This window comes from Cucurbita pepo, chromosome LG07, assembly GCF_002806865.2.
Source record: "Cucurbita pepo subsp. pepo cultivar mu-cu-16 chromosome LG07, ASM280686v2, whole genome shotgun sequence".
In the NCBI taxonomy this organism is placed as follows: Eukaryota; Viridiplantae; Streptophyta; class Magnoliopsida; order Cucurbitales; family Cucurbitaceae; genus Cucurbita; species Cucurbita pepo.
In genome coordinates this window covers 6413373-6476222 of record NC_036644.1, presented here as the reverse complement: position 1 = coordinate 6476222, position 62850 = coordinate 6413373, and the positions used below count along the sequence as shown (strand labels likewise).

Here is a 62850-nt window from a genome sequence, read left to right as displayed (position 1 = left end):
TTTTTTTTTTCTTTTTCTTTTTCTTTTTTTTTTCTTTTCTTTTGATTTTGTTAACAGTACATTGGCCTCCCTACCGTCATCTCATTGTTTTTTTATTCTAATTAATTCTTTTCTCCAAATCTTTCCTTATCTTATATGTATTTTATTCTTTTTTTTCTTCCTTTAATTTTGTTAAAATATAAAATTCATAGATAAATTTTCATTTCAAATCTTTCATTTCTTCTTTCCTCTTTCCTTTCTTATTTACCTGTTAATTTTTTTTGTTCCCATTCTTCTCTTTTACTCTCTATTTTGTATTTATTATTCTATCTGTTCTGTTACAAATATTTGCCTCATCTGTTCTAGTTCTTTTCTTTGACTTAAAATCATAATAGAGAACCGGATCTAATTCTGAATAATTAGACACAAGGAAAAGAAAATATGTTCAGAATTATTTTTCTATGACCTAACATCATAACTAAAAATTTAAATAACTCGGCAAGAGAACCACTGATCTTGAATAATTAGACAAACAAAAAGGAAATCTGATCTGGGTAAATGAAAAAGAGATCAGAGATATGAAACATGACTTATGGTAATAACAACAAGATCTATCTCCAAATTAAATCTCCAGCTCTCCTGGTAAATCTGGTTGTTTGTATTTTTTTCTTTTTTTAATTGTAGGAACCACTGATGATGATCGGTTGTTTGTATTTTTTCTTTTTTTTAATTGTAGGAACCACGGATGATCTAGTATTCTGATTTGGGATATTGACTGATGAGTTGGTTGAGGAGAGATAGTTGAGAAAGGAAGGAGGGGTTAGTGGGGAGTAGTTTAGGGAAAATTATTATTTTAATTATTTTAATTATTTAATTTATTTTTTTTGGTCGTTACATTATTGATCAAATTTAAAATTAAAGAGTGTGATCTTAACAAACCTCATAGTTCATACGTAGTTTATACAAATTCCTCATATTTCAAGGTATTAGTATAGGTAGTGTTAAATTTATTTGTTAAACGGAGGAGTTTATCTTTTTAATACTATAAAGATAGCGTATGAGAATTTAAACCTCTGAATTCAATAAAAGTATTTGTTAATAAACGTGGGTATCAAGTTTTCTGGATTTTGTGATCGAAACATTTAAAGTCTATAAATTTGAATAAAGTTTATTTTAATAGTGATCGATGGTGTGACATGACGCTTCCATAAATGATATCCTAAGAATAAAAAATGTTCATATTATCATACATTAGTGTCCATTTACTTTATTATAATTTTATATGCATCTTATCATGCAATCTCTTATCCTTTCTTTTTCTTTAGTGGCATGGATTTTAGGTCTTTTCTTAACATTGTCAACTTCAATATTGTTAGTTTTTTTTAATACATATATATATATTTTACTACAATTATTAAAGACTAAAGAAAAAGACACGTTCAACGGGCAAAATGAAGGCATCTTGTGTAAACGTGCATGGAAACATACATAACATGTTAGGAGGTAAATATCACAAACAATCTCGTAAACATGCTAGAAATCGTATCATTTGATCATCCGTTCGTTCTATTATCAGGTCCCTCTAAACATCATGTTATGTAACATATTTAATATTTAAGAGAACTATAAATCATACAAGCAAATATGCATTCTAAATCCGGTGTTTGAAGCAAAATAGTTTTTCCTATAAACCAACATTTGTCTGGATGGTCGTCATTGTGTGAAAGAGAAACTCAAATGCAAACGGGAACATTTTATTAGACTGATTGCACGAAGGAAAGATCGAACATAGTATGATCACCCAAAAACCTAGGTAAGAGTTATACAAATTCGATGCGACTTGTTAATCATGGAGACCCAATGTTGTTGTATGTGAACCAAAGGTCGATTTGTGAGTCAAAGGAGAGATGGGGAACAAACGACACATGTTTTACTATTGCACCCTCCACAAATATCATATGAAGAAACAACACACGTCATTTAAAACTTAATCATGTGTTTTCCATTCATACAACAATTTAGAAAAATAAAAACGTTTATAAATATTGTTATTTTCGTTACGTGGACAAAGTTCATCTCCTCGGGAGAAACTATATCAACTCAACTACTTGTCCTATGTTGGAGACAACATGCAACCAAATGGTGCGCGTCAAACGAATGGAATGTCGCGTAGGTTGGTCATTTCTTGTCGTGTGTGACAACCTATACTCGTTTTAAAAATACACATTAATATACTTATTTCAAAACTTGTCTTATAGGGCATAAAAGTTCAACTTTTCTAAATTATAATAAGTAGGTTTATAAAATCTTAGAGTAACCTTAAATTGATTTTATTAAGATTTTTTTAAATTTAAATAATAATTAAAAACGATGATCGACAATATTGTCAATTATATTTATGCTATAATCTCAAAATTTTAGCTGTTTCATGGTTTTTATCGTTGATCTTGTGATTTTTTTGGAGTTGCTGAAGCTTTCTCGTTTAATTCACCCTATTCGACATAATCTTACTTAGGGAGGATGGAGTTCCTTGAAAACCATTTGTTCCCGTTGATCGTCGGTATCGTGGTATTAGTTTGGAGGCAATATCGCTAAACACTCTTTTATTGCTTGATTGGCAATTCGAGATAGAATATACGCATGTGATCAGCTACATAGATAGAATTCTTTGAATTTCCTGATCATCTATATTTATAGAGTTTTTTTAGCCGGGTTTATATGTCATTCATCTCTATTGACTAAATTTTTCATGTCAACAATGACGTGTGTCACAACCTAACAATGGTTGTGCCCCAAAGTAAGTTATTAAGAACGATGACTAGTTTAAGTGGGAGAGAACGTCACAACCTAACTATGAAGATAGCAGGTTTTGACCCTCATGTGATTCCCCTTAAGGCTGGTCATGAGCATATCAAGATCACGACTCTGCACTGTTGAAAAAGTAGGATCGTGACAACGTAACGAGTTTCCGTTCATATAAATAAAACTATTTTTTATTAAAATAAAATACATTAGTAGTGGCATATTCGTAATTTAGAAATGAAACTAGGGGCATTTTCGTACTATACCCAAATCGAGGAATCCACGAGGCTAGAGCTGAGGCTCCTCTTTTAAGTGGGACCAGGTTCCCCATCTTTTACTTTTCACTTTATTTTGCTTTTTTCTAATTCTTAATAATAATAGTAATAATAATTATTCCTTTTCCCTTTTTCTCCACCCCTTTTCCACTTAATTACCAATAAACCAAGCTCCTGGAACCTCTGGCCGTACACGTGTCCTCATATGAATCGGACGGTCGGATGATAATTTGACCTTGATAACACTGTGGCCGTTGGAGTTTGAGCTGATCCAACGGCTGGGAATCGATTTCCGGATATAACTGGCGCCTCTACCAGTCTTCAGACATCGTACAGAATCTAGAGCTCTGATTGGTTGTCTTTCAGGACAAAATTTATTTAGTTTCAATTATTATTTTGTTGTTATTTTTTGAGAAAAAAAAAAACATATCAATTATTTTTAAATTAATTATATGGACTAAAATTTGAAATTTGAAATGATGTAAACTAAAATAAAATAAATACAAAATTCATGACTAAAATAATTTTTTCCATAAAATTTTAATTTAGCTCTTAAACTTTTCGGGCCACCATCCATCAAATCCACCCCTGTTGGGGCCAACGTTCTTACTGGCGCACCGCCTCGTGTCTACCCCCTTTGGGAGAGAGCGAGCAAGCTGGAACATCGTTGTCATTGTTCGGTGTCTGGCTTTGATACCATTTGTAACAGCCCAGATCCAACGCTAGCAGATATTGTCCTTTTTGTGTCTTTCCATTTCGAGCTTCCTCTCAAGGCTTTAAAACACGTCTGCTAGGGGAAGGTTTCCAGACCCTATGAACGGTGTTTTAACCTAAAAAAAAATTATATAAGAAAAGATTTTAAAATATTATTTCTACTTTCCTTAATATATAAAAAAAAAATGAATAAAATTGAGTTTTTGAGTTTTCTCACATAAAATTTATGTCTCCCCTTTCTATCCGTGTTGGATGAAAGTCCCACGTCGGCTAATTTAGAGAATGATCATGAGTTTATAATCAAGGAATATAATCTTCATTGATATGAGACCGTTTGAGGAAGTCCAAAGCAAAGCCATGAGAGCTTATACTCAAAGTGGACAATCCTGAACCTAATTTCACGATGAATGAGAGTTCACTCAATCTCACTCGTTATTCTTGAACTATCAGCCTCGTTGCTTCACTCCTCTCTGTCTTAGCCAAGCTAGGCAAATAGGCAAGATCATTTGTGTCTTCTTTTCCTTTAGGATTTGCTGGAAGCGGAGGGACAATAAGTCTCCATACGAACGTCTCTATCGAAGACTGGTGGTGCACCGCCTCCAAATAAGTCTCCATACGAACTACCCACATTTGATAATTGTCTCCATCGAAGACTGGTGGTGCACCGCCTCCAAATAAGTCTCCATACGAAATGCCCACGTTTGATAATTGTCTCTTGGTGGTGCACCATCGTAGAAAGTCGTATTCATTTAACATATTTAAGTAATTTAAATGTATGAATATTTTAGTTTTAGTGTGAAAAGAAAGAGAAAAAGAATCTTTTTCAAAAAGGAAATAATTTCAATAAATAGTTTTTATTTCTTTTTTGAAATTTGCATTGGGATCATAAAAAGGTTTCTCCATTAGAGGAGTTGAAATTTTCAATGATTGTGTTGGAAAATTTTAAAGTATATGCTTTTTGGGATTAACCTAATCATATCAATTATTGTTTTTTTAGAAACAATTTTAAGATAGTTTTTTAATTAATTACTCGTTCATTGATTATAATACATTAATCGAGTCATGAAGAAAGCCGAGCTTAATCAATTTCATGGTATTAAAAAGTTACTTTAAGGTTAATAGTCGATGTGAGATCCCACATTGGTTAAAGAGGGAAACAAACAATTTCTTATAGCAGTGTGGAAATCTCTTCGTAATAGATGCATTCTAAACCGTGAGGGTGACGACAGTACGTAACGGCCCAAAGTGGACAATATTTATTAAGGATGGGCTTGAGCTATTATAAATGGTATCAGAATCAAACCCATCAACTTTCCCCTACCAATAGTTATATACTGTGAGTCGTTGTTGTTACTCTCTTGCTTGCATATATAACGTCTTTTTCAAAAATCTCTCTGCCCTCGTTTTCTAAAACCTTCTTCTTAAACTGAGGCCAGAGTCTCGAGCATACGTCGCTTGGCCATAGGTGACGTAAGAACGAATTGACTTAACTCACTTGTCTTTAGAAAGTGAGTGCCACACAATCGCAAGTTTGCTGCCATCAAGAGTGCAATTGTGACAAGTGGCAGGTGCCAACAAGGACACTGAGCTCCAAAGGCTCGAGCATACGTCGCTTGGCCGTATTGACTTAGCTCACTTGTCTTTAGAAAGTGATTTTCTAAAACCTTCTTCTTAAACTGAGGCCAGAGTCTCGAGCATACGTCGCTTGGCCATACGTGACGTAAGAACGAATTGACTTAACTCACTTGTCTTTAGAAAGTGAGTGCCACACAATCGCAAGTCTGCTGCCATCAAGAGTGCAATTGTGACAAGTGGCAGGTGCCAACAAGGACACTGAGCTCCAAAGGCTTGAGCATACGTCGCTTGGCCGTAAGCGACGTAAGAACGAATTGACTTAACTCACTTGTCGTTGGAAAGTGAGTGTCACACAATCGCAAGTACGCTGCCATCAAAAGTGCAATTGTGACAAGTGGCAGGTGCCAACAAGGACACTAAGCTCCAAAGTAGGTGGAGATTGTGGATCCAGTATCGATGGAAGAGGGAAACAAAATATTCCTTATAAGGGTGTGAAAACAGTGAGGTTGATAGTTGTGTTGCGTAATAGGCTAAAACGGACAATATCGGCTCATCATGAGCTTCAATTGTTACTGATTTTAAGTTTTTCTAATAAAATATAAATATAATATATAAATATAAAAAATAGGGAATGGCATTATTGAAATATAAGGGAAAAGAAAGGGCAATGTATTGGAAAGGTCGTATGAGCTTTCTTTAATGAGCTACCCGACGAGAATGGATCTTTAGTTTTTTATTTTTCTTTCATGATTTTCCTCTTCCTCCATTCTGGGTTTTTTTGACCGTTTCTTTTCTTTCTTCTAAACCCTCTTCTCTCTCCTCTTTCTCTCTCTAACCTTCATCGTCGTCTCTTTCACTGTCTGTAATCAATCAATCTTTCACTCTTCTCTGTTCCTTTCCGCCGGCCTAGATTCATCCCGTCAGGTACTTTTCCCCTAATTTTTCAGTGTTTTTGTGATTTTCTCTGCTTTTGTTCTTCTGGGTTCTTGTGATTTTCTGTAGAAATCGCAACATTGTTAATAAAATTTCTTGATGGACTGTAGTTTTTCGGAGATCGTGTGTTTTTTTATCCACATTTCCACTTCTGGGTTGCGATTGTTTTCTGCTGAAATCGCCACATTGTTGAGTTATTTCTTGATGGATTATGTGTTTTTTCTTCTGGGTTGCCATTGTTTTCTGTAGGAATCACATGATTGCGTCATTGTTTCTTGTTGAGCTGCGAATTTCTACTGATTATGTGCTTTTTCTCCACATTTCCACTTCTGGGTTGCTATTGTTTTCTGTTGAAATCGCTACATTGTTGAGTTATTTCTTGATGGATTATGTGTTCTTTCTTCTGGGTTGCCATTGTTTTCTGTGGGAATCACATGATTGCTTCATTGTTTCTTGTTGAGCTGCGATTTTCCAGTGATTATGTGCTTTTTCTCAATGTTTCCTCTTCTGGGTTGCCATTGTTTTCTGTTGAAATCGCCACATTGTTGAGTTATTTCTTGATGGATTGTGATTTTTCAGGGGATCATGTGTTTTTTCTTCTGGGTTTCCATTGTTTTCTCTAGGAATCACAAGATTTCTTCACTGTTTCTTGTTGAGCTGCAAATTTTCAGGGGATTATGTGCTTTTTCTCAATGTTTGTTCTTCTGGGTTGCCATTGTTTTATGAGGGAAATGAGAATATTGGTTCTATATGTCTTGTTGAACTGTAAATTTCTGATATCTCTGTTCATCTCAATGAATTTCTCTCACCCATTTGATGTTTGATCAGGTTTTTCCATGTGAATTCTGCTAATGGGTCCTCCTTTCTTTTTACTTTGAGCCCTTTATCTTCTTTTCTTGTGTTTTGCTAAGCTCGATATATTGCAGTCATCATTTACAATCTGCCTGTTCTTTACTTTCTGTTCTTTATTTTGTAGTTTTATATACCTATCCTTTTGTTTTGTGTCTCTTTATTGTTCTTTTGGATCTGAATCCAAAATTTGTTCGGTTTCTGTTAAATCTGACATTAGTTGGAGAGGGGAACGAAACATTTCAAAGGATGTGGAAATCTCTACCGTTTTAAAACTGAGTGTAATGGCCCAAGCCCACCGCTAGCACATATTGTCCTCTTTGGGCTTTCCCTTTCGGGCTTACCCTCAAGGTTTTTAATACGCGTTTGCTAGAGAGAGGTTTCCACACCCTTATAAAGGGTGTTTTGTTCTCCTCTCCAACCGATGTGGGATCTCACAATCCCACCCCCATTCGAGGCCAGCGTCCTTGCTGGCACACCGCCTTGTGTCTACTCTCTTTCGGGGAACAGCCTAGCCTCCTTGCTGGCACATCACCCGGTGTCTGGCTCTGATACCATTTGTAACGGTCCAAGCCCACTACTAGCAGATATTATCCTTTTTTGGACTTTCCCTTTCGGACTTCCCCTCAAGGCTTTAAAACGCGTCTTGTAGGGAGAGGTTTCCACACCCTCTTATAGAGGGTGTTTCGTTTTCCTCTCCAACTGATATGGGATCTCACAATCCACCCCCCTTCAGGGCCCAGCGTCCTCGCTTGCACTCATTCCTTTCTCCCATCGATGTGGGACCCCCACCAAATCCACCCCCTTCGAGACCAGCACACCGTCTCGTGTCTACCCCCTTTCGGGAACAGTCTCCTTGCTGGCACATCGCCTGGTGTCTAGCTTTGATACAATTTGTAATGGGCCAAGCCCACTGCTAACAGATATTGTCCTCTTTGGGTTTTCCCTTTCGGGCTTCCCCTCAAGACTTTAAAACGCGTCTTGTAGGGAGAGGTTTCCACACCCTTATAAAGGGTGTTTCGTTCTCCTCCCCCACCGATGTGAGATCAATATATGCTAGTGGTGGGCTTGGTTGTTACCGTTTCCTTTCGAGATTCTAACTAGCAAGTTAAGGATGAGAAGTTCTTGTTGTTTCAGAAGAAATCTTTGGCATCTCCTTCATAGATTTCTTTTTTTGTAACTTCAAAATTAAGAAAAGCATTAATATTCAAAACCCTCTCTCTGATATTAGGATCTTGCTTCCTTGTTTTGTGTGTGCATTTAGGATACTTTTTTGAAATACTCAAGTAATTCAAGCCTTGAAGTTGCTTCTTTTGCTTGAACAGCCCAGAGAAACCTTATGAATCTGGCAAGAAACACACAGCAATATCCTCGTGATTTCGGTTTCGATTCGAGCCTAACGAATTCGTAGTGTCACAAACTTGTTTCATACAAAGGGGACAAATCAAGATATGGGATGTTCCATGTCAAAGCTGGAAGATGAAGAGGCTGTTAAACTTTGTAAAGATAGGAAGAACTTTATCAAACAAGCTGTTGAGCAGCGGAGACGATTAGCTTGTGGACATCTAGCCTACATCCAGTCGTTAAAACGAGTATCTACCGCTCTTCGTGAGTATGTCGATGGATATGAACCTCGTGAGTTGTTGTTAGATTCATTCATTACACCACCTTTCACACCTGTGAAGAAAACAAGTCCTGGTCTGATATCAATAACGCCGAGGTCGTTTCCACAACTTCCGATCGAGTCAAAACCGAATCGAGTGGTGAAAGTAAACTACCTAAGATCGGGAGGAAATGGGGCAGTTTCTGTAGAAGAGAGACCTCAATCACCAGAAATAGTGAGAGTTCAATCTTATTCACCTATGCATCAATATGGATTTGATGGTTTCTTTCCAATGCAATCCCCACCAATGAATTCCTCATTCTTCTCTTATTCTCCTAACAACAGACCAAATATCCCTCCCCCGTCACCGACACCCGAAAGTTCGCAATGGGACTTCTTCTGGAATCCGTTTTCGTCGTTGGATAACTACGGCTACCCTTCGAACAATGGTCTCGATCATATGGCAATGGATGATGAGATCAGAGGGCTAAGACAAGTTAGAGAAGAAGAAGGGATTCCTGAACTGGAAGAAGACGAAACCGAGCAGGAAGACGATGGCAATAGCTATAGGTGGGAAGACAACAGCAATAGAGTAAATACCATGGACGACAGAACACGAACTGGCCAAAGTTGTTGTAGAGAGGAAGTTCTTGTCGAAGATGTGGACGAGGATGAAGAAGATGAGGATGAAGATGAGGACGAGGATGAAAACGAGGACGAAATGAACCATGAAAGCGAGATGGGCCATGAACTACAAGGCATACGATCTCGTGGTAATGGGAAGATCGACGTTTCAAGAGTCCAAAATGCTGGACCTGTTGCAAGTACAAGCCAAGAATCAGCAGTGGTCGATCTCGAATCAAAGGACGAAACACCGGGTTTTACTGTTTATGTAAACCGAAAGCCAACGAACATGGCAGAGGTTATCAAAGAGATAGAAGCTCAGTTTATGACAGTTTGTAATTCAGCTAATGAGGTCTCAGCACTGTTAGAGGCTAGAAAAGCTCCCTACATGACTACCTCAAATGAACTTACAGGTTAGTTCCACAAATACTTCTTCTTTTTCCTTCTCGTAGTGAGATCCCACGTCGGTTGGGGAGGAGAACGAATCACCCTTTATAAGGGTGTGAAAACCTCTCTCTAGCAAATGCGTTTTAAAAACTTTGAAGAGAAACCCGAAAGGGAAAGCCCAAAGAGGACAATATCTACTAGTGGTGGGCTTGGACTGTTACGAATGATATTAGAGCCAGACACCGGACGGTGAGCCTCGAAGGGAGGCGGACACTGAGAGGTGTGCTAGCGAGGACGCTGGGCCCTGAGGGGGGTGGATTGTGAGATCCCACATCAGTTGGGGAGGAGAACGGAACACCCCTTTATAAGAGTGTGCAAACCTCTCCCTAGCTGACACGTTTTAAAAACTTTGAGGGGAAACCCGACATGGAAAAGCCCAAAGAGGACAATATCTGCTAGCGGTGGGTTTGGGCTGTTACATATGTGATTTGTGTTCAAATCATTTGTTCATGAAGTCTAATTCTTCCTTGCAGCCATGAAAATGTTGAATCCAGTAGCATTGTTCCGCTCAGCTTCTTCTCGCTCTTCCTCATCGAGATTTCTAATCAGCTCTTCTGCAACTAAGGACGAAAGTGGTTACGAGAGCACCGACGACATATCGGAAGAATCCAGTTCGTTTTCACCCGGTCATCAATCAACATTAGATAGATTATATGCTTGGGAGAAGAAGCTCTACCAGGAAGTGAGGGTATGTAGCTCAAATCTTCTCTTGACTTCTAATGTTTCCTGCATTAAAACTAACAACACTATCAGTTAGGCTACTCGGATCTTACGAGCCGATTCTTCGATCGTGATAAAGATGATTATTTGGCCTCAAACCATGTTCTAGATGTCTTATAGAACTTTCTTTAAGGTATAGCAGCGGAGACGACTGATCTTTATAATTTCCGTCTTATGAAACAGTCTGGAGAAAAGATTCGAATCGCGTACGAGAAAAAATGTAATCAACTGAGGAACCAAGACGTTAAAGGTGAAGATCCATCTTCAGTAGAAAAAACAAGATCTACCATGAGAGATCTGCATACTCAGATAAAGGTTTCGATCCACTCGGTTGAAGCTGTGGCGAAACGAATCGAAACGTTAAGAGATGAAGAACTGCAACCTCAACTTCAAGAGTTGGTTCAAGGGTAAGTATCCATTGTTGAACATGGTTGATTAAACTTGAACCTAGCCATCATAGTTCTTGTGATGAACAGGTTAGCTAGAATGTGGAAGGTAATGGCAGAATGTCACCAACTACAGAAGCTGGCGTTAGACGAAGCGAAGCTTCTACTTGCCGGTATACCGTCGAAGTTGGATGCTAGAAAGCTCTCTTCATCTCGTGTCATTGAGCCAAATTGGCTAGCGCGTGCATCAGCCAATCTCGAGACAGAGCTCAGGAATTGGCGTAGCTGTTTTGAGTCATGGATTGGTTCTCAACGATCTTATATGCACGCAATAACCGGATGGCTTCTCCGCTGCGTAAACTCGGATTCCTCCGACGTTACAAAGCCTCCATTTTCTCCTCGTCGGTCAAATGCATCAGCACTTCCAATCTTTGGAGTTTGCATCCAATGGAAGAGGGTCTTGGATGAAATCCAAGAGAAGCCAGTGCTAGATGGACTTGACTTCTTTGCTGCTGGAATGGGGTCGCTCCACGCACAACAACAGCAACGAGACGACGCTCACCGGATACAAGTCGGGTCACAGAGTTCTGGGGGAGCGGAGGGATCGAGCGGGAACATGGAAATGGTGGAGTTTGGGAAAGTTGAAGATGAAATGAGTGCTGAAAAAATGGCTGAAGTAGCTATAAGAGTGCTGTGTGCTGGATTGTCATTTGCTGTGAGCTCATTGACTGAGTTTGCTATCAGTTCTGCTGATGGATATAGTGATCTTCTTAAGCAAAGGACAAAAGGAGATGATAGCCACAATAGGGTTTAAGTGGGATTTGGAACATAATTTTACAAATGCTTTATTTGTAGCTTAGAATTTATTTGTTCTTTTTTGGTTGGGTTAGAAAGGTTAGAAATTGGCTTCAGAAGATGTATTTAGTTGAAATCTAACTTAGATTGATATGAAGTAACTTGAATGTATTTTTCTAACCCTTTTCAGGAGCGAGTTAGATAGTTCTTCGATCAAAGGCATAGCTGAAGCTGATATTAATGAAAATCGAGCGACTTGACTGAATGCAATAGTGTAGAGAGGGGATTCAAAAATTGACTCATTTTAGTCCAAAGAGCGAAATCGAAAATTTTGAGTTTTCAGGAAGATTACAGTCTAAACCATGCTCAAATTGGCTCATATTGCTACATTTATACTATTCCTTTTGTTCTTATTTATGTGCATCTAGAATAAGCCGACGCAAAGCTTCAAACCAAGAAACCGGGTAGGATGGTTATAAGGCCAAGAAACCAGGTAGGAAGAAACCGGGTAGGATGGTTATAAGGCCAAGAAACCAGGTAGGAAGAAACCGGGTAGGATGGTTATAAGGCGGGTTAGCCCACAATCTTGGTTAAGTGAAATATGATAATAGGTACTCACAAAATCCAGACTCCACGGGCTATATAGACATCTCTACGTACCGAAAAATAAATCAGTGGAAGGTAATCAGAAAGAACACATCTAATTCTCAACCATTTAACAAAGATCAGTAGCAAAATTTCATGTCCTTAACAAGAACAGCTAATGAACTGGCAAATTCAAGTAAGTGCATAGACATAATATCCTGAAGAGAAGATTTTAGTGCTAAAAATTGTGAGATTGATAAACAATAACAAGTAATTATACCAATTAATCAAAAAGTGAAAAGCCAAGGTCATCATCATCACTCTCTTCCTTCACCTCCTCCTTCGCTGGAGCTGGGGCTTCTGCAGCTGGTGCAGCTCCTCCAGCAGGGGCGGCTGCCGCTGCTCCGCCACTAATGATACCACCGCCACTAGCACCACCAATGATCACCTGAAATAATAAGGTTTAGGGTAGACGTACATGGTAGGCAATAACAGGCAGGAATACAGTCAGATACTATCTAACTTTGCTAGAAAGCTTACCAACAAGGAATCACACAATATCAGAATTTCTTATTCAAAGAAGTTTAATTGCAATGTAAAAGTTAGGGTGAATGCAGATAACTTGTAACCAAATCAAGAAACACGGCAATGAACATACTAGATATATGATTGCCAGCAATGAAATGATTCAAAATGCAAAATGTGTTCATATATTGAGAAAAATTTTGGAGGTCTGCTGATTGAACAAATTCATAATCAAAATCCATATTCGCAAATGAACAACATTACCCTACAGATCGAACTTAAAGTAACACTCACACATCAAAAAGGAAAAAACTAGGTAAAGATAATCCCGTCATTGCAAATCGACGGAAAAAAAAAAACACAATCAGTTAAATACTGAGAATAACCAAATCAAACATAAAAGAGTAAATGCGTGAGATCGAGAACAATCAAGCAATAAAATCAAATATATTCGAAGAATCCACTAGAGAAACGGGTAAAACAGAACATGTGTTGATAATCTCGACAACTTTTTGCCTATTTCAGCGAATATCCAGCAGAGAAAACGAAGAATACCTGAAAAACGGCGGAGCTGGGAGAAACGTAAGAGAATGAGGACTGAACGCCACCGGAGGAATCGACAGAGAGAGCAGACGCAACGAGCTTCCTCTGGAGATCATAGGTTGAAGCGGCGGAACCTTCAAGGTCGCCTGAGTACTGATTGGCGGTCCACTCGCCACCGGATTTCCGACAAACGAAGGTGAAAACTCCCATTGTTTGATCTTCGAACGTGAATTTTGATCGAAGCAAATTGCGAAGAAGAAATGTAGAGCGTAGGACTACCCGCCGTTCTCCGGATTGGTGTTTGGTTTTTATGTTGAGGAGAGGAAGCCCTAGCGAGCCAACAAATTAGGGTTTTTGTTTGAAATGACTGTTTTACCCTCCTGAGGTTTCGTTACTTTCGATTGAGTCATTGCCCTTTTGGGAAAGAAAAATTGTTTTATTTTATACTTAATAGGCTCCAAAAAAAAACTTTTAAAATACTAAATTATAGAAAATATTAATCTCCCCAGGGTGGATACGAATGTGGGACATCACAATTCACCCTCCTTCGTGGTCTAGCGTCTTCATTGGCACTTCTCGTTGGCACTCTTTCCTCCCTCAATCGATGTGGGACCGCCCCCAAATCCACCCTCTTTGGGGCACAGCGTCCTTACTGGCACACCGCCTCGTGTCTACCCCCTTCGGGGAACAGCGAGAAAGCTGGCACATCGTCCGGTGTCTCCAGCGTCTTCATTGGCACTTCTCGTTGGCACTCTTTCCTCCCTCAATCGATGTGGGACCGCCCCCAAATCCACCCTCTTTGGGGCACAGCGTCCTTACTGGCACACCGCCTCGTGTCTACCCCCTTCGGGGAACAGCGAGAAAGCTGGCACATCGTCCGGTGTCTCCAGCGTCTTCATTGGCACTTCTCGTTGGCACTCTTTCCTCCCTCAATCGATGTGGGACCGCCCCCAAATCCACCCTCTTTGGGGCACAGCGTCCTTACTGGCACACCGCCTCGTGTCTACCCCCTTCGGGGAACAGCGAGAAAGCTGGCACATCGTCCGGTGTTTGGCTCTAATACCATTTGTAACACCCCAGATCTACCGCTAGCAGATATTGTCCTTTTGGGCTTTCCCTTTCGGGCTTCCCCTCAAGGCTTTAAAATGCGTCTACTAGGGGAAGGTTTCCACACTATAAATGGTGGTTTGTTCTCCTCCCCAACCAATGTGGACATCACATGATATGACTCGAACCTTGGACCCAAGGTTGTGGAAACCTCTTCAAAGGAACTCGTATAGGATTTTATGTACAGAGTTTGTACTTTGGCTTAACTCGATCATTCTATATAATAGGATTGGAACAAGAATTTAGATTCGAATTTGCCTCTAACCAGAGCATGCTTAAAGGACATGTGTTGGTTCGTGGGATAGTATTCACTCTTAAAAGCGAGAAATAAGTAACGTGACTATGTCATAAAGGATGCAAGGCAATGTTGGAGCCATCAAGTGTCGAACCCGAATTTTGAATCATAATCAGTATCATGAACATGGGGTGCTACAAATAGTACTAGAGAGATGTCTCTCCCAATAGTATGTGGTTTGGTGTGATGTCCCACATTGGTTGGGAGGAGAATAAAACACCCTTTATAAGGGTGTGAAAACCTTCCACTAGCAGACACGTTTTAAAGCCTTGAGGGAAAGCCTGAAAAGGAAAGCTCGAAGAGGACAATATCTGCTAGCCGTGGATCTGGACCGTTACATTTGGAGATAAATGCTAGCCGTGGATCTGGGCCGTTACCTTTGGAGACAAACTGAAGAAGTTGGTAGGAATATGATGCCCGAGTAAAAGATGGGTGCATGAATGAGAATAATGCACTATAGTGTGACAAAAGAAAGAATTGGAGAGATCGAGAAAGATCGAATTCATTCCCACAAGGTGTCCTTCTAGTTGACGATAGGTGAAGGAAGAGGCTTTGCACGACTGAAAAACGCTAACGAAAATAGCCATCAAATGAAAATCGTAGGGATGTAACAATGACCCTAAACAGAGGTCTTAGAAAATCGAGTTGTTACATTGTAGCTTGTTCTTGAGATTGAATCTTCAGACCGAAAAATTTATGACGTTTGAAGAATTTCGATGTTCAAAAAGTGTTCGATGTTCGAGAGCTTAGGAAATTTTGTTATAGATACTAAGCTCACATATAAACCTTTCAAAGGAAGAACTTGTAATAATGTTTGGGCCCAATGGAATTCAATCTTTTTGACTTCCTCCATCCAATTTGACTTTAACCGACACAAAATTAAAAATTTTAAAATTGTCGAAAGAAAAATATAGGAAAAGAAATGACAAAGTCATGTTAGATGAACACAACTCTCTACAATGGTACGATATTGTCCACTTTGAGCATAAGTTCTCATGGCTTTGCTTTCGGCTTCCCCAAAACGCCTCATACGAATGAAGATAGTATTCTTTGATTATAAACTCATGATCATTCTCTAAATTAGCCGTGGGACTTTCATCCAACACCTCTCCTCGAATAAAGTACGTCTCCCCTTAATCGAGGCTCAACTCCTTTTTTTTTGGAGTCTTAGTCGTTTTTTGCCTCGTCTTCTTTTTCTTTTAAAGTCCTTTATTTCACATTATTGGTTGAAAAATGAAATTGATTAATCTACCGTTTTTAGAAATTAGATAAATTTAAATTTAATTTATAAATTTTCAATTTAACGAGTCTAAATACTTTAATAAATAATAATATATATATATATATATATATATATAAAGAGCGTACATATTTTTTAAATATAGTATTAATGGTAAAAAAAATTTTAAAAATGTTTAAAGATATTAATAAAAATATTTAAATAATATTTTTCAAAAAGATGCACATTATTTTAAATATATATATATATAAATAAAGCATTATTTTATTTGGGGATGAAAAAACAAATTGAGCTGTATGACCATATGCATTATTGAGGTTGATTATTGCTTTTCAAAAATCAATTTGGTCCATTTTCCTTAATTGCCCTCCATCCTTTTCAAATTAAATAAATCACCCACTAAATAATTCATTTCTCATTATAGAGCTTTATGGAATCTTTTTTTTTTTTTTTTTTTTTTTTAATAATTTAAATGATCACATTTCATATGCATAATTTGAATTATTCAATCAATGTCACCATATAATTAATTGTCTTAAAATATAAGCTTCTCTAAAATAATTACGTGCTTTTCATGCATGCTTTGACTTTTTTTTTTCTTAGCCTATATATTTATGGTGATTTTGATATTAAAAGCTACAATTTTCTTAATATTAAAAAAAAAAAACCCGACAAATATATTTTTAATTCTTGAGTACAATATCGTTTACCTATGGAAGTAATTTCAGTGTTAAAAATTAAGATAGGACTGTTAAATTAAAATTTTAGACTTTTTAATGATTTAAAGATCAAATAATCGACTTCAACGTCTCCAAGTCAACTCAATTTAAAAAAAGAATCATATAAGTTCCATAATTATAGGAATTTGTTCTATAAGCTGGACACAATAGAACTATTCTACAAATAATCTTTCATGGATTTATTGCCGTTGTGCTTTTTTAGTTATGATAGAATACATCTTATCTTGGAATGGCTATTCCAATTCCAAAAATATTCACGACTTTTAGGATCTTATCGATGACTTCCCTTGCATTGCTGGGTATGAACAGTTTTATCGTAGAATTAATAGTCTTTTTTGGAACTTTCAATTTTATGCTAGGTAGTTTTTTTTTAGTATTTTGTTTAAATATAAAATGAAAAGTTCCTAAACTTTTTGTCATTTTTCAAAATTCAATCCCATATCAAACCAAAAAAATTACAAAAAAAAAAAAAAAGAAAAAAGAAGAAAAGAAAGTTTATATAGTTATCTCATATTTGTTTAAATATCAAATAAATCGAACCTGAGATTAAGCGTGTAATCAAACAAAACGGGACAATTATGTTCCTCCTTTCGTGCTTTCCGTGCCCTTTTACCTATAAAAACCAAACCAAGTCATTAATTTTGGAGAGAAAAAAAAAACCTGGACTATGATTCTATGAAGTTGAATTAAATTGAATTACACAAACAGGGTTGTCCGAAAATGATGGATAAATAATGGAAACAAGTTCTTCTGGGCTGAAAGTTGGTGAATGATTAATATAAAGAATGCTTGAGAATTAAATTTGTTTATAGAATAAATCTATCTGTCACATAAGAAAATCCCCATAAAAGAAAAGGAAGTAATTTTAATTAATTGATTATTAAGATTCCAGTTCATTTCTGCTTGTTTGGGCTCCTCCTTCTGTTGCAGTTAGTGATCAGCACGCCTTGCCTTGCCTCGCCTTGCCTCTCATTTTCAATACAACTACTTTTGTGGGTCTCTTTCTCTTTCTCTCTCTACATTTCTATACTTGTTTTTTTCTCTCTTCTTCACCTCAACACTTTACTTTCTCTCTCCCCCAAAGTCTTTTTTTTTCTCTCTCTCTCTTGTGCGCTGTGAAAAGTGGGAAACAGTGTTGTTTGTATCATTCTGACCCTGGGACTGGATCTGGGTGCGCTTCTCTGCTTGGATTTTCCATTTCCGATTAGCTTAATCGGCCTCGGGTACTCGGAATCAATCTTTGATTCTCTTGATTTCTGTTCCTTCTTTTGGTTTCAGTGTTGGGGTTTGAATTCTGGAACATGGGTCGTTTTCTTTAAGGGTTTTTGTTCATGGGAATTGGGGAAAACTGTAGATTTCTGTGGTCGAATCGTTTTTTGTTGGGTGTTGAGTGTTTGATCTGATCGAGTAATGGGTCTTTGGGATTGAGTTTTATGGATTGATTCTGTTGAACTTGTTCTCTGGCTTAGTTGAGCTGAATTGTGTTGAAACTAGACTTGATTTGATTCGTTTTGAACAGTATGTATTGTTCTAGGGAGTTAGAGAGTTGGCTAATTAGTTTATGTATTGTTCTAGGCCTAAAGCTATTGTTTTGAATAAAGATTGTCATGGAAATTCAAGAACAGTGCTAGGCCGTAACATATATATATATCTATGTGTATGTCTATATTTATGTTTGGATATTGATGGGTGAATCCATTTGGATTTCCTTGATCTCTCCAGCCTTTCTTTTGCTATTGTTCTTCTGTTTGTTTGATGTTCTAACTCACTAAGTTGTTTCTGAACTTTGCTACAAGACTATTCTAACTTCTGAGGTTCTTTAGTTTGTAAATGTTGAAGTTTTTATGCAACCTTTCAATTCTAAGAATTGGGTCGGGAAGGAAGTGTCGAGTTTCTCATCGACATTATCGGTTGATTTGTTTACTTTGTACTGTCCTAGAATCTTGCTCATTTCATAATTCTTTGTTTTGTTATGCAGGGTGGAATAGCTGTGTTTCTGTGGTGGGAAATACTATAGAACTATGGCTGTCTCCATGAGAGATTTGGACCCAGCTTTCCAGGGGGCAGGACAAAAGGCGTATCCTTAATGATTAAGATTTTGAATTTTTCTGTGTTCGATATCGACACTGCATCAAAAAAGATCCAATCAAACTATATTTCAACGCTTAGGATAGTAATTGGTATCTAATCTACCGAGCTATGATCAGATTAGCAAATTTCCAAGAAACTAAAGATTTTATTCATTCCTGTATGACTTCCACATTTTGTTCCTTGACACTTTAAAGTGGGCTAGAAATATGGCGCATAGAGAATTTTAATCCTGTTCCTGTTCCAAAGTCTTCTTATGGGAAGTTCTTCACTGGTGACTCTTATATTGTTCTTAAGGTAACAACAAATGGATATTAATTCCTAAAGAGCAATGCATACATAGATATCCAAGATATGTGAAGGATTAGTTCTATATGCATACTTATCTGCCTAAAAAAGCATTATATAGTCTACTGTTTATGTCTTGGAATTATTGGGACACAGACAAAGGTTATATACTCAACTTGTTGAGTGTCTTTTGAGCTTGTCTTATTGGTTTATAAATCTCAAATGAATGTTTTTATGTGTTTAACTTTTTTGTGCAGACAACCTCCTTAAAAAGTGGTGCCTTGCGGCATGATATTCATTATTGGCTTGGTAGGGATACTACTCAGGTACAGTATTTATACCATGGAAGTACTTTTCAACAGCCATTTTTTGTATGAAGTTTTGACTAAGTGACTTATTAATACACAGGATGAATCAGGTACTGCTGCCATCAAGACAATTGAACTCGATGCAGCTCTAGGTGGACGTGCTGTACAATATCGTGAGGTTCAAGGTCAAGAGACTGAGAAATTCTTGTCCTGTTTTAAGCCATGTATTATACCTCAAGAAGGTGGATTTTCATCTGGGTTCAAACATGCTGAGGCTGAGGAACATAAGACTCGGTTGTTCGTGTGTAAAGGAAAACGTGTTGTCCATGTGAAAGAGGTAAGTTCTTTTTCTGGGTAGGGTGTTTCTGGGATTTTTTGCTTCGTTATGAATGTGGAATTGTGGTGACAGGTTCCTTTCAGTCGATCTTCGCTCAATCATGACGACATTTTTGTTCTAGATACCAAGTCTAAGATTTTCCAATTTAACGGTTCGAACTCGTCCATTCAAGAGAGAGCAAAAGCATTGGAAGTTGTTCAATATGTTAAAGATACATATCACAATGGAAAATGTGAGATAGCTGCCATTGGTAAGTAAACGATGGATCTGTTAGTTGGATGTGAAAGGTGATCATTGAGGAATATCAGTTTGTGAATTAACTTTTTGTAGAGGATGGAAAGTTGATGGCTGATTCTGAAACTGGAGAATTTTGGGGCTTTTTTGGTGGCTTTGCTCCACTTCCAAGGAAAACATCTAGTGATGAGGATAAGCCTCTTGATTCTCATTCAACAAAGCTATTTGGGTAATATATTTTCTCCTTTTTAGAAAATCCTACCAATGTTATTATGTAATTGAATATCAATGCGCACACACATCTCTTCAGCAAGTTACAATAGTTTTGAACAGAATTGTCAGCCATGCTAGAGTCATAACCAATGACCATCAATAAATCCTAAAACTAAATACATTCTACTTTCCTGTGAGATTGAAAGTTGGTAACCATTTATTATGTACCTCTAAACTCAGTACTGTAGTTCTGAAAGCTATATGTTTGCTTTTAAAGAATTGAGAAGGGGCAACTGGAACCTGTTGATGCTGGATCTTTGACAAGAGACCTGCTAGAAACACACAAATGCTATATTCTAGATGGTGGATATGAAGTATTTGTATGGATGGGAAGAAATACCTCTCTTGACGACCGGAAAAAAGCAACTGCAGCTGCCGAGGTCAGCTCACCCTGTACTTTTGAATCCATTTTACCTGTGTAACATGGCATTATAGAATTTGTTATTAACTTGTGTTGTTAAGTAAACAGAAACTGGTGCATGGGCCTGATAGACCAAGATCACAAATCACTTGCGTGATTGAAGGTTTTGAGACAGCGACATTCCGATCTAAATTTGACTCGTGGCCTCAAGTTACTAATGTAGTGGTGTCAGAGGACGGTCGAGGAAAGGTTGCAGGTTAGGAAGTATCGGTGTTGTCGATGTATCAGTTTAATCTATATTGCCACCAGAAATTCATTTCTTGTGTTTTGGTTCTTGGTGTCTAATTTAGCTCTTCTGAAGCGCCAAGGAGTTAATGTCAAGGGTCTTCTAAAAGCTGATCCCGTAAAAGAAGAACCCCAGCCATACATTGATTGCACTGGGAACTTGCAGGTGTGGCTTCTGAAGCTCTCACAATTGATTGTAGGAACAGAAGTAGAAAGTTTCAAGTATATCTGAACAAAAAAAGGACCTGATGTGAATCTATCTTGATAATTTATTTACTTCCTGTTGAAGAATAAGTGACACAAATATCATTGAAGGGCGTTTACGCATAGAGGATGACTAAGAGTTCATCCAGGCATCTATTTAGCTATGAGAAGTATAATGGAATCTCTGATATCTGTCAAGTATATGAATTAGCAGTGGCTAATCAATCCAAGATCATAATCTACTTTTTACGCGTTCTGGAACTTCTTTTTTATGAGTTAATTTGTAAATATAGCTAACTGTTTTTCTTCTATGGTCAACAATTCCTGTTCCTCCATGACACAGGTTTGGCGAGTTAGTGGCAATGAAAAGATTCTCATTCCTGCCTCCGACCAGTCCAAATTTTACAGTGGAGATTGCTATATCTTTCAATACTCGTACCCTGGAGACGATAGAGACGAATATCTTATAGGAACATGGTTTGGGAAGCAAAGCGTTGAGGTAATAATGATCCCAAGGCTTCTAATGAAGAAATCACAAGCTTATCACAGCAAAATTTAACTAGCTTACTGTCCAGTTAAGCATTCAATTCCTACACTAACATGATGGCTATGGGAGAAGTTAACGTCATAAATTAGTCGTATGTTAAGATATTTTTCGGTAACTATGAACTGGGAAGACTGTAATTTGTTATGTTGGGATAAATCCATGCTATCAGTTGTATTATTTCATTATACAGCATCTTAGATTTCAATTATCCAATGTATGTTCTCTCCCTTATTGTCTGATTTCTTTTTTGTGCATCTCCCTCAGGAAGAAAGAGCTTCAGCATTATCACTGGTAAACAAGATGGTTGAGTCATTAAAGTTTCTTCCAGTCCAGGTAGATTCATCACTTGGATTGTTACTTGATGTACATTTATGTCTTTAATATCTTCTTGTTTCTGATTCATTACATTGTATCCTAGGCACGCATTTACGAAGGGAGTGAACCGATACAATTTCATTCAATTTTCCAAGGCTTTGTTGTCTTCAAGGTCTGTTAGATTCAAGTTGCATTTAAAGAAAGTTGCAGGAGAAATCTTATTTTCCTTGTCTGAAAGATAATATGATGAATTACACTTCAGGGAGGCCTAAGTAAGGGATACAAGAATTATGTTGCGGAGAAGGAAATTCAAGATGAAACTTACCAAGAGGATGGGATTGCATTATTTAGAGTTCAGGGCTCTGGACCTGAAAATATGCAAGCAATACAAGTAGACCCGGTCAGTACTTTTCCTAAAGTGGTTTAACCTTTTTGTACCATGACGTTCCGCTAGTTCTTTAGTCATGCACGCTTATGATAAGGATGTCTTTAGTTAAATGATATTGAGACAGTAAGTTTACTCACAAAGTAGATGCTAATTTGATTTGAGACACTAAGTGTCTGATCTATTAGCATCACTTAGAGAGGAAATGACATTGAAAGGATTCAAATATTAGACCTTTTGTTTCAATTTCATGTTAAATCAGTACTACACGTAACCCGAAAGCTATTCTTTTTACCTCAAAGCTTATATATTCTCCTTTGTCAGGTTGCATCGTCTTTGAATTCCTCCTACTGCTACATATTGAATAGCAGCTCCACTGTCTTTACATGGACTGGAAGCCTTACAAGCTCAGATAATCAAGAACTTGTTGAGCGGTTGCTGGATTTGATAAAGGTTGTGTACTTTCTGTCCTTGGAAACCGAGTTTGTTGTAGAAGCTTCTTGATAATGTGTTCTGTAGGAAATAAACCTGATTACATAAATTTATTGCATCTCATTTCACATCCACAAGCAATTCTTTGGTGAGCTATACCAAATCTTATTTTGGCAAAGAAGTCGAGCGAGTTCAAGTTTTGTTTAACAAAGACCGGCTAGAATTCTCTTTTACTGCATCTTTAACCAAATGGTTAGCATCTTGCATACTGTTTTATAACATTTTCTTGTTGATTTCTTACATGTTTTCCTATCGTCAGCAGCCCAATGTACAGTCTAGACCTCAAAAAGAAGGCACAGAATCTGAACAATTTTGGAATTTGCTGGGAGGCAAATCTGAATATCCTAGCCAAAAAATTGCACGAGACGCTGAGAGCGACCCTCACCTATTTTCTTGTACCTTCTCTAGAGGTCTGTATTATTCTTCCTGCTGGTGAAAGCTGTAAGCTTTATCTTGTGCCTTTCAATTCTGCTAAACTTTTAAATTTGACCCCTTTTCCTTTGATCTTGTGATGATTATGCCGACGTGCAGGGAATTTGAAGGTACATCCTTTTCTCGTTCCAGTCCATAGATATATGTGTTTTTCATTTCGTATTTACTGAGTTTTATTGGGAAATAGATGTATTCCTATGATGTCCTATTTTCACTTTAGTTTGATTCTTTGTTTTAATAGCTGGGGTAAGTAGTGGGAGCCTAAGCCCTTATGCCCCTAGTCCCTATCTAACCCAAGTCAGTTCCTCAAGACAAGAAGAGTTTAAAGCTATTAAAGTTGTTAAATTTTCAACTTAGAGCTTGAACCCAAACCTTGGCGTATCTCCAAATATCCCAAGCAAGGATGAGGAGATACTCAAACCCTTATCACTAGAACAATCATTTCTCCTTGGTATCTATAAATACTCAACATTGACAAGCTAGTGACAGTAAATAACCTTATGTCTTTCCCAAGAAGGTTGGTTAATGTGAAGTTTTGCAGGTGGTGGAGGTACATAACTTTGATCAAGATGATCTGATGACTGAAGACATGTACATTCTGGATAATCACTCAGAGATATTTGTATGGGTTGGCCAACAAGTCGACTCTAGGAGTAGACTACAAGCTTTAACTATTGGTGAGGTACGAATAATGTATTCCCTCCATAGTTATGTTAATCTTGTAAGCTCAGGGCAGCCAACATCACATGTTACTTTTCATTGATCTCTCCTCATCGTGTCGGTCTCTTTCTTTTCTAATATCATGTCCTTTCTTATCTTGGGGGATTAATATCATCAATATCATGTCCTTTCCATATCTTGGGAGTCTGATACTAAAAGTTCACAGTTTGTTCATTGATAATTTTGTCTTTGAAAGTTTTTGGTCAACTTTTCAAGCAAACGTGGTATTTTCACTATTGATTAACTTTCTTTGTATCGCAACAGAAATTTCTTGAACATGATTTTCTGTTGGAAAATCTATCTTCTAAAGCTCCGGTGTATATTATCACGGAAGGAAGTGAACCTCCATTCTTCACACGCTTCTTCACATGGGACTCTGCAAAATCTTCAGTAAGAATTCAACAATTATTCTAGTAGTATCTAAAAATGTTAGCAAGATATTGACATTTTCAATCATGAACAGATGCATGGAAACTCGTTTCAAAGGAAACTTACGATAGTCAAAAGTGGGGGCACTCCTACTGTAGATGTAAGGTTTTTTCTATCAATCTGCAGTTCGTTCCTTTCGATTATCGTATCACTTCTTTTAAAAGACTCATAATCCAATACCATATACGCTTCATGTCTTCCCTTGATTATCGACTGTCCTGCTCCACATTCTTTTCCTAGTTTCCTGGTCTTTATTGCATCCATTAAGAAGTGACTCCTCTATTACTCAGAAACCAAAGAGAAGACCAGTAGCATACGGTGGGAGGTCTGCAGTGCCAGACAAATCACAGCGATCTAGGAGCATGTCTTTTAGTCCTGAAAGGGTCCGTGTAAGGGGGAGGTCTCCTGCTTTCAATGCATTGGCTGCTAATTTTGAGAACCCTAATGCAAGGAACCTTTCTACGCCACCCCCAATGAATCGAAAGATCTTCCCGAAGTTAATAAGCTCGGATTCAGCAAAATTGTCTGTTGCGAAATCTTCAACATTGGCAGCCCTTAGTGCTAGTTTTGAAAGACCACCACCTGCTCGAGAAGCTATCATACCGCGTTCTATAAAAGGTAGGCTTCAACTTATAACTGTGTGGAGATTATTTTCATGCCATTTGTAACTGACAAATAACCTTGTATTGTGGTGAAGTGACTCCAGAGCCTACCAAGCCTAAACCAGAGACTAGTAATAATGATAAGGAGAAGGATAAGGAGAAGGAGAACAACTCAGTCCCAGTCAGAATCGAAACTCTCACCATACAAGAAGATGTGAAAGAAGGCGAGGCCGAAGATGAGGAAGGCCTCACAATATATCCATACGAGCGTCTAAAAACTACGTCAGCCGACCCTATTTCAGACATTGATGTGACAAAACGAGAGGTAACACTAAAACAGTCATGTTTCAAGTTGAATCTATAGATTCTTGACATGATTTTTTCTGAGATGTTTAATTTTGAAACTCTGCAGACATACCTTTCATCAGAAGAATTCAGGGAGAAGTTTGGAATGACTAAAGACGCCTTTTATAAGTTGCCAAAATGGAAACAGAATAAGCATAAAATGGCCCTTCAACTATTCTAACTGTTCTTATATGGTTTCCTTTGATCATTTCACTCAGTTTCCTGCAGTTATATATTACCAGTGGAAGAAGCTTGGCTTTCAAATCCATATGTTGTTAGATTAGATCTAAGGAGCCTCCTGAACTGATTGAACTCAACTGGTAAGGAGTGGAAGGGACAGCTTCAGTGCATTTTTAGCTGCTTCTGTTGCCCAGAGACTTGTGTTCATGATTGATGGACGAAACTCGAGTTTTGTTTTTTTCGCCTGCAGTCGATTGCAAACATCTTTAATTTTTTTTTTCTGCTCTTTATTAAGCATTTGGTGTTCATTTTTATGTTAAAAGCTATGTTGTGAGCTTGCATTTTTTTTCTATTTTTGAACATATGTTTAGTTTTCAGTTTTATTTTTTCATTCAATTTTTTTCAGGAGAGCAATTAGGTGGTCTGCAATTTATTTTTCTTTCATTTGCATTTCTCGAGGAAGAACAACTGTGTGTACAGCAGAGTGTAATATTCTAGATGACAATAAACTTATAAAAGTGTGATTTTTCTTATATCTTCCCCTCTTAGTTATCTTGCACTCCCTCTTCCATTTCAAAGAAAAATATCATCCGTCTACCGTTTGTAGTCGATGTTTGATATTTCAGGGTTATCGACCAACGACCAATTACAAGGAGGAGAGTCAAGAAGTTACAACAAGTTTTAGTCACATATAATCAAGCTACGGTGAGCTCGTCAAAAGAAATTCTAAAAAAGGTTGGAGACCTTCCTTACATGTTGTGCAAAGTGTTAAAGTTCAAGATAGAGATACATTAAATGCAATTTAATTGACACTTAATGAACTCAGAGTTAAATTTATGGAACTAGTCCAAGGAAGGTTAATAAGCATATTCCATTTATTGCATCATTTAATTAAAATTTAAATGTTTGTTTGTCATTTAAGCTAATTTCTAGTTTTTAATATAGGAGTTAAGATTATATTGTAATTCACATAGGTTACCATATTCCTCGTTAACTAGCCATTTTAGTACGGAGGTTATGGATATTTCTCATCAACTAGCCATTTTAACAGGGAGGTTATGTGTCACTAGGTTAAGTTGTCAAAGGCTATAAAACCTTCTTTTCTTCTTTTCTTTTAGGGTAGACATCACATTTTTGGAATTGAAAAGAATAGAGTTTCTATTTTAGATTTGTTGAGACCTTAAGGCAAATTCTTGTGTTTAGAACTTGCATGCTAGAGTCATTCAAATACTATTGATCAAACCTCAGTTTTCTTTACTCTAGATCTTGATCATCAAGTTAATCCATTCAGTTTTCTTTACTCTTGATCTTGATCATCAAGTTAATCCATTCAGTTTTCTTTACTCTTGATCTTGATCATCAAGTTAATCCATTCTAAAACTTTTCCTTAGGTTGATTCCGCAAGAAGCGTCCAATTGGTAAGGTGGCTTGAGTTTTACCAATTTGATAAGAGTTATAGTCGAGGCCTAGGGCACATAAACAGAGTGATCACATGCTTATAGACACTATAACTTGTAGATACCATTTTGAGCCAGGATTGAATCTAAAACAAAAGTTCCCAAACTTTCTAAAATTTTATCGACAAAAACTACATCATAACCTAATTTCACAACAGCTAAGCGTACGTAACTTTCCCTTTAACAAAAAATTCCGATTCGTTCCTATCAAGAACTCACAAACTCAACTCAAAAGAAGATTCAAATTGATAACTCAATCCAATTCATTCAGTTTCCCCTGTTAACACGCCTAATCCCAATTATAACAATACTCGGCCCTATTTCCAGATTTAGAAGCAAACAATCAATAATCTCTAAACTAAAATCAAGGATCACTTAACTGAAAGCACAGCGGTAGGGAGGACGCTGCTCTTGCGTCGAATTCAAGACCTTATCTGTGCATTCCTTGTGATTGTGAAGTAAGATTCGAGCAAAGCGATCACGATCCTACAACGTAAAGGAAGAATTAAGGTCAGAAATCACCGCAGTGACTTTAAGAGATGATACCGTGACGTAGAAATCAAATTAAGTAGCAGATTCGACTTTGATCAAAGACGATCTGATCTAGAAGGAGTTGGAATTGAAAACGATTCCACGCAGAGTTGTGGATAGCGAACGAATTGGAAGCTTCTGGGCTCTAATTTCGCCATTTTCTGTAAATGGAAGCGATTCCAAAATTGATGTGAGAATCGAATGCTGAAGACTAAAAAGAGAAGAAAAAAAAGGTAATTTATTAAATTGTTAATTAATTTTTAAATAATTAAATAATAATAATAATAAACAACCTAATAACATCAACTCAACCCAGTTGGGTTAAGTTGAGTTGGGGTGTGAACTCTATTTCTATAGATAATCACCGACCTAACTAACCTAAAATTTAAGATGAGTTCAAAAGATTTTTCGAACCCGACCCAATCCAAACTATGTACACTCCTAATAAAAAAGTCAAAGATTGAACTCGTGTGTTTGTGTGTATATATGTAAATTTGAAAAGAGAATGAGTGTCAGCGAGAATGTTGGCCCCGAACGGGATGGATTGTAACGGCGGCTTAAGCCCAAGCCCAAACCCACTGCTAGAAGATATTGTCCTCTTTGAAGCTTTCCGTTTCGGGCTTTAAAACACGTCTGCTAGAGAAAGGTTTCCACACCCTATAAAGGGTGTTTCGTTCTCCTTCTCAACCAATGTGGGATATCACATAGACACTGAGTGATGTGTCAGCGTCAGGGGAACACTGGGTGGTGTGTCAGCGAGGACACTGGATCCCAAAGAGGGTGGATTGTGAGATCTCATATCGATTGAAGAGGGGAACGAGTACCAGCAAGGACGCTAGACAGACCTCGAAAGGGAGATTTCACATCGATTTGAGAGGGGAACGAAGTATTTTTTTATAAGAGTGTGTAAACCTCTCCCCCCTAGCAGACACATTTTAAAAAACCATGAGAGAAAACTCGAAAGGAAAAACCAAAAGAGGTATCTGCCAGCGTTTGGATTGTTACATACATTATGTAGTTCTTTTATCATCAAATAAATTAAATAAATTAAAGCATATAATATATCTCATTCGCTAAAAAAAAAAAACTATTACCTTTTTGTAAAATTAGCTACCGAATTTTGAATATTTTATCTATTAAATTATGTTTAGTTGACCTGTATAATGACTTTAAAATATTTTTACTAAATTTCTAATTTTCTATTAAATTAATAAATTTTTAATTTATATTTAATAGATATTTAATTTCTTAAAATACACGTATATAATTACATATTTATTATAGAGATTAAATAAAAATTCAAAAATTTATTATATATAGGAATGATTATTATACCATGCACATATTTAATATAGAAACAAAAAAAAATTTGTTCCATCTCTATTGGACTAATTTAAATTATTTTAATATAAAGCTAAATTAATAAAAATATTTTATCCCTTAAATTAAAAAAAAAATTCTAAAAAACATAATTATCATACATTATATCTTACTATTAAAGTTACGAGACGGAATTTTAAAACTAGCATTAACACTATTTACTTTATAAAAAAAATTAATTTTTTTTTTAAGACATGAGCAAGAAAAACGTATATATACATCTCATAAATTATCTCCAAAATTTTTAATATTATTTTAAAAAAATTATAAATATTTTTAAAATGTGATACTAATAAAAAATATATTTTTTTAATTTTTTTTTTTAAATTTGATTCAAATTTAGTCCTAGTAATAATTAATTTAAATTCTAGTAATAATATTTAAATATATTTAATAGATATTTAAATTCTAGTAATAATTAATTTAGTCCTAATTTTTTAAAACAAAAAATTTTAAATTCACATATTATATTTATTATTGTAATAAAAATAAATATACTTCATAATTACTTATTTTAAACCGATAACGATTAATAAATTTTGTAACCCGTAAGCATATACGTTTCTTACGTTACATTGCATCTCACATGACTTACATTATATGACATATTACATAATATGAAAGTACATTCCAGTTGCATAAACATCTCATGACATGACTCGATAATACTACGTGTATCCATGACATATATTGCTGACATATCATTCATAACTTCACATAACATAAACAGTCAACAGTCAATATAATCCATTACGTTTCATAGCATAAATAGTAACATAATTCATATATCATATAGTCATATCACATACTAAAACATGGTGCATGCAAGGGCCACGGGGCATGCACCATCATACAACAGGTAGTAAGCTAACTCCAACAGTAAAGTCACTTATATTTCATAAAATACTCAAACCACGTGCTACTTACATTTTTTAAGTAAAGGCAAGGTGTAAATGTAGTGTTGACGGCGGAGCTGAGGATATCATGGAAGTTGGAGAGTGGATAGTTTTAGGAGTTCACGTTTAAGCATTGAATATTGTTATTTAGATTTATTTTGAATTCAGTTACTGAAGGTTTTATTTTCGGAGGAGATAAGTTTGTTTTGGATTTATGAATCTTTAGACAAGACTTTTTTGTGTTTTTCCAAGGTTATTTATGATGAGCTCCGGCATAATGAATTATGCATGCATGGACGACGTTACTAATTAGGTTTAGAAAATTAAGGGCGTTACAAATTTAGTCTCTGTAATTTAAAATATAATTAATTAACGGTTAGAGAATCAATTAGAAATAAAATACATTTAAAAAATAAAAAAAACAATTAAAAAGTATGTTCTAAATTATTATAAAGTTTATATTCCTTAATTTATACTTATTAAAATTTGACATAATTTTTTTAAAATAAGATTTTAATTACCATTTTAACATATAAAAGTTTAATCACAATTTCTATAAAACTTATTAATATATTTAATATTCGTATAATTAAATTATAATAATAAATTATTTTTTTGTTTACGGAATTTAATGTGAAGACAAAAAGGCAATCCGGAGAAAGGAGTTTCACGAGATTCCGAGATTTGCAGTGAGACTTGATGACGACTGTTATGCTCTCGAGTTTCTGATCAAAATGCCAACAATATAAATCAAGATTCGAGCTCAAGGCTATGGATTAACAGCCTCCGGCAGAGATTCTCGATCTGAAACACGAACACAAGAATTCGAGCAACAAAAAGGGCTTCTAAATGAGCGGCGAAAAGCTTACGCCATCCTCCGGAGCTTCTTCCGGTTCTGTGGATGTTGTTAAGGGCATCAATGGCCTCGATAAAGTCGTCCTTCGTGATCCGCGTGGTAGCTCTGCTGAGGTATTGCTGTTGGATTTGAATGAATGATTGAGAAATGAGATGATTGCTTTAGGATTTTGGATTTTGGATTCGGGATTCGGGATTTCCTCCCCGCTTGTGTGTGTTGCTCAAATGTGGGGTTGATCTGATTTTAACTTAGGGTGTTCGTATTCTTTTAATTTATGCGAGTTTTGTCTCTTAGTTCGTGGATTTCTGTATTGAATTGTATGTTTGTGATCTGTTCTTGTATTTATAGAATACATGTAAGTTTGGATCCTACATCGGATGCTCGATTTTCATGCGTGACATTTCCGATCTCTGATTTTTATGTGCGTCAAAGATCTTAGATACTGTAATGAATTTCCCCATTCAGAAGGGGGTGAGGGACTGCAGAGAAAACAATCCTGTGACTTTGAAAGTCCATAAACTCCTTTTAATTCTAAATCCTGCAATATTTATTAATCAATGAATTTGTTGTTTTTGCTTACCATTCTACTCAATTCCACAATTGTATGTTTCCATTTCGTTGCTCAGAGTTGAGCAGATTCCTTTTTTTTGTTTCGTTATTTGGCTACTGATTCATGTTTGTTCTATTCAGGTCTATTTATATGGGGCCCACGTGACATCTTGGAAGAATGACCATGGGGAAGAGCTGCTTTTTGTTAGTAACAAGGTGCTATTGAAATTTCTTCATGGATTTTTTGGATCAACTAAATCGTTCTCATTTCTTTGATACGCTGCCTTCCTTGCATTTAAATTCGTCACTTTACGTGTAATGAAAGATATTTGGTAGTTGGGTGCTCATAATAGAAGAATTCGTGGTTAGGACAATAGAAAGGATGAAACATAGTATAACATTCCTGGAGTGCCCTTCACAATCGATTCGTTTGTAATAGAAAGCTTTCAAGGGTAGCTCATCAGTTTGGTTGCCGTGTTTCCCCCTCCCGGTAGGAGTTCAAGCCCCATCTTCCATTGCTCCTGTTTGTGGTGTAATGTAATATTTCCAAAAAACCTATACTTTTGTATCACTATGTTCTTTTGATTAACCTTGATTGGAGTTGTTACTTGGTGGTGGTCATCTCTTCCCCAGTTATTAGTTTGTGACTCGTTTGGGTTGTCGTTGAACACATTCTGTTTCGTATTAAAATGAATTGTTGAAGGGTTCAGAGAACGTTCAAATTATTTGTATATTTTTCTATTCTAACTTTCTGAAAATCATAGTTATCATTGCCCTACACTATTTTCTTATTAAACATATATCCTCGATACATTTCCAGGTATTTGTATGCTTATTTCTTATGATGTACAATTTATTCTTCTAAAGTCATAAAACTCTGTGAAAAATGAATTTGAAATTTTCTTTTAATTTGAAACCTGATTATTTTCTTGGCCATTGATATTGTTGTCCTCGAGCTTAAGGTTGTAGCTGTGCTTAATTTATCATTGACACTTACATTTCTTGTAATTTCAGGTTGCTTTATCAAAATTATTTAATGGAATTTATTGTTGCTGTGCAGGCCATTTTCAAACCTCCAAAACCAATTCGTGGAGGGATTCCAATTTGTTTTCCTCAAGTATGTGCTTCTTTGGAAATTTAATGCATGGAATGAATTTTATGTTGATTTCATCCTGTTACATGATAGTTATCCATCCATTGCAGTTTTCAAATCTTGGTCCACTTGATGGACATGGATTTGCTAGAATCAGATTTTGGAGCATTGATAATAATCCACCTCCTCTTCAAACGAATACCTCCAGTATGACTTTTGTTGATCTAATCCTGAAGCCCTCTGAAGAGGACGCACGGGTTTGGCCACACAGGTAAAATGAAACATGTTTACTTGCGTTTATTTCCTTAACATTCCATATAGGGTTCATGCAGCATTGCAATCACAAAAATTTCCATGCTTCTGAGTAATACTGTTCTTTTACTAAATTGCAGTTATGAGTACCGTCTGAGGGTAGCTCTAGGACCTGCTGGGGAGCTGTCATTGACATCACGTGTTAGGAATACCAATGCAGATGGAAAGCCTTTCTCATTCACATTTGCCTATCACACTTACTTTTCAGTATCAGACATAAGGTACTAGCAACTTGACCTAATACTTGCTGGGTTCCAAATATTTATAAATTTTCGATGGGGTGCTCAGCTTTGATCCAAAACAGTCCAAAGAAGGTATAGTTATGGTATAAGGCATACAAGACAGAGCCCATAACTGTGGTTTCTATCATCAAGATTTAGATAATCCCTACTCTTATCTCATTTTTCAAGCAAGTTGAAGCTTAATTCTTTTCTCCAGCACCAAGCACCCATATGGTTTTTATCATCAAAATTATGCCATTTTTGTTTTACTATAGTTTGATTGTTTTCCTTCATGCACAAGGCATATTTTGTATGCATTTCTCTAGTAAGAGATTTTTTTTTTTTTTTTTTTTTTTTTTTTTTTTTTTTTTTTTTTTTTTTTNATTTTGAGGATTCTTTTGCTATTGAACAAGCAAATTATAAAGTAATGCTTTGGATGTCTAGATGGTATACTCTTCCAAAGTCTTTGTGTAATTAGTCTTCTTTTCATAAACTAGTCAATTGGAGGGAAAAGTATCTATGTTGGCTAGTTTGGATGTTCGTCTTCCTCCCTTTTTGTTTTTTATTTTTTGGGTAATAATGATATGTTTTTTTTTCCCCAGAGAGAGAGAGAGAGAGAGAGAGAGAGAGAGAGAGAGAGAGAGAGAGAGAGAGAGTAACCTGACGTTGTAAGCTAGGACACCTACCTGAGTGAGAAATTTGACGTTGTGAACTAGGACAACTGCCTCAGTGAGAAACTTTACAACACTTTATCAATCAAATTGAAATAATCTGCATAATTAGATTTACCTCTGAATATTGGTATAATATTAAGGAAGGACAAGTAACGAGTTTAAATTTTCTGTAATTTAAACTAGACCACTTCTATGAGGTCCTGAAGTTCCTTCATTTTCTAAATTGAAATTGTTGAGCAAGGTAACTCAGTAATGTGATTCATTTGAGCAAGGTAACTTAGTAAGGTGAATTGGAGGCACCTTTCAATTTGGAAGAGATTTGTAAGGTAGTCTTTGGCTCTATAATAGAGGTTAGGTGGCAAGCTTTGGATGACTTTATGATGGCTTTCCTTCAAGATAAGTGAGATTGCTTGAAGAATGATTTGTGGAAGGTCTTTAGTGATCTCTATGAGAGAGGTACAATCGATTCCACACGAATAAAACTTCTAGTTTTGGATTCCTAAGGAGCAAAAAGAAGGTTAGAGAGTTTCGACCAATTATCTTGGTTACGTTTTGATATTTAAGATCATTACTGAGGTTTTATCTGATAGATTGAATAAAGCTCTTCCTGCTATGGTTTCTATTTCTTGAGGGGCTTTTGTTGCATGAAGATAAATTTTGGATCAAATTCATTATTCTTAATGAGGTTGTTGAGGATTATATGCGTCATAAGTAGGAAGGAGTCAATATCCTGATTGATTTTGAAAAAGTTTATAATCATGTGGATTGGGATTTTCTAGACAAGATGCTATGGAAAAAATGCTCTTTTTTAAAATGGTGAGCTTGAATTTGGTTTGTATAAGAACGGTTGATTACTATATTATTGTTAATAGTAAGCTAAGGGGTAATATATTTGTTTCTAGAGGTCTAAGGTAGGAAGACCGTTCTTGTATAATAATAGTTAAACCAAGGGGTAAGATGTTGCTCCTAGAGGATAGAAGTTTGAGGTAGGGAGACCACATTTCGTCTTTCCTCTTTTGGTTGGTGGTGCATGGATTTAGCATTTGATCTCTAGGGGAGTGGAGAAATGCGTTATTGCATCTACAGTTTGCTGATGACACAATATATATTTTGCTTTCGCAAGGATAATGTTGATAATCTTAACCGTATTTTGTTTTTTCTTAATCCATTTATGGCCTTAAGATTAATAGAGGGAAGTATTTGGTCATTGGGTTGAATTATGATGATTCTAAGATATTGGCGTGGGCCTATTTGGTAGGATGTGATGTGAGTAGCTTCACTTCTTTTCATTTGGGACTTCTCTTGGTCACAATCCCAAGAGCTTGACGTTTTGGAATCTTGTATGTTGAAGATTTAAAAATGTCGTTCATCATTGAGAAGTTGTTTTTCTCAAACTGAGGCTGATCGACTCTTCTGACTTGTCCGGTCTGTTATGAATGGGTCTCGAAATTCCAATCCCTGCTTAAAGTCTTTGATTATGTTAGCTTGAGCTTGAAAAGTTCATGAGATTTTTTTTTTTGTTGGAAGGAGATGAGGAGAGTGGGGGTTCTCACTTGTTGAGGTGGGAGGTAGTGTCAAAATTAGTGGACCATGGGGTTTTGAGGATAGGAAACTTGAGATTGTACGATGAATCACCTTTAGCTAAGTGGTTGAGGAGTTTTCTCTTGGAGCCTGACCCTCTTTGACATAGGATTATTGTGAACAAGTATGGTTTCCATCCCTTCAATTATATTACTAGTGGTGGATTTAAAGGCACATTTAGTAACCTCTGTGCTACGATTCCATTTGTTTTTCCTTTCTTCTCTTAGTTTATGAAATCCTTTATTGGGAGTGTTAAGAACACAGTTTGGGAGGGAGTCCTTTGTAAATCCTTTCTCATTTGCATCGTTTATCCTTGACAAGGTTGCATTGAGTGGCATCTATCTTGCCTTCTATAGGTGTAGTTGTTTTTCCTTGCATTCTCTTGGTTTTGTGCATCCATGATCTAATAGGGAAATGTTTGATGTAGTGAATCTCATCTCTTTGTTAGGAGATTTTATGGTTTTGTTTGAGGTAAAGGGATATTTTCTTTTCGGCTCCTTGTTCTTCTGAAGGGTTTTCTTGTAATTATCTTTCCATCTTTTAAACTTTGCTTCCCTCAGGTCTCCTCTTTATTCCTCATTTTAGAAAGAAAGAGTTATTTTATTTATTTATTATTATTATTATTATTATTATTATTTTTTTTTTGTTTATGGTAAACCATCTACTGTTGCAGTTCATTTTCATTTATGGGCAGAATAAAATTTGAAAATTTGAAAATTTGTTGAGAGTAATTCAAAGTTCGTTTATCTTGTATCTAAGAGAGATAGTTGCCTATGGCCAGTGAAGTTCGGGTGGAAGGTCTGGAGACCTTGGACTATCTTGACAACTTGCAACATCGAGAGCGTTTTACTGAACAGGGGGATGCATTAACTTTTGAATCAGAAGTGAGTTCAAGTACTATATCTCTCTTCTCATTCTCTTCCTCATTGCATTGTATTCAGACGTTCTCTTTTGTGTTTGGGTTCAATTAGGTGGACAAGATATATCTTAGCACTCCTACTAAGATTGCAATTCTGGATCATGAGAAGAAGAGGACTTTTGTGGTTCGAAAGGAAGGACTTCCAGATGCTGGTAAGAAATTCCCAAGTCTGTTTTATTTCTTTCTTTTCTTTTTCCTTTGTGATCACCAGAAAGGTTAAGAGTCTGAGACGTACAATAGCCTCCACACTTTTATCATCAGTCATAATTGGTTATTGATCCTTCTGTTGGCAACATGTTTGGGAACTTACTACATGTAACGACCCAAGTCCATTGCTAGCAAATATTATCCTCTTTGGGCTTTTCCTTTTGAGCTTTCCCTCAAGGTTTTTAAAACGCGTCTGTTAGGGAGAGGTTTCCACACCCTTATAAAGAGTGTTTCGTTCTCCTCCCCAACCGATGTGGGATCTCACAATCCATCCCCATTCAGGGCCCAACGTCCTCGCTAGCACTCATTCCCTTCTTCAATCGATGTGGGACCTCCCAAATCCACCCCCTGGGGCCCAGCGTCTTTGCTGGCACATCGCCTCGTGTCCACCACTTTCGGGACTCAGCCTCCTCATTGGCACATCACCCGGTGTTTGGCTTTGATACCATTTGTAACGGCCCAAGCCCACCGCTAGCAGATATTGTCCTCTTTGGGCTTTTCCTTTCGGGCTTCCCCTCAAGGTTTTTAAAACGCATTTGCTAGGGAGAGGTTTCCACACCTTTATAAAGAATGTTTCGTTCTCCTTCCCAACTGATGTGGGATCTCACACTCAAGATCTGAATTATGTCTTATTTTCTTTTGTAACCCTGATTTTCGTGGGATGCTTCCATCCCTTTTGAATATTTCATTTCTTCTACGATATAGTGTTTCTTTTTTGAAAAAAAAGATGGCTGGACAATTGAAGTGGTTTGGAATCCTTGGGATAAATAAGAAAGCAAAGGCAATAAATAGGTGACATAGTTATTTTACTGGTGCAGTGGTCTGGAATCCTTGGGATAAGAAAGCAAAGGCAATGGCTGACTTTGGAGATGAAGAGTACAAGTTCATGCTGTGTGTGGAGGCTGCTGCCATCGAAAAGCCTATTGCACTGAAACCTGGCGAAGAATGGAGAGGAAGACTCGAACTCTCTGCTGTTCCTTCAAGTTATTGTAGCGGGCAGCTCGATCCTCACAAAGTCCTCCATGGCATCTGAAAAACTTCATCATTCTGTTTTCCTGCTCATGTTCAGGTACCACTTTACTTCTCTTGGCTTTATCATGCCTGTTCATATTTTTCAGCTTGTCTATGCTCCATAGACAAGGTAAAGATAAGGGAACTAACCAACTGATTATTTGTGGTTAACATTGTTTAAAAAGGGTGGTACTAAGAATGATTTTCATATAATCATTTTAATGTTTCATTTTACACGTAAACTCGTTTCCTTATTATCAAAATATATTTTGAATCACTAAAAACGTATTCGAGAGTGATTCTGAATACAACAAAAGTGATTTGAACCATTTCAAAATCACTATAAAACATCCCCATAAACACGTTTGTGGACATTGCTTTACTTGTTTAAGCAGAATCGAAAAGCTAATAGTTTCAAAGAGTTCTAAAGCCAAGTTTGGAAAGAGGTTCGAGAAAAGATACTCTTTTCCGCTTTTATGGGGTAAAAGTACTTTTCATCAGTCATCTCAAACTCGGATTTAAGTAACTAACTAAACTCCTCTCGATAGTATCATTTGTAACGATGAAATCGAATCGATGAATTTAGTATTATGAACATTGAGTCTCCTTTTTTTAGGTATAGTAATAATATTGGTGAATTGTTGTGTGTTGCAGGTGAATTGTTTGAAATAAGTAGTGGATATTGGGAAGACAATCTGCCCTCTCTTGTTCTTATTTATTTTCCATATTTTGGATTGGAAGATGGATTTTGGAGGAGAGAGTAAAATAGAACTGTGTATGTGGCTTTTGTGTGGATGGCTATGGCCTCCTAAAATTCATATGAACATAAAATTTTTAGTATATTTTCTGGTAAATAACCATATTTACCATTACCATTTTGTTATAAATTCAATGTAATCGTTTTGCTTTCTCTATTATTATGTTCTTTGTTTTCTTTCTTCATTTTTTTACCTTCCAAATTAGTAATCTTATTATATATAAACATGTTTAGAATTTGGATGAAAGCCGTTAGTACTCTGTTTGAGAAACACTCTTTTAACTTTTAATTGTTTTGAGAATATATTGAAATTTAAAAAGTTTTATTAACACATTTCAACCTTTTTAAAAAGTTACGGTGAGTACTACTTATGAAAATTTTAAAACTAATATTAATAATTTTGATCTTTATAAAATTTTAAAAATAACAATATACTAATAGTAATAATATTTTTTAAATGTTTATGTGACGATAGGATGGTTAGGAATGAGACTACATCTGAATAAGACCCATTCTAAAGATAGGATGATTAGGAAAGACTTAATCTTGAAAGATAGGATGATTAGGAAAGACTTAATCTTGAGTAATTCGGTTGTTCGTTTGGGTGAGTTTTAATAATGAAACTGACAACTTGATATCCTTGGAAACATAGTTTGACTTCAAAGGTCAATTTTGTTGAAGCGATTGCTTGGATATTCAATTCACATGGTATCGAAGGCATCATATAGGTAGCATACGGGTAGCATACAATCCGTAGTAATAACGAAAATTGAAATATTCTTGGAGTCATGAGATTGAGTACAAAAGCAGCTTCTCTTCTAAATTTGTAGTAAATTCTCATGTCTTCATCAACTAAAAGAAATAAGAAAAGTGAATAATTGAATAATTTAATTCTGAATTATAGAAGAAAGAAAGTGCAAATAAAAATACGAAAAAAAAAAAGATAAAAAAGTTCCGTTGCCGGGAATCGAACCCGGGTCTCCTGGGTGAAAGCCAGATATCCTAACCGCTGGACGACAACGGATTTTGTTTACTCAATCTAAATTTTATTAATAAACTAGTATTTTAAATAAAAAAGAACTATTAATTAAAGTTAACAAAAATTGTTTGTAAAAAATTAAAAATAGAACTAAATCTCCCAGTATGGCTAATATTATTGCTATGACTCGATTTTTTTAGGCTTCGATTCCCTATCAGGACTAAAAGATAAGACGAAAGCAATATAATTCCATAGTTCAAAAACCAAAATCTAAATAAAAAATAATACAAAATAGGTCTTGTTCTAGTTATTTATTGGGAACGAGATATAAAGTGAATAAAAAAAACTATCCACAAAAAAATACAAACTAATTAACACCTCGAACGACACTCGTATGTGACAACGCAGCTTCTAAGCCCCTCCCTACCCAAACCGATATCTGAGGGAAAGAAACCTACTTGTAGGCTCTTATTGCTTTCTTAACCCAATAAGTTATCATGTGTTTTTATTAGGGTCTAGGAATGTGAGATCCCACGTCAATTCGAGAGGGGAACAAAACATTCCTTATGAAGTGTGGAAACCTCTCCTTGATGGATGCGTTTTAAAATTTTGAGGGTGTGGAAACCTCACCATTCGTGTCATGAGCCTTTACACGCGGCCACGTGCAAGTAATCGCACGTGGTTGAGGAAGGTTAATCGCGTCCAGGGAATGACATGTGCGGAATTGGCACGTTTAGCTCCTAGGGTGTACGTTCGAGACTCCTCGAGTGCTAATTTTGTTTGATTTTCTAGTCGCGACACATGATGCATGCGAATTGACGATTCTAAAGTAGGTTGGGTCATAGGTCCTAAACTAGGTCGTACATTGGTTCTCGAGTTGTGCAAGTGGGTCAATCGAGTTAGTGGTTCGGGTTTGCTACTAGCGTTGTGACGTATTAAGCGTCTCCCAACTTGACACGTGTCCTTGCTAGCAACGACGTGCCCCTCCTCCTCTCTACTAACACATGTCATCGTCTGGTTCGCTTCCTTCCACTGCATTCAAACATTTTCCAAAATCTGATCACATTTTCTTCTTAATTTCTTTGAATTTCCATATTATTTCAGTACCAAAAAAAAAAAAAAAAAAAAAAAANCTATACATTTTATACATTATGCTTTGTGAATACAAAAAGTTTGTCCACATAAAAATACATTATGTGACAATTTTTAACAACAAAAAGTATATCTCCCCACCAAAAACCTAAAGTTCATAAGATCTTGGCAGCATTAATAATCATCATCATCATCTTCTCCTCTTCCTCCAAGGAACCTTCTCACAAAAGCTGCAACAGTTCCAAGAAAAATGAAGAGCACAAGAACATCAAAACCTCCTCCAATGCCTACAGCTACACTTGGGGTTGGTGCAAAGAATGAAAATGGTGACCATCCCCATCCTCCTCCATAGTATGGCACACCATAACCATACCCACCTACTAGAGGAGGCGCTACTCTCGGGTTTATGTAGATATTTGTCCTGTCGAATCAAACACACAACATAGATTTGAAGCATGATAAGAAACGACCCATTTATTTAAATAATCTTTTTAACCACCTAAGAAGTCATTTCAAACATACTCTTATTCACTCAAAAGTGCCATTTATAGTAATGGCCTAAACGGTTTAAGGATATCTTTCAAGCTTTTCAAACTCTAAGTTCTTAGAGTGTTGTAGCGGAAGCCTTGTCCAAAAGTTAGCAGGTGTGGCCAATGAGTATAGCATAAGAAGCAATATCATAATCGATATGATACAAGAGTCTTTTTAAGTACTTAAGAAGTCATTTCAAACACACTTTTACTCACTCAAAAGTGACTTTATAGTAAAGGCTTAAACGGTTTAAAGATACTTTCAAGCTTCTAAAGCTCAAGCTCTAAGTTCTTAGAGTATTGTAGCGGAAGCCTTTTCCAAAAGTTCGTAAGGTGTAACAATGAGTATAGCATAAGAAGTAAGATCAGAAACAAGCGGTTATATTTAAAAATGTCTTTTTAAACACTTAAAGAAGTCATTTCAAACACACTCTTATTCACCCAATAGTGGCCTTTAATAAGGGGCGTAAACCGTTTAGAGATATCTTTCAAACTTCTAAAGTTCAAACTCTAACTCCTTAGAGTTGACCTTCGAGTAGCCGAAAACTTTTCCAGAAGTTAATAAGGTGTGGGCAATGATTATAGCATAAGAAGCGAGCCTTTCATAGCTAATACGGTTTGAACTAATCTAGACACATGTAAACATGAATAGTTGAGATACATGAATAATTTGATACATTAATGTATTCAAACATTGGTGAAAGCTCACATGTATTGATAGTCGATATTGACGTCTTTTAACGTATTTTCCTACTAGTATAAATAGGTATAAGATTTGACCTTCGTAGTAGTAGTCGAGTAAAATGAAGTAATTTTCAAAAAAATACACGTTTTTGTTTCTTCTAAATCGTGGAAGTATGAGAACAATTTTGTTCTCTCGTCTCTTGACTTTATCGTGAAGGTCTACTTAAACTATCATTTCGATCTCTATACTATAGAATTCATCCTATTTTAGTCTTTAAACTTTTAGCTATTCAAATTTAGTTCACACCCGATTCTTAGTTAACTTTTCTAGAAATCTCATGATTATAATTTGTAGTTTCAATGAAGTCTCAATCATTTGTGTAATAGTTTCATAAATTTCAGTTCATATACTGTTCTACAGAGCATCAAAGTTCAAGCCAATCATCAACTCAACTAACAAAATTCAAAGCAAATTACTAGCAATCTTTCATACCTGGAATTGTTATTGATTCTCGGCGACGAAGACCGGGGAGCCGCCGACCGGAACGCCTGGCCGCCGACTCGGCCACCGGTCTTAGCGGCGGACGCATCATGAACCGATCCCAATGACAAAACCCCAGCCGCCAGAGTAACAATCGCAAGCTTCGCTAGTCGATTCTCATTTCCCCTCTCTAATCCACTACACATTAAAAAACCAGAAATCGATTCAATCAATCAATCAATCAATCAGAAACCTAAATGACTCAAAAACTGAAACGAAATCGCGGAATCGAACTTACTTAGGATCATCGGCGGGAGGAGGAAGTTTAGAGGCGATTATAGGATGGAAAGAATGGAGGATGTTGTTGGACCGGCGAGGGGTGGGGGCGGAGGAGAAGGAGAGGGTGGTGGAGAGAAAGCTGAGCTGCGATGAGGCCAACGACATGGTGAGGGGAAGATTGGAGTGTACTTCAATGGAGGAACGGAGAAGAAGGGATTTGTTTGTGTTGGTGAGGGGTTTTGGGATTTGAGAATGGGATTTTCGTGACTGTAAGGTTTCCACGTGGAAGGATTTCAGCTTCTCATTGGAAGTTTCAAGATTTTTGAACAGTCACGTCCTAGTCATCCCTATAAGTATTATATGCTGGCTAACCCACTCAAGGTTGGGTGCGCAACCCTACTCGCATGATCAATGCCCAATTGCCGGATGGATCGACCGTGTAGAGTAATTCAAGCGAACTATCAAGTCACATGTCTCTGACCAACCTCACGCCTAACTCAACGGTATCGTATCAGAGTGGAAAGGAAAGTGAAAGCTCCGCAAACACTGTTGCAGATATTATCGGCCTAAAGGGTTACCTTTGTCTTTTAGGGCTGTTGTGGTGGTCGTCTAGGTCTCCAGGGTGGTTTGGTGGTCTTGACATGAATTCACATATCCGAGTTTCTTAAGTCTAGATCGGTAAAGAGTACTAGCGACCACACCCTCTATCGTTTCTTACAATTCTAATGTGCTTAGTCTACTGGGGGCGTTCCATTCTAGATCATAGTTAAGCCAAATTGACGCCCTCACCCTAGTCCTAATCTATTTTTACTACTAATTTGCTACGGGGAGATTCACGCATTCAATCACCTAAAGTTAATGTATAGTAAATCATGCATTCAGTCACACGTGCTCAACGATGTGATATCATCCATCAAGCACCCAGAGCGCAGATACACAAATTTTCATCCTTCGTTTCAACACGATTATGTATAAACAGTAGAAAAATTGTCCATTACGTCATGCAAAGATTAATCGAGTTATGCTAATAACAAGAGTGACTAATCTCATACATATCCAATCGTGTTGGGCTCGGGTCATACCAAATCTATCTACATAGAGTTTGGTTTTACTAGCATGCATGCATATCCGAGTGATCCCTACAAGTATTACTTCCTAAAATCCATGTGGTTACTTTCATGATTGTCATGTACCTTCTCGAGCTAGGTTTTCCTCGTATTAGGATCTCTAAAATTTTTTAAATTTCTCTGATATGTCTTAATTGATGTAAAATTAGAGTTAGCATTAACACTGGGGTGAAATATGATAAACGAAGGTCGAATGGAGCAAAATAGAGTCAATCATACGCTCACGCGCTGGAGGGTTCCCCATGCGCGAGTACGTCACGCGCCTAAGGAGGGATACGTGCTTGTGTTGGTGCCTCGTGGCTATCAACGATTGGCTCTTCTAGCTCCAACGACCTATGTTCAAACCTAGAGGTGTTTTCCTTCCAAGTATGTCGTCACGACGTGGCGTGATTAGACGGGTCACGAGTCATGGGTTGGTCGATTGCGGACCTTGGATCGGGTCACTTACAAGTCCCCGCTTTCCAACTAGACGTAGGCACACCTCATGTAGTAGCCTAGCCATTCTTCCTCCCCCATTAGGAGACATATTTCATCACCAATGCCCAACACGTGTCCTCTTTTGACAACTGCACACATCTCCCTTCTTTAGTCTGAATCAACTCCGACTTCCTTCACAAAACTTACTTGAAATTCCTCTAAAAAAAGAACATACTAAGAAATCATAATCTAATTCTAAAGAAAATTTTGGAACTAAGAGAAAGTCGAAACAAAGAACCTAAAATTCATACCTATTGTTCTTCCTCGATTCTTGATGAAATTGAGTGATTCAAAAGCTCAAAATGGATATCCTCAATCTCGATCAACTTTAGAGATGAGACTTTTCGCTCGGCAGATCCACGACTCTAGAAAATGGTGAACCTCTATCTCCAAATCTAGAGTGGGTCCGAGAGCAACGAGAGAATAGTTGGAACTTCGAGGCACCCAGAGCCTCAGATAGTAGTAGAGACAAGGCCTGAACTTCTTATAACCTAGAGTTAAGCTGGTGGATACCTATTAGGTTAAGGATGGAGTAAGAAGCTTACAAGTAGGTTGCTTACTGAGTATTTTTATACTCATCTCTTTCTCATTTCTTTTTCAGGTGCTTGTCGACTATCGGTCGAGGTGGGAAGCGTTTGAAAGCTACGCGGTTTCAAATGAGGACATTTCAAAGCCTCAGTCTATTTTCATATTTTGAGTAATTTGAATTTCATTTTGTAAATGTATCTCAAACTCGATTAATTGAACAACATTGTCTTATAATTAGATTTTACCTTCTTTTTTTTTTTTTTTTTTTTTTTTTTTTTTTTTTTTNTTTTTTTTTTTTTTTTTTTTTTTTTTTTTTTTTTTTTTTTTTTTTTTTTTTTTTTTTTTTTTTTTTTTTTTTTTTTTTTTTTTTTTTTTGTCTTTATTGTCATAGTTCAAGTTTTGAAACTTCAAAAATCGGGTCCTGACACTATTTCACATATCAAACATCATAACATCACAAAATATGACGTGGACAGGTGTCACAAGATACGTGCATTCATACAGCATAAAAGTCGTTCAAACAAGCCTGTAAGCATCCAACATAGAACCACTTATTTGGTTGGCGTGAGTCGAAAGCACTATCCTCCCTTAATACTAGCTTAAAACTGCTCCTTTAAATTGAATTCCACATCCCGAGTTTTACAATTACAACTTATAATTCTATTATAGAAATTGGCTCACCTGATTGGCATAAAATAGTCTAATCTTAAACGCCTCTGAAAGTGTCAAAAACAGCTCCGAAAGTATTTGACCCGAGCTGAATCAGACAAGAGGCTGAGCTGGAGCCGTCAAAACAAGAATTCTCCGACCGGCTCGTGAGATGAAACGAAACACTAGTGGTACTCTCTCTTGCTCACTCTCATCCATGTGCATTATTGAGAGTGGAGACCACTAGGCGAATGATGCATGGCAATTACCACTTCATGAATTCCCACATAGAACAACGACAAAAAAAAAAAACGACAGTGAGGCAACTTTAGATCTAAGGCTAACTAAATGAAATTGAAATCCTACTCAAACCAAAATGGAAAATTAAAGGGAGATTGAACTTACCCAAGTCGAGTCATGGCGGTCGAACGACGAGGAAATAGTGACGAGGGGCGGAGAAATCAAATGACACGAGCGTAGGACATAGCAAGTGGAGAGATCCATGAAGGAGATGAGCTAAGAAGCTAATCAGTCGACACAATGAAGTTGATATTAGAACTAGACACGAATAGTGGAGCTGAAACATGAACGGATGGGAACCTTCATGTTGGTGATGTGAGTGCGTATGTTGATGATGCAAGCGAAGTCGAGGCTAAAAGTGATATGAAGATGGAAGCAACTAAGGCTCTCCCTCAAAACATGCGTGTCGTTTGACTTTTACACCGTAGTTGTCAAATTGTGGACCAAATTTACTAATTTAATTAGGAAGATGGTTGGGCTTCCCCCTCAAGGGTTTAAATGGTGTTTCGTTCTCCTCCCAACCAACGTGGGATATCACAATCCCCACCCCCTTCAAGGCCCAGCGTACTTACTTGCATACCGCCTCATGTCCACCCCCTTCAGGGAACAACCTCCCCTCAAGTTGTTCTGTACACGTAACAAAAGGCTTTCCCTTTCGAGCTTCCCCTCAAGGCTTTAAAACGCGTCTTTCAGAGTTACATAGCGGAATAGTGCTCATGCCCTTCCGAGCTTCCTCTCAAGGTCTTTAGGCTTTCTCTTATGGGCTTTCCCATTATGGGTCTGCTAGGGAAAGGTTTCCACACCCTTGTAAATGGTGTGGTGGGTTTTCACACGCTTATAAATGGTGTTTCGTTCTCCTCCCCAACCAATGTGGGATATCACATGTTCTTTCTATTTCAATTGTTTGTTTTGACAATTTCGATCATGGGTCACACCCAACAAACTTAAATAAGTGAAATAATTCACTTAAATCGATGTCGTCATCCCAGACATTCTCACACGATCTCGATATACAGATCTAGTAAACATGCAGGCATGCGAACGCCAAGTCATGGAGATTCTTAATCGTGATTCCGTGCAAACAAACCGCGTCGAAAGGAGACGAACAACCATCACTTGGATGGGCCAAACCATATATTAAATAGGGGTTAAAATTGAATGCAGCTGGTGAGATGTAACATTATAGCAATGAAGTGTGTGTGTGTGTGTGTGTGAGTGTACGAGCTTTATTCACTCAGCACATGCAGCTCTCTGTTAGCCCTAAATCATTGAAAGATTTTGTTTCCTCTCTTGGCTCTTCCCTTGAGGTCCCAAGTGGAAGACATCGAGATATTTTGGAGCTTCCCCATTTTAATTGTCAAATGGTTCTAAGCCACACTTGCTAGGCCATCATGGCCTGCCCTAGCTCTTCTAACACATTCAAGAATATGGGGTATATACATATGTGGTGGGATTTGGGTATTGGCCTCCAAATTTGGATATCGAGTTGAAGCGTCCAAAGTAATGAAGTAACGTACTCTCTTTGTTCACTACGAGATACCCAATGTAGCTGTTATGGATAACGATCTTCTTCTTTGATTCGATGTTTAAATAGTTCAAAAAAACAAATAAAATCATAGTTCCTTGGGGGAATTTGAGCAAAATTCAATTGATGATTAGGTTTGATTCTTCTCGTATAAATTATCCAAAAAAATGAAAAACATTGAGACTTAAAGCTACATATAGTAAGACTTTTTCTTTCGGGATTTCCTAAGAGTATAAAACACATTAGGGAAAGAGGTTTCTGCACCCTTATAAAGAATGTTTTGTTCTCCTCTCTAACCGATGTGGGACCTCACAATCCACTTCTTGGGTGGCCAGTGTTCTTTGTTGGCACGCCTGGTGTCTAGCTCTGATATCATTTGTAACAGCCGAAGTCCACCGCTAGCAGATATTGTCTTTTTTTACGTTTTCTCAAGGTTTTAAAAACACAACTATTACGGAAAGATTTCCACACCCTTATAAGAAATGTTTCGTTCTACTCTTCCACCGATGTAGGACCTCACAATAATTATCATATTTATGTTGCAAATTTTTTTATAGAGAAGTTCGTACTTGCTAGGGTTTCCCCCTATAGTTGGTTAAGAATTGCTCATGGAATTGAAAATTAATGTAAAAATTTAATAATTATCAAACGAGATCTGATTTTTTATACTTTTTTCAAACATAGATATGAACGTTACAAAAACAAACATATTTTTATTCAAAAGCCAAAAACTAAAAACTAAATCTTTACGATCAATCTCAAGTCATTTTTTCTTCACATATCTTAGAAATCTCCTCACATGTTGGATTGCAAAGAAAGAAAAACGACGAACAAAAGCCAAAAGCATAAGGACAAAATCGGTATTCAAACAAACCCGAAACCGGGACCAAACCCTTTTACAAAAGGGCGATTAAGGACAAACAAATAAGTCCACAAAACGAAGCATAGTGAAAGAGTTTGAGAGATACATATTGTGGTCATAAAAGGAGGTGGGAAATAGCAGAATGAGCTGTGTTTGATTTGAAATGAGAGAGAAATAAAGAGTAAATAAAGAAGAGCTATAAAGGGGCTTAGAATGAATTGATGATATATAGAGAAGCTGCAAGAGAAGAGTCATGTGAAGGCATTTAAAGTGGGGTTTGGGTGTTCTTTGTTTGTTTATGCACATGGATAAAGGGACCCTCTTCAGGTAGCCATGCATGTGACGCCATGTGAACCCTTTCAAAAGAAAAAATAAAAAATCTCTCTCTTACTCCGAATTCTATCATGTGTGTTTAAGAGCTCGGATGTTTAGTTTCGGGGTATTTCTTTTTAACATTAACGTGTTTGGTTTAACAAAATGCGAGAGGGAGGGTCGGGGTATGAGGATTTGAACTTCTGTTCTTGAGAAAATGAGTACATGTCAATTATCGTTGAGTTATGATTGGTTTAATAAGAAACCTGAACGTTTTACAAGTAAATAACGAAATGGGGTTGATGTTTTTAGTACAACAAATTTAGGGTACGAGGATTTAAACCTCTGCTCTTAAGAAAAGAAGTACATGTCAATTATCGTTGAATTATGTTTGCTAACAAGAAACCTGAACGTTTAACAAGTAAATAACGAAATGGGGTCGATTTTTTTTAGTACAACAAACGTGGGGTACGAGGATTTATACCGCTGCTCTTAAGAAAAGAAGTACATGTTAATTATTGTTGAGTTATGCTTGTTTTAAGAAGAAACCTAAACGTTTAACAAGCAAATAACCAAACAAGGTCGGTTTTCTTTAGTACAACAAATTTAGGGGATCGGGATTTGAACCTTTGCTCTTAAGAAAAGGAGTACATGTCAATTATCGTTGAGTTATACTTGCTTTAATAAGAAACCTAAACGTTTAACAAGCAAACAACGAAACGGGGTCGGTTTTCTTTAGTACAACAAATGTGGGGCACAGGGATTTGAACCTCTTCTCTTAAGAAAAAAAGTACATGTCAATTATCGTTGAGTTATGTTTACTTTAACAAGAAACATATTAGGTCAAATGATACACAATTAGGGTATCATACGAACATTAAACTGGAACTGAACTACATGTCAATTATCGTTGAGTTATGCTTATATTAACAAGAACCGTATCAGGTTAAACGATACATAATTAAGGTATCATACGAACATTAAACAGAAGCTGATAGATTAGTAAATTAGTCGTCTCGACCATTATCAAAAACCCTTTATTTTGGGATAAGATATTTCACTTTTCCAACTATATCAACCACCACTCTTTCCCTTTTGTTTGAAATTCTCTCTCAACTCTCCTCTATGCTTCATTTCTTTCCTACATAAAAGGACACTTTCCCTTTGCTTTTCATCTTCAAAACCCACCAATTTCCTCTCTTCCAACACCCATTTCTTCATCAAATTCCAACCCATTTCAACCTAAATTCTTCAAAATCTTTGATATGGGAAGGCAAATTTTGAGAAAAAGAAAAAGGGTTCTTTCCCTTGAACCAAACAAACTTGCATACACCATGTTTGCAAGAAACTATGTCAAATATTTGATGACATCTTTACCCAAAATCTCTCATCATCATCAACAACATCAAGAACAAAATTTTCAGAAGCTTGTGAAGTTTGAGGTTGACATGGCAATGGCTCAATCAGCAACCGAGTTTTCATGGGGCAATGCTCTTAAAAAGAAGCTTCTTCAAAGAGAAGATGGCAATGGGAGTAATGGGTTTGGTTTCTCTCTCCAAACGGTGAAATTTTCTCAAGAAAATTTAGAGAGAGAACACGAAGAACACGAAGAACGCAAAGAACCAAAGATAGAAAATGGGCTGATGAAGCTGAGAAAAATCGTCCCAGGTGGTTCAAATGGAGAATTGGAAGAAGATGATTTGTTCAAACAAACTGAGAGTTATATAAAATGTCTTGAGTTGCAGGTCAATGTTCTTAGATGTTTGGTTGATACAAACACAAATTAATTTTCCTTTTTTTTTTTTCTCAATTTTTTCTTGTTAATTTCTATGTGGAAAAGAAAGAACATATATATATATATATATATATATATATATATATGAATTTTCAGTTAATTTATTTTTGTTGAAAATTTTAATTTAATTTAATTTTGAATCTCAAAATCGAGCGAAAGAAAGCAGATGAAATGGAAATAATTCTCGTACTATTGTTGCTATTCAGTTCTTTTCTTCATATATACACAAACAGATAAAATTTCATTATCTACGTGGATCGTATATCTATTTCGAGAAGTTTACTCGACAGTTCAATAAATTTTTGTTCCAAGAAGTTTACTCGATAGTTCAATAGATTTTTGTTTTTTTTTTTTTAACTCTCCCGAGCAATAGGCTCAGATCCCTTCCGAGAAAAATTGACCTAGCATCAAGATTTTAACCTAATGTAATAAAAAAATTATGTCTTTCATATTTGAATTTTGTATTATAATCTTGAAACCCAAGGAATAAAAATAGGATTTTTTAAAAAATTTTGACTATTTTTTTTAAATATTAAAATAATAATAATAATAAAGGGATGAGACTTTAATTAAATGTTTTAGAAATGTTGTATCATTAATTAAAATTCTTTTGTTGGATTTCGTTGACTTTTCAACCATGATTCTTGGAAGTTTGAGGAGAAAAGTCAACCCCTTTGAGAATTGTATAAAGAATTTGTGTGGTTGGATTCTGTTGTCTATGTCAAAGACTGACCAATCACACCAAAGTCAATCTAAACAAATAATATAATATTCAAAAGATTAGGGACATTTTCTTTTTCATAAATCAACTTTTTATAAAAGAGCCAAATACTTCCATTTTAAATATTATAAAAATAAATTCAATTTCCAAACTATATATATATATAGACGGATTTAGCATCGTATATGATCATCCTGTAAAATATTAATCTTCTCAATTAATGGATTTATAAAAAAAATTAAATACTTCATGGTCTAGTTTTATACAAACTCATGGTATATGATACTTCCACTCATATGTCTCCACGTGAACGATAAATTGCAAAGTAGTTTGTATCAATAGTGTTATTAGGATAAGACGGTCTTTGTCCATATACTATAGACTTTTTGGATTATTACTTGAACATGTTTAAAGCAATTTCGCACAACTTTTATGAAGAAACCTGAAGGAGAAACGGACTGGAACCCAAGTTCTGAACGATTATCAATAATGGTAAGTTATGAGTTTTTAACCAAATTTGAACACGTTTATTTCCTTCCATAGCTAACGAAATTAAATGGTGTTGGAACCAAGTTGAATCGAGTTGGGTAAAAAAGTTGCAAGTATAAAGAAAAAAAATTTAGTGAAACCGCGATGAATTCGAGAAAAGATAAAAGGATTGAAAATTTGTCTGCTGAAGCGATTCACCCATCGATTGAATCCACGACCTCGAGGAAAGGAAATGACACATGTCAAGCAAGGACGGAGGACACACCGTGGTTGAGGAAAAAATCGAGGAAATTCGTGAAAAAAAAACAAAGCATGTCACACATTAAGTGCAAGTACCCAACTAGAAGCGTGTGACATACTCACGTGTGGTGGAGTGTGACCGTGCGTGCGAGCCTCTTTTTCACCCGTTTCAACTTGCTTTACTAAATTTAATTGAACTTGAATTAGGATGAGTTGTTATGATCTATGCTCTAGGTGATTAATGGAATGTTATCTCCCCGTTGAACTTGCATAAATGTTTAGATAATGTTTATGTGCTGTAGGTGATTGATAGGATTATCCCCCTAACAAAATATGTATCAACGTATCAAGATATAAGTAGGCTGCTTATGGAGTATTTTTATACTCAGCCCATTCTAGATTTCTTGTAAAAGCCTGATCCACCGCTAGCAGATATTGTCCTCTTTGGGCTTTCCCTTTCGGGTTTCCCCTCAAGGCTTTAAAACGCGTCTGTTAGGGGAAGGCTTCCACGCCCTTATAAATAGTGGTTTGTTCTCCTCCCCAACCAATGTAGGACATCACAATTCACCCCCCTTTGGGGCCCAACGTCCTTATTGACACACTGCCTCGTGTCTACCCCCTTCGGGGAACAGCGAGAAGACTGACACATCGTCCGATGTCTGGCTCTGTTACCATTTGTTGTGATGTCCCACATTGGTTGGGGAGGAGAACAAACCACCATTTATAAGGGTGTGGAAACCTTCCCCTAGCAGACGCGTTTTAAAGCCTTGAGGGGAAACCCGAAAGAAAAGCCCAAAGAGGGCAATATTTGCTATCAGGAGTTGCCTATCGGTCAATAAGAATTACAAAAAAATACATATTTTACTATTTATTTTACTTGCTAAATATTCAAAATGAGAATCAATCTAAATTAAATGTGAAGTTTATTAGGAAAGTAGAAATAAAGAATAATAAGAAAATAAATTTGAGAATAAGAACAACATACCTTTCCCTTTCTAAATCCTTACATCCCAAAAATTATAAATTTCATTTTTTTTTTTTCTAAAATCTATGAACTCTTACCGATATTAATAATGTTGTGAGATCCCACAACAATTGCAGAGAGGAACGAAACATTTCTGAAAAGAGTGTAGAAACATTTCCTTAGCAGACGCGTTTTAAAACGGTGAGTCTGACGGCGATACGTAACAGGCTAAAGCGGACAATATCTGCTAGCGGTAAGCTTTGGTTGTTACAAATGGTATCAAAGTCAGACACAAAACCGTGTGTCAATGAGGACACTGAGCCTCCAAAGGAGGTGGGTTGTGAGATCTCACATCAGTTGGAGATAAGCGTGTGGAAACCTCTCCCTAGCAGACGTGTTTTAAAACCGTGAGGCTGATGACAATACGTAACGGGTCAAAATAGATAATATCTGCTAGCGGTAGGTTGTGACTATTACAAATGGTATCAGAGTCAGACATCAAGTCGTGTGCCAGCAAGTACACTAGGCCTCCAAGGGGGGTGGATTGTGAGATTCTAGTTGAAGATAAGAGTGTGGAAACCTTTCCCTAGCAGACGAGTTTTATAACTGTGAGGCTGACGGCGATACGAAACGGGTCAAAGTGGACAATATCTGCTAGCGGTAGGTTTGACTATTACAGTGATAGCATAATTAGACACCAAGTCATGTGCCAACGAGGACACTGGGTCTCCAAGAGAGGTGGATTGTGAGATCCCAAATCGGTTAGAGATAACAGTGTGAAAACCTCTCCCTAACAGATTCATTTTAAAATCGTGAGGCTGTCGACGATACGTAACGAGCCAAAACGGACAATATCTGCTAGCGGGAGGTTTTGACTATTACAAATAGTATTAAAGTGAGACACCAAACTGTGTGCCAATGAGGACACTAAACCTCCAAGGGGGTGGATTGTGAGATCCCACATTGGTTGGAGATAAATGTATGGAATCCTCTTCCTAGCAGACGTGTTTTAAAACCGTGAGGCTGACGACGATACGTAACGGGCCAAAACGGATAAATATCTGCTAGCGATAGGTTGTGACTGTTACAAATGGTATCAGAGTCAGACATCAAGCCGTATGCCAGCGAGTACACTAGTACTCCAAGGGGGTGGATTGTGAGATCCCAATTGAAGATAAGGGTGTGGAACTCTCCCTAGCAAACGCGTTTTATAACCGTGAGGTTGACGGCAATACGTAATGGGCCAAAGCAGACAATATCTGCTAGCGGTAGGTTTGACTGTTACAGTGGTATCAGAATTAGACACCAAGTCATGTGCCAACAAGGACATAAGGTCTCCAAGGGAGGTCGATTGTGAGATCCCAAATCGGTTGAAGATAACGGTGTGGAAACCTCTCCCTAGTAGACTCATTTTAAAATCGTGAGGCTAATGACGATATGTAACGAGCCAAAACGGACAATATCTGCTAGCAGTAGGTTTTGACAAACAAATAGTATTAGAGTCAGACACCAAACCGTGTACCAATGAGGACACTGGGCCTCCAAGGGGGTGGATTGTGAGATCTCACATGGTTGGAGATAAGCATGTGAAAACCTCTCCTTAGATACATTGTAAAATCATGAGGCTAACGATAATACGTAATGGGTCAAAACAGACAATATCTGCTAGCGATAGGTTTTGACTGTTACAAATGATATCAGAGTCAGACACCAACTTGTGTGCCAACGAGGACACTGGGCCTCCAAGGGGGTGGATTATGAGATCCCACATTGGTTGGAGATAAGCATGTGAAAATCTCTCCTTAGCAGACACATTTTAAAATCGTGAGGCTGATGACGATACATAACGAGCCAAAACGGACAATATCCGCTAGCGGTAGGTTGTGAATGTTACAAATGATATCAGAGTCAGACACTAATTTGTGTGCCAGCGAGGACATGGGCCTCCAATACGGTAGATTGTGAGATCCCACGTCAGTTGGAGATAAGGTGTGAAAACCTCTTCCTAGTAGACGTGTCTTAGCCAACTTTTGATTATTTGTTTTGATACAGAACCCACGAATCCAAACTCTTGTACCGAACGGTTTCCATACACCTAACGACAATTACACGAACCATATTCTCATTTCTTGGTTTCCATTTTTCAAAAGTAAAATCAACACAAAAAACTTAATTTAATAATTATAATAATAAAAAACCCTAATTTAAAAATAGCCACTTGTGAACTTAAATGTGGCAAAAATGATGAGAAAATGGGTCCAACATCACAGCATTGGCCAGCAATATTTGATCTGTCACCACAAAAGCAATTGCCATTTCCTTTCCTGTCTTTAGAGAAAAGACAGCCATTATCATTCTATGACTCACTAACTCTCCGCCATCCGCCGTTTGGTTATCAGATCTAAGATGTACGCGGATTTAAATACTTTTTCCTTATAGGATGTACGCGGATTTAAATACTTTTTCCTTACAGGATATGCGTTGGGTCTCCCTCCTCGTGTATGAAAAAATTCAAATCATCATTAGTGCCATATTGATCTAGTTCGTCGGAGTCTATCCACAAAGATGCGTGTAGGGAGGGGTTTGAGGTCTATAGGGTCCGAGCAACTAGGGCTTATACTTCTCCCCTACGGGTTATGCGTTGGGCCTCCTTCCTCATGTATAACAATATCATCATCGGTACTGTATTGATCCAGCTCGTCGGAGTCCATCCACAAAGATGCGTAGGGAGGGGTTTGAGGTCTGTAGGGTCCGAGCAACTAGGACTTTCATCAAAGGGTTGAAGGAAGTTGAGCAAACGTAAATGATGAATCACTTACGGGACATTCAGGAAATAATGTTCTGGGGTTGGGATATTTTCGTAAAAATCATCCCATCGGAGCATGTGAACTCAAGGTGGGGCTCAATCTCACCATCTAGCCCTCTTTTCAAATCTCAACCTTCCAAACAAAACAACAATTTCGGCAAGAACCAATGAAAGTTTGAAGCTAAAAGTAAGAAATTTTGTGAAAACTGGTCGATACAGTAGATTTTATAAGAACTTTCTAACGTTCAAGTAATTCGACACGAAAAAACGTGCAACGTAGAAAAAAGGGTAGAAATTTGAATTAATGCTTAAATTGACGAAACACATTGCTTCGACATTATGGTAAGGAGTTAAAAAACCGAACCGAGTTCGGTTTTTTTTGCATCTTACTACATTGAAAATACATAAAATAGTAGGCAAAAACTAAGAAAATTACAAGGCAAGCACACAAGCTCTCTGTATGTTGGAAAGGGTTGGGAAATTAGGACAACTTTTTTTTTTTTTTGTTTGTTTCTTTGTCTCTCTCTCAAACATTCTCTCTTTCTTTCCTTAGCATAACAAAGTGAATCACAATTCATTAATTCATTGTGTCTCTGTATGAGTAATAATCTTCTCACACTGTGTAATGCTGCTGGATCGTGTCGATATCGAGCCCCTTCAACTTAACGACTGACTCGACGTGACCCTTGAGCGTGTTGAGCTCACGAAGCCTAAAACAACGAAAAAGGATGTGATCAGAATACTTGTTTGTAAATGGTTTCCAAAGGCACAATGTTATAGTGATGTGTTATCTAACCTTGCAATCTCGGCACGTCTCTTAGCTTGCTCGGCGATCTCGGAGAGTTCTCGGTAGCTACTCTTTTCGGAGAAGATGTTTGTTGATTCGGGTGGTTGAAGTCCATGTAGTGTCCTTTGAGCAAGTGCCCATTGAGCTTCCCTTTCTTCTTTTCCATAGTCTTTCTTGGTAGTGAAGGCAGTCTATTTACACAAACACGAGGTATAAGTTCACAACTTTACGCTTACACATTCTGTAACCGCTAGCAGATATTGTCCTCTTTGAACTTTCCCTTTCGGGCTTCCAATCAAGGCTTTAAAACGTGTCCACTATGGAAAGGTTTTCACATCCTTATAAAGGGTGTTTCGTTCTCCTCCCTAACCAATATGGGGTATCACACATTCTCTAAACGACGAGGAAGAAAAGAAAAAACGTACCTTGTTTTCTAACATGCTCACCCACGCCTTTCCGCTCAAGATGTATCGAATAGCGAACTTCATGATATCGAGCGGAACGTAAAAAACAATGCTATAAAGCCAGATGACACCAGCCCATCCCCATCCAACGCCCTTGATCTTAGCAAATGACCAATCAGCATACACAGCTATCACAGTTGCAACCTACGACACAACAAAAAAACATTTTAGCTACCAAACATAGTTCAAGTAGTGAAAATTTGCATAGTTTTAGTGTGTTCTTACCAATTGTGCAATGAAGAAAGCACCGACTAAGAGAAGTCCCGGGCGCTCGACGTACGACCAGCTACGTGATCGAGTTACGAAAATCAAAGCTTGGCTAACAATACTCACTTGCAAGTACAAAGCAGCCATCTTTTCGTCTTCGTTGTGACGAATCGATCTCACACCGAATTTATCCTACATTGTAACGAGTTATAAGTACTAAAACTTTATATGATTCCGAAAAGTATAGGCTCGGAGCACGAAACATACGGTGAAGAAGTCGGTTCCGTCCATTAGCCAGAAGAATATAACCGTCATCAACGCCAAGTACCCGCCGAGTACTACTCCGGTGGCGAAAATCTCCTTGAGTTTCCAACTGTCAGGCAATGGAGATGGCTTCACTCTGTCCTTTGAGATTGTCATAATTGTACCTTTAAAACAGAACAATGCAGGGCATCAATATCGATTGTTTCGGTTCTTTCGAGCTATGAATGACGGTTTATCGTTAACTCACCGTCGTTCAAGATGGCAATAATTAGAACCATGAACGGTGAGAAATCGAACTTCCAAATGAGAGCGATCAACATGAAACCAAACTGCAAAAGACGAACGAAATATAAATTATATGATCGACGAAACGAGTATCGTTACTATCGAACCGAGTTTAAGCGAGGATTGCATACGTACCACGATACGAATGGTGATGGAAACTGCATAAATCTGTAGAGACAAAAGAGAAGAGGAGACATGGTCAAGTGCTTGGACAAATACATGTAACTCGAGTTAGCAAATGATTTACATGTCGAGCGGAGTGACTTACGGTATAGTTCTTCATCCTTTGGAAGATTGCTCGGCTAGTCAACACGGCACTGATGATAACACTCAATCCAGGCTCCGTTAGAACGATATCGGATGCGCCTCGTGCAGCATCAGTAGCATCAGCAACAGCAATACCAATGTCAGCCTTCTTCAAAGCAGGGGCATCATTGACACCATCTCCTGTCATTCCACAAATGTGCTTCCTTTCTTGCAACTTCTTGACAATTTCATATTTGTGTTCTAGAGATTGCATTAATATCGAAAAACGTTAGCGAATTCGAAACGAAAATGTAGCATATAATCGATGTTCGAGCGTTAACAGTGGACGACAACGACAATCACCTGGAAACACTCCGGCAAATCCATCAGCTTTCTCAATCAACTCTTCAACTGGGAGGCCAGCAATGCTTTCGTCCTTGTGTTGACCGAGTAAGGAAGATGACGGGTACATATTCGTTCCCATTCCAAGTCTTCGGCCAGTTTCCTTTCCGATAGCAAGTTGATCACCTGATATGGAGGTTGGTCGGGGTCGAACATTAACGTACAGAACATAACGGAGAAGAATACTGATACATTAGGACGAGGGAATCACCTGTAATCATCTTGACATTCACTCCCAAGTTGAGAGCTCGGCGGATGGTTTCAGCACTGTCGTGTCGAGGAGGATCGAAAAGAGGCAACAAACCGACGAATTGCCATGGGGAACCGGGACTCTCCTTGGTTTTTTCAGGCACTTCCTGTATAAAACATAACAAGAACCAATAATCAAAGGAAGGTTAAATCATCAAAGTTCAAGTCCAAACTCGATGGAGGATCGGAATTCGAACCTGTCGAGCAACAGCCAACGATCGAAGTCCACGCTCGGCGAACTTGTCGATTACAGAAAACACCTTCCTCTTGAAGTCCTCCTTGCAGTTGCAAAGACTCAAGATCTGCTCAGAGATATCATATAGTTATAAGGCATGGTAATCAACTTATCCATACATTGTTTTGATACGAATACGAATAAGAATACGACGTGTACCTGCTCGGGAGCTCCTTTGCTAGCACGGTGCCAGTTACCGTTGGAGTCGATGTAAGTCAAGGCAGTTCGCTTGTCGACAGGGTTGAATGGGAGGAAGTGAACTTCTCTAATGCCAGCTCTTGCCTGCAATAGAACAAGACATGTTTAAAGAACTTTGATTGATTGAAAGTGTGGTGAATGAATAACGAACGAAGATAACCGTACCTCTTTCGGGTCAGCAAGCATACCGACCATGGCAGCATCAATGGCATCCTGGTTTTCAGTCCTAGAAGCCCGGGCAGCAAGAAGAACGACATGGTCTTTGTCGACACCCTTGACAAATACCTCAATCAAGTTCTTGTCAACACTCAACTTGTTAAGCGTGAGCGTTCCGGTCTTGTCGCTGCAGAGGACGTCCATACCGGCCATTTCTTCGATGGCAGTCATTCTCTTGGTGATAGCTCCCTGTTGGGACAACTTGTGAGATCCAATAGCCATAGTGACAGACAAGACAGTAGGCATGGCAATGGGAATTCCTCCAATCAAGAGAACCAAAAGATTGTCGATTCCATCTCGGTAGGCACGGTGTTGGATCGGGTACATGACGATGATCTCGATCAGCATACCAATGGCAATGGAACAGATACAGAAGTTCCCAATGGCAGTGAGAACCTTTTGGAAGTGACCAACTTGGTTGGTGCTGTCAACCAGATGAGCTGCCTTTCCAAAGAAGGTGTGGACACCAGTGGCAATAACAACAGCTTCTATTTCTCCTTGTTTGCAAGTTGAACCAGAGAACACTTCATCCCCTGGATGCTTTGTCACCGGAAGCGATTCTCCCGTCAATGCAGATTGATCCACCTTTAACGGATCGCCCTCCAGAAGACGAGCATCGGCCGGGATGATGTCTCCCAATTTGACACTAATCACATCTCCTGGTACCAGAATCGCTGCATCTTGTTCACACCATTTCCCATCCCTCAAAACCTATTATATCATATCATATCATATCATCACCAAATCAAATCATTCATATCTATCGTCACCAAACAAGCCATGAATTGATATCTATGATAACCAGACAAACAAGCCATGGAGAATTGATATCTATGATCACACCAACAAGCCATGAATTGATATCTATGACAACCAAACAAGCCATGAACTGATATCTATGATCACCAACCAAGCCATGAAGAATTGATATCTATGATCACCCAACAAGCCATAAATTGATATCTATGATCACCCAGCAAGCCATGAATTGAGATATCTATGATCACCCAACAAGCCATGAATTGATATCTATGATCACTCAAAAAGCCATGAATTGAGATATCTATGATCACCCAACAAGCCATGAATTGATATCTATCTATGATCACCAAACAAACAAGCCATGAAGAATTGATATCTATGATGACCCAACAAGCCATGAAGAATTGATATCTATGACAACCAAACAAGCCATGAATTGATATCTACTACTAACCTTAGTCTTAGGAGCAAGACCAGCCATAAGAGCAGCAGCAGCATTACCAGCATTGTTCTCTTCAATGAAACTAATGGTGGAGTTGATAACCAGCAGACACACGATACCGACGAAGTCCTGCCAATCCGGTCCCTTACCGCCTCCGTTAGCCAAGGCAATGGCCATGATAGCTGCAGCCTCCATGACCCATGAAAGGGGATTCCACATAAAACCAAGGAACTTCAGAAACTTGCTTTCCTTTTTCTCTTCTAGCTTGTTGGGCCCAAAGATTTGAAGACGGTTCTCCCCTTCTTGAGATGTTAGACCTTCTCTTGTACATTTCAGCTGCTCAAACACTTCTTCAATGGGGATTTTCTCCTACAATTAAACAAATTACACCCAAATCTAAGGATTTAGCTAATCAAATACTAATTAATCTTAAACCATCATTAGTCACAAAAGTAACAAGTCAAAGATCATGTCCCACATCTGCTAATTTTTTATAATCAAATAATACTCTCTTCATTGGTAATGAGGCCTTCTGGAGAAGCCCAAAGCAAGGTCACTAGAGCTTATATTCGAAGTAGACAATATCATACCATTGTAGAGAGTCGTGTTCATCTAACACTAATCACTAATTCCTAACTTTATATGTATATATAAATAAATAAAGTCGCTTTTTAAAATATTTAAAGCGGTTAAACAACAAATTTGATTTTTAATACTTCCAAAAATATTAAATTTTTTTTTAGTTAAAAGTTAAAATTTTTACCTATAGTTTAATAATTTTTAATTAAATTTATAATTTAATATATTAAAGCGATTTTTTTTTTTTTTTTTGGAAAAAAGACAAAAAAAAAAAAAGTGAGTCACCGCCGAGTTGGCGAGTTGGACTCGGAAAGGAGACAAGAGAATTTATATTTGCGAACGAAAATTCAGGCGACCCCTCGGGGATGATGTCAAACCCCCAATCACAGCCTCGTTGACTATTAATTACCAAGTGGTCCCCACCACCAAAAATTAACACACACACACACACAAAAAAAAATAATAATAATAAATTAATTAACACAAAGCAACCCACGTGCTTGGCGCGTGTGGTCCCACAGCGACGGCGGTGGCGCGTTGGTCGTAAATATCCACAAGACGAAGGGTAAAACGGGAATATATAAAAATATTTGGTGAATCCAAAGCGGGTCGGGTAATTGTCAGATAGGGTCAAAGCCGTTGAANTTTTTCAGAAAATTACATAAATAAATAAATAAAAGTACCACGGAGAGTACCATAAATTCCCAGTTTTTTATTTTATTTTTTATTATCAAAAAATTAATTATTATTTTTTAAAAAAAAAAAAAAAAGACAGCCCTAATATTGCTTTTCTGTATTGCACATGCTCAGATCCACCTAAAGAAATAAAATAAAAATAAAATAAAAAAAGATCTGTTTGGCTGGCGAGAAAAGGTGAGAAAGTAAAAGGGAAAACAAACACTCTCTGTTCTAAATCAGTGAGATTTTCACAAAATGAGTACTAAATTCAACCAATAACTTCAGATCAGTACCATAATGAACAGATATATAGTATAATTTTGATATGAAGAGGGGTGTTTGGGTTAATTTTCCCGAGAAAATAACAGGATCAAGAAAGAAAAATACCAGATCAACCGTCTCGTTCTTGATCCCCTCCAGAGTCAAACCGGTGTCGTTTCCCATCTTGAATCGAGTTGTTCTTCACAGGAAAAAAAGAAAATTGGGGTTTTTTGAGTTTCAGAGAAGAATCATCGATTCCAGAAGTGGAATTTTCTGATCGTTTTCCCGAGAAATGTAATGATTTTCCCGGGAAAATTAGTGTTTGGGAGAAGAGAAAATGAGAGAGAAAATATAAAGAAGAAGAAGAGAGTGTGAGGAATTGGCTTCTAAATGCACTTCCCTTTTTATATAAACTCTAAGCCTCATCCCTCCTCCTCCTTTCTATTGTGATTACCACGTCCTCTTGTGGGCTCCACTTTCTATTTTTTCTTTTCCCTTTTTACCCTTCCAACATAATCAACTTGCTTTTCTAACGTTGGATAACATTCAACCCTAAAACCACCTTCCACATTGGATTCACGAACTGGTTTCTTCGTGGCCGTTGGATTTAATCTTCCATACACGTGGCGAACCATGATTGGTGGCCTTCGTCTTTTTTTTCTTTTTCTTTTTTTTTTAATTTTTTATTCCATTCTAAATTATTATTGTGAAATAACCAATGATCACTATTTTATATAATATTATTTTTAATTTAATCATATTGATATAACCCAAGCATTTACATTTTCTATTGTACAAACAACATAGGTTATTTCAATTTCTAATCCTCGTTCGCGAGAAATTCATATTTATATGGTCGTGAAGATTCACTTCGTTTTTATTTACAAGAATCCTACATCCGGCCAGAAACAAAACCAAGAACTATGAACGAACAGTTGTCTCAAAATTTAATCATCCTGAAAAACTTCGTTTGTTTGTTTTAGTCGGCTGAGTTGTTATTGTTCGAGTATTGATCACTGGACTGAGTAGATAAGTTAAATAAACTATATATATATACATATGATTAGATAATTGAGCTATTATAAACAAGATTATAGCACATGGGATGATCAAATAATTTGAGATTAAAAAATTAATTTAGTTTCAATTAAAGTAATAATACAACATAAATAATAGTTTAAAAATAAAAAAAATAGAGACATTTGACTTTTTATTTTATTTTATTTATTATTATTATTTTGTGAAAATTATGGGAACCCCAATAATAGCACACAAAGTCTCCTCACTTGTAATGTTTTTAAACATATATATAATAAATAAATAAATAAATAAAGGAAATAAATTGTTTGATTAAAAAATTGATAAATAATATTTTAAATGGGAAAATTATTATTTTATTTTTTAAAAAGGAAAATAAAAGAGGGAGAAGACTATTTAATGGAGGGCAAATAAATAAATAAATAAATAAATAAATAAAAGGCATTGAAATTAATGAGAAGAGAAAAAAAAGGGTAAAACCAACTTGACCGTTGGATTCCATTAAAAGCTAGTCAACTCTTTACAGCTTATGGGAAAATGAGAGGACCTCTTTTTTTTTTTTTTTTTTTTTTTTTTTTTTTTTTTTTTTTTTTTTTTTTTTTTTTTTTNACTTTTTAATTAATTAATTAATTAATTAATTTACTTAAATTAATTGATTGTGTTCATATGGGGTGGGTTGTACATGTACTTTT

General features: G+C 37.0%; 7 protein-coding genes and 1 non-coding gene across 12 annotated transcripts; 4 read left to right on the top strand and 4 right to left on the bottom strand.

Annotated features, from left to right (window-relative positions):
* Positions 1-6123: 6123 nt before the first annotated feature.
* LOC111798684 (nitrate regulatory gene2 protein-like) lies at positions 6124-11920 on the top strand. 2 transcript variants are annotated; one of them, XM_023681986.1, is made up of 5 exons: positions 6124-6269; positions 8453-9767; positions 10275-10489; positions 10705-10928; positions 10998-11920. In XM_023681986.1, exons 2-5 carry the CDS (start codon positions 8579-8581, stop codon positions 11719-11721), a joined length of 2352 nt encoding a protein of 783 aa, XP_023537754.1. In that variant the 5' UTR covers positions 6124-6269; positions 8453-8578; the 3' UTR covers positions 11722-11920. The 2 variants fall into 2 exon arrangements, with proteins under 2 accessions (XP_023537754.1, XP_023537755.1); XM_023681987.1 differs by having other exon boundaries at positions 8392-9767.
* Positions 11921-12384: 464 nt separating this feature from the next.
* On the bottom strand, positions 12385-13669 carry LOC111798687 (60S acidic ribosomal protein P3). The gene is made up of 2 exons (XM_023681988.1): positions 13368-13669; positions 12385-12735 (listed from the first exon to the last, which is right to left on the bottom strand). Exons 1-2 carry the CDS (start codon positions 13563-13565, stop codon positions 12571-12573), a joined length of 363 nt encoding a protein of 120 aa, XP_023537756.1. The 5' UTR covers positions 13566-13669; the 3' UTR covers positions 12385-12570.
* Positions 13670-17767: 4098 nt separating this feature from the next.
* LOC111798151 (villin-4) lies at positions 17768-26097 on the top strand. Of its 4 annotated transcripts, none has more exons than XM_023681145.1 (23): positions 17768-17960; positions 18716-18814; positions 19023-19122; positions 19371-19439; positions 19522-19758; positions 19831-20008; positions 20089-20221; positions 20483-20645; positions 20735-20882; positions 20977-21077; positions 21459-21614; positions 21927-21995; positions 22081-22149; positions 22240-22377; positions 22687-22815; positions 23114-23264; positions 23386-23396; positions 23828-23968; positions 24271-24396; positions 24470-24535; positions 24726-25053; positions 25142-25362; positions 25450-26097. In XM_023681145.1, the coding sequence occupies exons 2-23, from the start codon at positions 18759-18761 to the stop codon at positions 25561-25563; spliced, it is 2904 nt and encodes a 967-aa protein (XP_023536913.1). In that variant the 5' UTR covers positions 17768-17960; positions 18716-18758; the 3' UTR covers positions 25564-26097. The 4 variants fall into 4 exon arrangements, with proteins under 4 accessions (XP_023536913.1, XP_023536914.1, XP_023536910.1 ...); XM_023681146.1 differs by having other exon boundaries at positions 17769-17960; positions 23117-23264; XM_023681142.1 differs by having other exon boundaries at positions 17769-17960; positions 25133-25362.
* Positions 26098-30456: 4359 nt separating this feature from the next.
* Positions 30457-38141, top strand: LOC111798647 (putative glucose-6-phosphate 1-epimerase). The gene is made up of 9 exons (XM_023681924.1): positions 30457-30795; positions 31373-31447; positions 32292-32348; positions 32435-32595; positions 32717-32857; positions 35894-35996; positions 36084-36183; positions 37057-37307; positions 37904-38141. The coding sequence occupies exons 1-8, from the start codon at positions 30676-30678 to the stop codon at positions 37269-37271; spliced, it is 972 nt and encodes a 323-aa protein (XP_023537692.1). The 5' UTR covers positions 30457-30675; the 3' UTR covers positions 37272-37307; positions 37904-38141.
* Positions 38142-38958: 817 nt separating this feature from the next.
* Positions 38959-39030, bottom strand: TRNAE-UUC. Its single transcript has one exon. It is a non-coding gene; the product is annotated as a tRNA-Glu (tRNA).
* A 1082-nt stretch (positions 39031-40112) lies between these two features.
* LOC111798034 lies at positions 40113-42290 on the bottom strand. Its single transcript, XM_023680985.1, has 3 exons — positions 42071-42290; positions 41785-41970; positions 40113-40498 (listed from the first exon to the last, which is right to left on the bottom strand). Exons 1-3 carry the CDS (start codon positions 42214-42216, stop codon positions 40252-40254), a joined length of 579 nt encoding a protein of 192 aa, XP_023536753.1. The 5' UTR covers positions 42217-42290; the 3' UTR covers positions 40113-40251.
* A 6634-nt stretch (positions 42291-48924) lies between these two features.
* LOC111799081 (transcription factor bHLH146-like) lies at positions 48925-49626 on the top strand. The gene has a single exon (XM_023682479.1). The coding sequence runs from the start codon at positions 49096-49098 to the stop codon at positions 49615-49617; it is 522 nt and encodes a 173-aa protein (XP_023538247.1). The 5' UTR covers positions 48925-49095; the 3' UTR covers positions 49618-49626.
* Positions 49627-55122: 5496 nt separating this feature from the next.
* LOC111798321 (plasma membrane ATPase 4) lies at positions 55123-61501 on the bottom strand. Its single transcript, XM_023681383.1, has 15 exons — positions 61247-61501; positions 59615-59971; positions 58348-59109; positions 58144-58266; positions 57947-58051; positions 57712-57856; positions 57462-57626; positions 57121-57359; positions 56988-57020; positions 56815-56896; positions 56571-56731; positions 56322-56495; positions 56058-56240; positions 55642-55823; positions 55123-55555 (listed from the first exon to the last, which is right to left on the bottom strand). Exons 1-15 carry the CDS (start codon positions 61301-61303, stop codon positions 55459-55461), a joined length of 2865 nt encoding a protein of 954 aa, XP_023537151.1. The 5' UTR covers positions 61304-61501; the 3' UTR covers positions 55123-55458.
* Between the last annotated feature and the right edge of the window lie 1349 nt (positions 61502-62850).

Coding starts and splice junctions, on each gene's coding strand:
- LOC111798687 (XM_023681988.1), bottom strand. CDS start 13,565: ATGGGAGTTTTCACCTTCGTTTGTCGGAAATCCGGTGGCGAGTGGACC. Junction 12,736..13,367: donor CCAGCTCCGCCGTTTTTCAG/GTATTCTTCGTT, acceptor TTATTATTTCAG/GTGATCATTGGTGGTGCTAG.
- LOC111799081 (XM_023682479.1), top strand. CDS start 49,096: ATGGGAAGGCAAATTTTGAGAAAAAGAAAAAGGGTTCTTTCCCTTGAA.
- LOC111798034 (XM_023680985.1), bottom strand. CDS start 42,216: ATGTCGTTGGCCTCATCGCAGCTCAGCTTTCTCTCCACCACCCTCTCC. Junction 41,971..42,070: donor CCTCCCGCCGATGATCCTAA/GTAAGTTCGATT, acceptor TTTAATGTGTAG/TGGATTAGAGAGGGGAAATG. Junction 40,499..41,784: donor AGAATCAATAACAATTCCAG/GTATGAAAGATT, acceptor TTGATTCGACAG/GACAAATATCTACATAAACC.
- LOC111798151 (XM_023681142.1), top strand. CDS start 18,759: ATGGCTGTCTCCATGAGAGATTTGGACCCAGCTTTCCAGGGGGCAGGA. Junction 19,759..19,830: donor GTGTTGTCCATGTGAAAGAG/GTAAGTTCTTTT, acceptor TTGTGGTGACAG/GTTCCTTTCAGTCGATCTTC. Junction 22,150..22,239: donor AAGGCTTTGTTGTCTTCAAG/GTCTGTTAGATT, acceptor ATTACACTTCAG/GGAGGCCTAAGTAAGGGATA.
- LOC111798684 (XM_023681986.1), top strand. CDS start 8,579: ATGGGATGTTCCATGTCAAAGCTGGAAGATGAAGAGGCTGTTAAACTT. Junction 10,490..10,704: donor AGCTCTACCAGGAAGTGAGG/GTATGTAGCTCA, acceptor CTTATGAAACAG/TCTGGAGAAAAGATTCGAAT. Junction 10,929..10,997: donor CTTCAAGAGTTGGTTCAAGG/GTAAGTATCCAT, acceptor TGTGATGAACAG/GTTAGCTAGAATGTGGAAGG.
- LOC111798647 (XM_023681924.1), top strand. CDS start 30,676: ATGAGCGGCGAAAAGCTTACGCCATCCTCCGGAGCTTCTTCCGGTTCT. Junction 31,448..32,291: donor TGCTTTTTGTTAGTAACAAG/GTGCTATTGAAA, acceptor GTTGCTGTGCAG/GCCATTTTCAAACCTCCAAA. Junction 35,997..36,083: donor CATTAACTTTTGAATCAGAA/GTGAGTTCAAGT, acceptor GGGTTCAATTAG/GTGGACAAGATATATCTTAG.
- LOC111798321 (XM_023681383.1), bottom strand. CDS start 61,303: ATGGGAAACGACACCGGTTTGACTCTGGAGGGGATCAAGAACGAGACG. Junction 59,972..61,246: donor AGAACGAGACGGTTGATCTG/GTATTTTTCTTT, acceptor GTTTAATTGTAG/GAGAAAATCCCCATTGAAGA. Junction 56,241..56,321: donor CTTTCTTCATTGCACAATTG/GTAAGAACACAC, acceptor GTTGTGTCGTAG/GTTGCAACTGTGATAGCTGT.